This window comes from Equus przewalskii, chromosome 1 (genome assembly GCF_037783145.1).
Source record: "Equus przewalskii isolate Varuska chromosome 1, EquPr2, whole genome shotgun sequence".
Taxonomy (NCBI): Eukaryota; Metazoa; Chordata; class Mammalia; order Perissodactyla; family Equidae; genus Equus; species Equus przewalskii.
This window is the reverse complement of record NC_091831.1, coordinates 79,106,264-79,178,352: the sequence shown is the minus strand read 5'-3', so window position 1 is coordinate 79,178,352 and position 72,089 is coordinate 79,106,264. Positions and strand designations below refer to the sequence as shown.

At 43.7% G+C, this 72,089-nt stretch overlaps 1 long non-coding RNA gene across 1 annotated transcript; it reads right to left on the bottom strand.

Moving 5' to 3' along the window:
- Positions 1 to 43,272: 43,272 nt before the first annotated feature.
- LOC139073651 (uncharacterized) lies at positions 43,273 to 44,124 on the bottom strand. The gene is made up of 2 exons (XR_011522771.1): positions 44,022 to 44,124; positions 43,273 to 43,433 (listed from the first exon to the last, which is right to left on the bottom strand). It is a non-coding gene; the product is annotated as an uncharacterized lncRNA (long non-coding RNA).
- Positions 44,125 to 72,089: the final 27,965 nt, after the last annotated feature.

Genomic DNA, 72,089 nt, shown 5'->3' with positions numbered 1-72,089 from the left:
CTGAGAATATCTTCCTCAGGTTTCTTTTTTCTTTTTTATGTCATTGATTCTTTCTCTTCCTTCAGGCTCTGCTCAAAAATCATCTCTTTAGAGAGATTTTTCTGACACCCCGATCTCCCTCCCTCCCACTGTCAGCACTCTATCGCATCCCCCTGTTTACCCCCTTCATTCCTTCATCACATGTAACACCCTTAGAAATGATCTTCTTTAACCATCATTTACTTGTTTAATACCTGTTTCTCCTGACTGAAAGAGGACAAGGACTGTATTTGTTTTGCTTACCAGCCCCGGAACCCGGAACAGTGCCTACACACAGCATGTGCTCAATAGATACTTGTTGAAGAAACACAACGTAGGGTTAAACTAGCCTTGCCCTAGTGATGCCCTTGAAGAGTGGGCAGGTCTTAAGCGCCTTTTGTCCAAGCCTCTGAAGGCTTAGCCTTCACCAGGTCCACCTGTCTGGCTAACTACCCCAGCACCACATGAATTGCACAGGTTCCAACAGAATTTCATATTTTAAATGATAAGAGAATTCTCTTTGAGGTCCCCTGAGAAAATATTCTAGGGATGGTTCTTAAAATCCTGAAAATAACAGAAAATAATGTATGATAGTCAGACATTAAAATGATGCTACTTACTCACCATCAATGTACCATGTTCTTTAAATTGTTTTCCTGCAGTGTGACTAATTTGAGCTTGTCTTTATTAGTTCCTTCAATCCTATTTCTCCTTCTGACCAATAGTCAGTGACTGAAAGGCCGATGGGCCCTTACAGGGCATGGCATCCCTTTAGGTGCTCTGAGACCCATGGGAAGCAGGATAATGTAGTGGGAAAGAGCATCCTGTTGCAGATGGCCTGGGGTTGAATCGTGACTCCTCCACTTACCAGCTATATGACTTTGGGCATGCTCCTTAACCTCTCTCTGCCTTAGTTTTCTCATCTATAAGAGGTAAGACTAATAATAGCGCACCAGTTTCTGAGGGGTGCATTATAAAAAGTAAGTGAATGAGTGTGCATAAAACACTTAGAACAGTGTAGAACAATGCCCAGTACATAGAAAGTTCTGTGTTATCTATTATGCCTGCCCTTAAGGAATTTGCTGCCTAAGAAGGAAAAACAAGACATAGAGAGGTAACCAATGGTGGCACATCTGGTAAATGCCAAATGAATACTAGTGACCAGAAATACCATGGGACTGCAAAGAAAGGGAGAGATTGCTCTGAACTGGGGTGCTTAAAAAAGATCTTCATTGAGCTAGAGTTAAGCTAAAGCCTTGAGACATGGACACTCACGTGTCCTCCTTTGGGGGCACAATGGACTGGGTTGGAATAAAATCTGTAGACCTTTGATTCTGAAGTGCCTGCCTGGTCATCTAAGCTACTACAATGAGGTTGAGCAGACAGATCCGCCTCAGGATATCATCATACGCACAGAACCTGAGAGTTAAGAGTTGAGGTCCCATTTATATTGTTGCTGTAATTGAAGATTTTAAATGTGTTTGTTTCAAGCTCAAAGTTTGATAGACGAAGGCACTATTAGAGGGAAGAATGACCTTTTCCTTACTCTGTCAGCTAGTTCCCGGAAGTCTGGCAATTTTGGCTTTATTGTTACAATGCCTAGGACTTTCTGGAGTTGGCTTTTGTGAAATGGGTTAGCAAATCCAATTTTTGGTCTCTCGACGAGGAAAGGACAAAGAGATAGAGCCTTAATTCTTATAAGCAATCCTTGTGTGGAACTGTGGGGCTTCCATCACCCCACCTCCCTGTCTTGCTCTCCTGTGCCCGGCTCTGAGAAGGAGCCTGCCCTGCTCACACTGCACCATCCGGTCCGTGGCTGCCAGTGGCAGCTGCCCTCCCGTCTGGGGTGCCCACTGCTGGATGCCAGAGGCTCAGAGGCTGGGAGGGGACCGCATCTTCCAAATTCCCTTCCATTTTAAGTCTGAGAGAACCTCCATCTGCTGGCTTCCTGGGTGCGGAGCCAGTCTTAATCATTTCACTGGAGCGTTTGGAGAGTTCTTTTAAGATGGTTCCCTTGTTGGGAGACAAGAGCCTGAAGAGGGTGCCTCCAGAACTGAGTGGTGGGTTCCTTATTAAGGACAGCTTGGTAACTATGCCATGTGTATATGCACACCTACACATGTAAGGATAGACATGAGGACACATATTTCTTTTTCTGTCTAAATGTCGAAAGTTCTGTTATGGTATCTGATGAAATGGTACCTCAGAGGGAAAAGGAAAGATTGTTTCTTATTACGAGCTGTTTCCATGGTAGCTTAATACCCTCGGGCTGTGCCCTAATGATGAGTTATTACTTTTTAGCTAAAACACATTGTAGGGAACTGATTAATAATATAACTTGCATAGCCAAACAACAGGTTAATTTTTCTTTCTTTTATTCTCAGATGCGAACAGAACACACGCTGATATATGTGATAATTTATCTCAATGTCTGACTCACTCATCTTAGCTCTTTCGTTGTGGAATTAACAAAGGACCGGAAGAGGAGGATGTATTGACCCTCAGGGACTCTCTCAGGCAAAATGTGTAGGTGGCATCTCAGATGCTGCCTTGAGAAGGAGTGTTTTAATGAGCAAAATCCATTTTTAACACCACCAGACCGAGTGTTCTGGCAGTTCTGTGACGTCAGGTGTGATTGTACCCGTGGTATACTGTGAGCTCAGTTTCAGAACTAATATTGCAAAATGGTTTGACTGTTTACAAGGCCTTCTGGGAGGAAATGCGTGTGACAAAATGAGAAACCTCTTTCCTGGGGGAGTGACCAGATCTCTGCTTCCTGTGTCTGACCAGCAGCCTCAGAGGCTCAGGGCAGTGTGCTCCTTGTGGCCAGGGTGCACAGATGGCCCAGGGCCCTGAACAGAATGGCCTATGAGGGAGAGAGGGTGACAGGTGTTAGTGGAGACTGGAGCCCAGAACAAGGCAACTTCAGGCTGCGCCCAGCAGCTAAGGGGCTTATGGCATTCTCTCTTAGCGGCTGGGAATATATTTGATAGCTTAAGAGCTTAAATCCCCGGATTTCACATTGCTTCTACATTCTTAGGATGACTTCCTTCTCTTCCTTCCAAGTTCCATTTCCCCAGCAAGTCTTGACAGAGGGGAAGACCATCTATCTTAAATATTATCAACAAAGAAAATGATCAAGAGAAATATTCCACGTATTCACATGGGGATAGAAATTTTAAATTCCCCAAATCCATAGAAATCAGATTATTTCTTTGATTTAAAGTAAGTTTTTCAGGCCACATATTCGTCCAGATATAAAGAAAATGTAAGATAACAAATAGTAGATAAAATAGTAGATAAAGTAAGGTATCTTCTATTTTCTTTATTTTTTTTAAGATTTTAATTTTTTTTTCCTTTTTCTCCCCAAAGCCCCCCAGCACATAGTCGCATATTTTTTTTAGTTGTGGGCCCTTCTAGTTGTGGCATGTGGGATGCCGCCCCAGCATGGCCTGATGAGCAGTGCCATGTCCGCACCTGGGATCTGAACCAGCGAAACCCTGGGCTGCTGAAGCGGAGCACATGAACTTAACCACTCGGCCATGGGGCCGGCCCCAGTATCTTCTGTTTTCTGCCTTGGATCCACTGATAAATGGAGATTGAAAACAAACCAGTGGAAGACTGCAGCTATTTTCTTGGCTACCAAGAATATATATTCCAAAATTGATTTTATATATATACATATTTTATAACCCATAGAGGAAGTTGGAGAATAGAAAAATGTAATAGAGATTTATTTATATTATAATTAAGTTCAATTCGACTTAAAGTTCAAAAGTAAGCCAACAGAGAAATTTGTTGATATGTTATGTTTTAATTGGCCCAAAGTATTTTCAAAAATATGTTAAATTGAACTGAGGATTATTTTTACACAGTTTGAGAAAGAAGATGTGCCAAGATATTTTGTCTAGAAATAGCTTTAGGTGGCCACCAGGCAAAGAATAAAAAAGAAAAAGTAGCAATATATGTGAGAAAAGGAAAAAGACTGATGTGTTTATAGAAGAGAGAAGAACAGCTGTTCTTTTTTTAATTGAGATATAATTGACATAAAACTTTATATTAGTTTCAGGTGTACAACATAATGATTCAACGTTTGTATATATTGCAAAATGGTCACCACAAAAAGCCTATTTAATATCCATGACCACACATAGTTACACTTTTTTTCTTGCTATGGGAACATTTAAGATCTACTCTCTTAGCAACTCTCAAATATACATTACAGCGTTATTTACTATAGTCAACCTGCTGTATATTGCATCCCCAAGACATTTATTTTATAAATAGAAGTTTGTATCTTTTGACCCCCCTTCACCCATTTTGCCCACCCTCCCCCCACCCTCTGCCTCTGGCAACCACCAATCTGTTCTTTGTATCTATGAGTTTGGTTTTTCTGTTTTGTTTGGTTTTTCTTTTTTAAATTTCACATATAAGTCAGATCCTAAGGTATTTGTCTTTCTCTGTCTGATTTATTTCACTTGGCATAATGTCCTTAAGCTTCATTCATGTTATAAAAATGGCAATATTTCCTTCTTTTTTGTGGCTGAATAATATTCCATTGTATATATACACCATGCTCTCTTTATCCACTCATTCATCAATAGGCACATAGGGTGCTTCTATGTTTTGGCTGTTGCAAATAATGCTTCAGCGAGCACGGGAGTGCATCTATCTTTTTGAGTTAGTGTTTTCATTTCTTTCAGATAAAAACCCAGAAATGGAATTCCTGGATCATATAGTAGTTCTATTTTTAATTTTTTGAGGAGCCTCCAAATTGCTTTCCATAGTGGCTGCACCAATTTACATTCCCACCAGCAGTGCACAAGGGCTCCCTTTTCTCTACATCCTCTCCAATACTCGTTATCTCCTGACTTCTCAGTAATAGCCATTCTAACAGGTCTGAGGTGATCTCACATTGTGGTTTTGGTTTGCATTTCCCTGACGATTAGCAATGTTGAGCATCTTTTCACGAATCTGTTGACTGTCTGTATGTCTTCTTTGAAAAAATGTCTATTCAGATTTCTGCCCATTTTTAAATCTGATTCTTTTTCTTACTTTGGAGTTGTATGAGTTCTTTATGTATTTTGTATATTAACCTCTTATTGGATATATGATTTGCAAAGGTTTTCTCTCATTTGGTAGGTTGTCTTTTCATTTTGTTAATGGTTTCCTTTGCTGTTCAGAAGCTTTTTAGCTTGATGTAGTCCCACTTGTTGATTTTTGCTTTTCTTGCCTTTGTTTTTGATGTCAAATCCAAAACATCATCACCCAAACAGATGTCAAGGAGCTTACTGCCTTCGTTTTATTCTAGGAGTTTTATGGTTTCAGGTCTTATGTTCAAGTACAATCCATTTTGGGTTGACTTTTGTTGATTGATTGTGGTGATAGATAGTGGTCCAGTTTCATTCTTTTGCCTGTGGCTGTCCAGTTTTCCCAGCACAGTTTATAGAAGAGACTGTCCTTTCTCCATTGTATATCCTTGGCTCCTTTGTCATAAATTAATTGACCACATATGCATGGGTTTCTTTCTGGGCTCTCTATTCTGTTCCATTGGTCTATGTGTCTGTTTTTATGCCAATATCATACTGTTTTGATTATTATAGCTTTGCAATGAGAACAGCTATTCTTGAAAGAAAGGGCAAATATTTACAGAGCATCTCCAAGTGGATTCATAGAGACTCTTTCATGTCAACCTCAAGGAGCTCTGGCGGGCTTTCCTGCACCCTCTCAGAGATGAAGAGAGTAGGCTGAGAGCAGTGAAATACAGCGAATTTGCTGGGTATGCAGACGGCTGGGTTCTGAGCCCACTCCTATTAAAGTGGAGCCACTATTGCATTTGGTAGGTTCTCAACTAGATGCCTTTACACTTCTACTGACAGCAGATGTAAACTGAAAAAAAAAAGTCAAAATAAGAAGATTTTAGTCTATTCTAAATGTCATGTAAAGAAGGAATTCAAATGGATTGTTAGAGCAAAGTAGCAACAAAATAGGTCAAAATGGGAATTAAAGATGTTTAATATCAAAGAAAAAGAAAGCAAGCTGCACGCGTACTAGGCAACAACTTGAAAAGATTAGAGTCTTTTAATTGGTTGTTTGGGTGACCCAAGACCCCAGCTGACTTAGGTTTAGAGGTGGTAAAATACAGTGAGCACTGGCTTACAAGTCAACTTGTTACTTTCCAATATGCAATTGATTGTGGTCACATTAGAAGGCTCTCTCTACTTTTTTCTTTCTCATCCACAAAGTGGGAAAAACAATATTAATTTGTAAGGTTTCGGGGAGTTTAAAAGGTGATATTTATGTTTTAAATCAACTAGACCTAATATCACTGAATTTATAAAGTGCCACGAGGGCAGACCGAGTGAGTAAGATGCTGTAGATGATGATGAAGTGGTGCTCATTTCCTTCATTAAGCGCAAATTTCATTTTCCGATCGGTGGTGTTGAGACTTTCCACTAGGCTTCATGTCTCCCATGACCTGTTAGAAATCAGAAGTTAAGTTTCCTAGACAGAGCAAATAGGAAAGTAGCAGAATTCTTGATTTCTGGCTATATATTGAACAAAAACAGAAGTCAATAATGTTAGCAGAAAATAATGGAGAAAAGAATCAATGAGTACAAAATCTAGTTCTTTGAAAAGATAAGTAAAGTTGATACATTTGTAGACAGAGCGCTAAGGAAGAAAGAGAGACAGAGAGAGAAGATACAAGTTGCCAACTTCAGAAAGAAAGGAGAGAATATCATTACAGACTCTATAGACATTAAAATGATAATAAAAATAAAATAATGAAAATGACATTTTAATAATAATGAATACCAAAATGAAATAAAATAAAATAAATGAATAATGAATAATAAAAATGAAAATAATGCTTTAATAAACAAATATTAAAAATTTCATGTCAATAAAAGTAATAATTTAGATGAAATAGATAAATTTTATAAAACACATAAACTACCAAATCTCGTTCAAGGAGAAATAGATAACTTAAATATCTCTTTATGTATTAAATAAATTGAATTATTGGTTAAAAACTTCCCACAAAGAAAACTCCAGGCCCAGATGGCATCACTGGTGAATTCTATCAAACACTTAAGGAAGAAATAACACTAATTTAGCACAAACTCTTCTAGAAAATTAAAGAAGAGGAAACACTTCCTATCTCATTTTATGAGACAAATGTTATCCTGATACTAAAACTTAACAAAATAATTACAAGAAAAGAAAACTAGAGAAAAATAGCCATCATAAACATAGACACAAAAAACTTTGATAAAATGTTGGCAGACTGAATGCATCAATTTGTAGAAAAGACAATGCATTGTGACAAAGTGGATTTTGTCTCTGGGTTGCTAGGCTGATTCAATATTCAAAAACCAGCTTTCTTTGGATTAATGTTTGAATCATATACCTTTTTTATACTTTTATTTTTAAACTTTCAATATCTTTATATTTAAATTGTATCTCTCACAAGCAAGGCAGAGTGAGTTTTCGTGCTTTAATCAGTTACTGGTAAAAGACTACAGATTTTCTATATGTCCTTTCAATCTGCACATTTTTGCTTTTTATATTTTGAAACTATATTATTAGCTGCAGCAAATTAAGAAATGTATGTCTTCTTTGTTGAACATTTTTTCATTATGAAAAATGAAAAAAATTCTTCTCTATTTCTACTAATCATTTTTGTTGTAATAGCTATTTGTCTGATAAATTAGACTAGGTGTTGAATAAAAACTGTTCATCAAATGATACCATTAAGACAATTTTAAAAATCAAGCCATAGGGCCGGCTCAGTGGTGCAGCAGTTAAATTCACACGTTCCGCTTCTTGGCAGCCCGGGGTTTGCTGGTTCGGATCCTGGGTGCAGACATGGCACCGCTTGGCAAATGCCATGCTGTGGTAGGCATCCCACATATAAAGTAGAGGAAGATGGGCATGGATGTTAGCTCAGAGCCAGTCTTCCTCAGCAAAAAGAGGAGGATTGGCAGTAGTTAGCTCAGGGCTAATCTTCCTCAAAAAAAAAAAAAAAATCAAGCCATAAGTGGGAGAAAATATATGTAACACACATATCTGAAAAGAGGCATGTTTCAGAGTTTGTACAGAATATATAAATCAATATGAAAAAATCAGATACCCAATAGCAAAATGGGCAAGACATTTGAGCAGGCGCTTCAAAAAAGGACATGGGTGCTGAACCTCATTAGTAATCAGGGAAATTTGAACTATGATGAGTAATCATCACACGCACTAGACAGGCCAAAATTTAAGTCTGAGAATGTTAAGAATTGTGGGGGCGTGGGGGGGGGGGTGCCAAGGCCAAGTGGTTAAGTTCACACGCTCTGCTTTGGCGGCCCAGGGTTTCGCAGGTTCGGATCCTGGGCGCAGACACGGCATCACTCATCAAGCCATGCTGAGGTGGTGTCCCACATAGCACAACCAGAAGCACTTGCAACTAGAGTATACAACTATTTACTGGGGGGCTTTGGGGAGAAGAAGAAGAGAAAAAAAAGAAGAAGAAGATTGGCAACAGATGTTAGCCCAGGTGCCAATCTTTAAAAAAAAAAAAAAAAAGAATTGGCAAGGATGTGGAGCAAAGGGCCCTCTTATGTAAACCTGGGAGTATATTAATATATATTGATACAACCATTTTAGTAAACTTTGACGTTAGACACTACATTTCACCATATAGATATCCTGTATTCTGGCAATTTCTCTCCTAAATATATACTTGTAAGAAATATGTGCATATGTACACCAAAAAATGTGTCCAGGAATATTCACAGCAGCACGATTCATAATCACCAAAAGTTGCAAACAATGCAAATATTTATCAACAGTAGAATGGATAATGGATACTTGGGTATATTACTAGGATGGAATACTAGACAGCAACTAAAATGATTGAACTGTTTCATGCAACGCTTTGGATGAATATTGCAACATGTTGAGCAAAAGTCAGACACGAGAAAATGCATACCATAGAATTCCATTTATATAAAATTCATAAACAAATAATCTATTGTGTTAGAGGTCAGGATAGTGGTGGGGTGTATGGTAATTTGAGGAAGGGGAGCAAGGGGCTTTCAGGGGTTCAAAACATTCAATTTACTGACTTGGGAAGTGGTTACATGGGTATGTTTACTTTGTAACAATTGGTCAAGCTGTCAATTTATGAATTTTGCACTTTTCTAAATGTATGTTGCATCTCAATTAAAAAGTTAATAAAAGTTGTTAACACTTAGAATCCAACTTAATTTAAATCTCTTCCTGAGTTTCTTGACAATGAAGCCAAAAATGAAGACATTAAATAGTGTGAAATTATTTTCCAATGCAAATAAAAATCCAGCTGCTTTCAGTGGACCATGTTCTCTAGCCTTGCTCCTGGGTTAAAATATGCCTCTATTAAAAGAATCTTTATATAATGTTCCTGTGTCAGTTTCCTGGGGAAAAGATTGTGTCTGCTGGTTCATCATTGTGTATCCAGGAGCTAGACTAATTTCTAGACCAAAAAATGTGCTCAGCAAGTGTTTGTTGAATGAGTAACTGATTTAAAGAAAAAGAACATTGTCGTTTGAAGTCCTCACACATGTAGACCTGGGCTCCAGCATCATTGTGGAGAGGCAGAGAAATGGCTCGAACTAGGAAGATGGCAGCAGTGTGAACACTGGTTCTTGGATATTTTTCTTGCTATAAAACATACACTGTGAGAGGAAGCTCAGGAAATGGCAGGAGAGGAGGCCTCACTTTTTCTTTTCTAGTAGCCTGAGAAGTCACAAATATGTCACAATCACCGACTTCAAGCCCACCTCTGCTTTCAGGTGAGTTCAATGTATACACAAAGTGACTTATAATGACCTCTATCAGAGCTGTTGCAGAAAGGGGCATGTTTCTCCCATGGAGCCCACTGCCTATCTTTCCACAGTGTCAGAACTTACATACTGAAAACAATACAATGGCATGCCTTTGAAAGATTCTGTAATTCAGTCTTGGCCGTCCCTTGAGTTATCCTTTATCATTTTAGGTGGCTCCTACATGGACAATGTACGCAGGTGCATGCGACACAGGTTTAAGTTGTGGAGAATTTGTCTTAACATAGTGCGAATTGTCTTTACCGTACATCTTGGCATTTAATCATATATGGTCTTGAATAATTATTTGCTCTTTTCATAAAAACATTCTACATCTCTCATCTAAACTGTAATCTCATTTAAATCAGGGCCGTGACTGTTTCAGTCCTCAGATATCTGACCTGGACTGCAGCGAGCCACTAAGACACACTAACTGACCTGAGCACAGCACCAGCTGTGTAGCCAGGGGGAGGGTAAAACCAGGGAGACCAGAGAGGATCATTATTACAAAAATTCAGACAAGAGGATGGCTTGGGCAGGGGTGGATAATGTTGGCGAAGGTTTGGGGTGGAGTCTGAGGACCCCCAGTATTACACACAAAGGACATAAGGAGGAACAAGGAAACACACGAGCAGGCATGGCCGAGGCGTGGCCAAGGAGGGTAAGGAACAAGAGTGTGGTGTCTTGAAAGCCAGCTGAGGAAAGGTATCAAGGAGGAAGGAGCAGCCAACCTGATCAAAATTGCTGATGGCCAAGTAGGAGGAAGACTGGGAACACTGGATTTGGCTGCATGTGGTTTTTGGTGGCCTCAACGAGAGCAGTTTTGGTGGAATGGTGGAGGTGAGAGCTGACTGGAGTGGGTTTAAGACACAATAGCTGGAGAGGAGCTGGAGACAGTGAGAGCACACAATCTGCCCAGGTGCTCTGCTGCAAAGGGGAGTAGAGGCATGGGGGGTAGCCCACCAGAGAACTGAGTTTTGTTTATGATTATTTTTGAATGTGAGAAATATGAGCTATACACTAAAAATCAGGATACACTGCAACAGGTAAGATTGACGGTTTAGGATAGAGGGAGAAGTTTTGCTAGAATGATGTCCTTGGAAAGTTAAGAAGGGATGGAGTTTTAGAGAGACTCACCATCTTGGTTTACGTTGGACTTCCCCAGCAATGAAAGTCTTGTGTCCCAGGAAACTCTCAGTCTTGGGCAAACCAGGACAGTTTGTCACTCTAAGTGGAGTAGGAGACAAGGCCCGTTGACAGTTAGATTGGGGAAGGAGGTGCTGGGGATTGAGGGTGAAGTGAGGGGAGAAATAGTTGCCCTGGCCAAGGCCCTGGGCTACAAAAGTCACCAAGCTCCAAGAGAGCAAGAATGAATGTAGAGATGTGACCTTTTCCTTATAATTTTTTGGCTTCTGATCAAAGCAATCAGTAATGAGAGCAAATGTTTAGCAACAAAGGCTTTGAGCTCATGGAAGAAAAATCCAACTAATGTCCAAAAAGAAATAAAATAGTAGCCTTAGCTGATAGCCAGTGAAAAGAGACAACATTCAAGATATTACTCACATCACTTATCATATCTCTGTAGTTAACGGAAATTCACATCTCTGTCAGCTTTTTGAAAAGAGGTTTCCTAGATAAGATCCTTTGAACAAAGCTTACATGGGGAGCTATTGACCACACCATTTGTTTTCCTTCTGTTCTCTTGCTGTGATTGTAAACTTTGTTTGCTTGATAAAAACCTTTCAAGGGAAGGAGCCATAGATAATATCCTCATAGGTCACTGGCTCATGCTCAAATGATAAATCACGTCAAGATAAGGAAATCACTTGGTTCTTTAAAGTTGAAAAGAAGATGTGATTAAAAATGTCGTTTGCCGGATATACGAGGTTTCCTATAATCAGTTACCCAAAATCAACCGTATTATTTAGTGGATGTCTACAGGGAGACAAGTAAACAGATGTTTAAGACAATGAAGGAAAGCTGAAAATGTCTCAAACACTTAAGTGCTTAAAAAAAAATGTGTATTGATTTTGGAGTGAGAGTGAGAGATATATGTTTATTTTTTAAATGATAGCCTGATATTGCTTTAATGGGACAATTTTTTTCTATATAATATAGAAATTAATGCTGTGAACATTTACTTCAGGTCTCGGGGGAAAGCACAAGATGAGAGCCATTGATAATCAGGATTTCGAACTACAAAGAATGTGACTTATATGGAAAAGAAGACTCTTTCAAATCTACAAGATCGCAAATTAGAAATCACAGGTAAACTGTGTCCGGGGAGATGTGAATTAGCAAAGGAGAACTGAGCATATTTAGAGTCACAATTATTTTGTCGCAATTTCACCCTGGGGCATAAGGCAGGGGGGTTCTTTCTTGGATGGAAGCAGTAATGCACACACACAGCGGCACCTTGTCTTCCTTCCCCAGCCTTACCCACACCCCCACATAACCCTGTACTTCTGGTCTACCCCAAATAACCCATACTCCTTGTGGACCATAGGATGTCCAGCTCCCAAAGGGCTCAGGGCTGAGACTTGAGCACACCAGCTTCACCTGCACCATCTTGGAGGATGGGCCAGCAGATAAATGATTCCAGAAGGTCTTCTCCTAGAAGCCAGCATGAGATGGGAAAGAGGCTCATTTCTTGATTACAAAGGAACTAAGGGCAGGCAAGGTCTAGAATCAGGAAATGGGGGTATGTGCCAGCGCATGTGAGCGTGTGTATTGGCGAGGGGTGGGCGTTTGGAAGGAGGACACCGTCAGAATTGTTTGGGGGAGGGAGAGAGATTTGTGTTTTGGGTTCTTTCTTTATTTTTTTGCCTGGCATTCTGGGATAACTTCCCCCTTTGATGACCACCGAGCACCTTGCCCACAGCAAGCGCTCTCCCACTTCTGTGAACTTAAGTGTTTTTATACCTCCTTCATTTGTTGTCATGCTGGCAGAGAGGGGTGTTCAGTGAAGATAGGTTTGCTGAATGAGTGAATAAATGAATGAATGAATACCCAAATAAAGCAACAACTGAGCTTCCGGAGAATCTTTTTTTTTTTCCTCCTGAGGAAGATTAGCCCTGAGCTAACATCTATGCCAGTCTTCCAGTATTTTGTATGAGGGTTGCTGCCACAGCCTGGCTGATGAGTGGTGCAGGTCCACACCTGGGATCCAAATCCTCGAACTGCAGCCATGGAAGTGGTTAAGTGTGCCAAACTTAACCACTGCTCCACGGGGCTGGCCCCTGGAAAATCTTTCTCATCCCACTCTGCCCCTACTAAGGAGCAGCCAAGTGGCGGCATGGCTGACGAGTCCAGGCTGAAGAGGCCTCTTCTCATTTTCCTTTGCAGCTGCAGAAAAGCTGCTGCACTGGCCGCCGAGGCTGAGAAGCGCCCCCGAGGCCCAGGGCCTGGCCACCAGTCCAGCTCCCATCTCCCAGTGCGTATGGAGTCACAGGGTTTGCTCCTCCTGGTCCGTCCTTAGGGGAGTACCACAGCACAAATATTCTAGAGTGCCTGCGGTAACTTGTGCTATCAGCCCTCAGAGAGCAGAATTGGAGGGGCCAAGAAAGTGAACAGAAAGTAAAAAACATGCTCTGGTCTCAATGTCAGACCCGAGAAACCAAGCCACGTAAAGGCTGTGTGCTTATAAGCTACAGCTTCCATCCTAGCAGATGTGGGACTCCAAGATGAATGAAATCGATGGAAGAGTTATTCAGATTATGCCCGAGATCCTAAATGGTCACTAAAGGAAAGCACAGAGCCTCCTCACTCCGTGATAGCCAGCGCTGTGCTTCTCCGCCCATTTCTCCCTCATCTCTGAAAAAATGTGCTTGACCCAAATGGCTCAAAATTGGACTAAGTAGGTAACAGCATGGGGCCTCTACTCCCACTGAAGCTCCTTCCTTTATACACAAGCCCTTCTCCTCCTGGATTGTAAGAACGGGATTCCTTCTTCCCGGATTATGCTCAGCTCAGAAGGGACCAGGTCAATCCAAGCACAGCTTTGGTGTGGGGGCCGAGGAGCAGGGGCGCAAGTACTCAGCTAAGTTCTAGGAGCACTCGTTCAGTGGCTGAGGCTTGTCCTGCACTCAGATGGGCCCCTCCAGGCTCCTGTTCCCAGGCTAGACAGTTTCTCATTTACGTGTGTTCCCAGGCAAGTACCAGCTTGCTTGGTGCTGTCTCCTCCCCCTCCACTCTCTCCTCTGCCCTGGGCTCCTGCTTCTGGGTCCCACCTCCCTCTGCACCTTTTTCCATCTCTTGCAAAATTTGCTGGTGCTATGTTCCATTCATTTGGGGTGGTATCTGCTCTCCGAGTTAATCGCATAGACTAAACTGGCGTTAATTGTTTAAAGCTTAGTTCCTGCCGATAACAGTCACATTTTAACAGAGAATCATGGAAGCTCTGGAGCTACAGTTTAGAAAAATGAATCAAGAACTTGTGTAGAGTAAGGAATGGGGAAAGAGGTTTGGAAAGGAAGTGGGGAGAGAACAGTTAGAAGGCGGCCACATTAAACCAGACGTGAAATTGTGAGGGCGTCAGCTAGTGTGATTGTAGGACTGGCAAACATCTGTCACTTCGTGGATGCCAGGATCTTTGACGGTTTCCCATATTTGGGGAACTCTGGAACAAATCCAACCTTCCCTTGGTAGAAACCAGAACTTTAATGAAAGTGAAATTTTTCCCAGTCTCCTTGGGACCTGAGGTCCAGCCATGTGACTTGCACTCGGTTGCTCAGCACCCATTTAAAAGAGAGGAAGATGTCGTTTGCTGGCCAGGGCGGGAGAGTGTAGCAGAGTGATGCTACGATTTGAGATGCCACAGGGCAGAGGTCCTGGTGAATCTACAGGGTGAGCCACGGTCTACGTCTGGAGGAGGCAGCCCAGGGTCTGTGATGGAGCAGCCTTCTGGGGAAAGGGCATGGGTGTTCTTCCTCATTGTGAAAACTCGAAGCGCAAATCTCCGGAGAATCTGTGAGCTCCCTAGTATTTGTTCATAAGTTCCTTTTCCACCTAACAATGGGTTCTATTCTTGCCACCCTGATTAATACAAGAAGATATTGAAAAGATTGGATGAAACTGGTCCTGCTGATGGGAAATCCTTGGAGGACCCTATTTCACCTTCTTGCCCATCCTTGAGGGACTTAGAATATGACAGGCATTTCTTAAGTAGTAAAGACCATGCGTTCTGATTGAGAATTCTCTGAAAGTTGTGGAAGACTCTGGTTTTTAAAGCCCGATTTAGCACACCACGTACAAAATTTCTGTGGCCTCCAGAGCTCTCAGCCAAGGTGGGTATCCTTGAGGGTAAGTAATCTTACTTCACAGAAGCCCACTTTCTCCATCTGTGCAGTGGAGGAATCAGTACCTGTCAATGAAATGAACAGGCTCTTACAAAGGGCATTGTTCCCAACGGAGCATGGCCCAGGAGGCCAGAGAGGGAGAACCCTGCCAGGAGATATTAAATTGGTCCCTAATATTTGATCTGACTATATGAATTAGAGAAAGAATTTAGCATGAGGGATGTTGAAATTGGACCCTCTATTTGCCTGAATACCTTGTACATTTTTCAGTTTCATTTCCTGTTTTGTTTATCCCCAGCAGAAAAGAAAAGAAAACAGAAAAGTCTCCAGCAGAGGTAAGGCAAGAAATGCTCGTATTAAAAATCCAGTTTGCTTGCCTGGCCCCCTGGTGACCTCCATTCTGCGGGTAACATTCACTGCCTCCAGGAAAGCTGTGGTTGGGAGCAGCCGATGAGCAGGACTGCTTGCACGTGCGTACTGGTTTTCCATCATGATCCATCATACGCCAGAGGTCTGTCTCCCCTGCTTCTTATCTGACACTCCTTTGCTCTGCTTGGAGAGAAATTGCAAAGAACTAGGAGAAGCATCTGCAAAGAACGTGGGTCAGGAAGGTGACTGTGATCTTGGCAAAACCAGGCACTGAGTTGGCAGGCTGCAGAGGAAGAGCCCTTGGATGCTCTTATCAGGATAACTAGTTCGCATTGATCCTGGAAGATGCAACAAGAGTGATGAAGGCCTCACATTGAAGCAACAGGACGCACCCGTCAATCTGTCAGTCCTGGGAAGAAAAAGCACCTAGGCAATGAATGCAGGGGCTTAGGTGTCAAAATACAGAGGAACCAAGAAACAAGAGCGTGCAGAGAGCTTCTCAAATGACATCCTTGGCCTTTAGTGTGGGCCTCCCTTTAAAATCCCTAACACAAAGCACATATGGTTGCTTTGTATCTTTTCATAACAGCTATGGTCACTTCACAGAACCGGAACCTGCTAACAGAATTTACGCAGAGTTAAACAGTGAGGTGGGGAAAGGACTTATAGTTTGAATCTATAGCATATTCATTTTAGTGCCATGATGTTATCTTTGCAATTCTTTAAATTCCAGTGGCATCATTAAAGAGACAATTTGATGAGTTGGTGTTGGATTTTCACAGCCACTGAAATGTCTCTTTGGGTGACCTTCTCTCTTTTTCTGCACCAGTTTAATAATAATGCCTATTTATATAGCTTTATTGTTTAAGATATTTCCTGAACATCATCTACTTCTTTATACTCCCATGTGACAGCGTTTCAAACTTTCCCTCTTTACAGATGAGGAAACTGGCACTCAGGAGGTGAAACCGATCCCCCCCGCCACCTCCCGCCCCAGGTCTTACAGCTGGAAGATGGACTTCACTGCGCAGCTGGCACTTGCCTCTGACCCCCATCTCATTCTTCCTTCTGTGCTGCGAGATCCTAAATGATGTTCGCTCTCGGTACCACGATGCCAGCCTTAGTTTCGTGATGGGATTAAGGCCAGTATCATCCCTCCTGCAGTAAAGACACAGAAAACTTTCCGTGAAGGATAACAAATACATTCAAAAAGGCTAAATCTGCTGCATCTGGCAGAACAGACAAGACGGCGTTTTCTTCCCTTGTGCAGGCTCGCATTTGGGTTGTCCTGTGTTTCCCTGGCCCCATGCTCGGCTCATCCCCGATGCTCCTAGTTTGTTGCATGAGTGAGTCAATGTGCAGTAGAACTGTACTCAGCAATGGGTTGGTTGCATGACTTTTGTCAAATCACTCACCACACTCCCACATCGGTGTCCTCAGGGGTAAAAGGGAAATGGAGAATACAGGGTGCCAGGAAGTGCTATCGAAATACTTAATATTGTCACTAAGGAAGTAAGTCAGGTAAGCAAAACTCTGTCCCACACACAGGAAAGGTGCCTTCACGATTGCCCAACACTGGGTCCAGCCCCTCTTTGCACACAGTGCTAAACCCAGTCGAATTTGCAGTGGCTTCTGGGAGGAAGTGGTCATCACGTCCCTCAAGAACCTTTTCCGCACACTAACAGACCGGACCCTAGGATGCTCTCCCCTACTAGTGAGTCATTATTTGTCATATGAACCCCCAGGGATATTTTAAAAAATAGAACCAAGGTGGACTGTGCTGCCATGACAGAAACGGCTCGTGGTGGAGACCTGGCAGGTCCCCAAGTCCTGGAGCCCTTGGGAAAGGGGGCTTTGATCTGGAGTGTGTCTCACTCTCTTTGTTATTCTTGTTGATACTGTGAGGTTAGAGCCCTGGGGTGTCCTCCAAACTCAGCTCTGGCTCTTCTTGGAGAGAACTGAGGGGAATGGAGCTGTGACTGATGGCAGAGAAGATGGCTTTGAGTCCAGATGCGTCAGATAGAGCCCTCTGAGGTCAACCTGGGCTAAACCCGTCCAAAGGGGCTTACTCTTGTTTGGCCATTCTAGGCTGACATTTCTTTCAATAAAAAAGCACTAGTTTGCATAAACCTCTTTCCCTCTTTTGTCTTCCGTCCTTTCTTTCTTCTGTCTTCTCTCCCTTTCTCTCCCTCTCTCCCTCTCCTCTTCCTCCCTTTCTTCTTTTCTTTAACCACATCGGATAAAATATAAAAATCCTGTTAAAGATTAATTCTAAGGTCAGTTTTTAAATCTGTTCTAATGGCTTTCCTAAAACTGAGAAAGAGATTCATTATATTAATAAATTAATACAATTAAGCGCCTCCCTTTGCAGAAATTGTGTAGGACTAATCCAACACCCAGAGCTGCCTTTGGCTGAGGGTAGAAGCAGAAGGGACCGCACGGTGCGACCCTTGGAGGTGGGCCCATTAGCATGGGGATGGATTTGGAGAAGGGTCGCTGTCAGGCATCGTGGGAGGCCGAGAGCACACTCTCCAGGGGTGTGAACAATGGGCACACAGTACCTTTCTCCAGGTTAGGGCAGGTGATGCCATCAGCTCTCAGATGAAAGAGCAGATTGGAGATATTGCTAAAGGTGAATTAAATCTCTATGGGATGGTGGCAGTTAGAGGAATGGACTCACATTTTACCAGAGTCCTAGATGTGTTTATCATCATAAACGCCAAGTACTAACTGCCACTTACCTAAACTTTCTTTAAGAGGATCCTTTTGAGAATTTGTCCAACAGGATTTATTTCTGACTCATTCGAGGAAAGAGCTTTTTTTCCCACCTAAAATTACTATCATTACGTAACAGCTGTACATTTCACTTATTTTATCTTAATAAATTTACCTTAATAAATCTTTAAAATAATCTTGTAAAGTAGGTATCATCTACAATTTTCCATAGAACACATAATATAGAGCTTAAAAAAATAAAGCAGTCACATTAATAATAACATGTAAGATTTTCCTGGCTTCACTTTCATCTATTATTATAAGACCTCTACCCCTTGACTCACAACCCACTTCCAAACCCAGTACCCAAACTGCACAATGGTTATGGGGTTTGGCGTTCAGGTTCCATTCCGCCTTACTTTTTGTGTGCCTTCTTGAACGTCAGAGGCTGGAAAGAGAAAAAATATATTTCACAGACTCTCTTGCAGCTAGGGTTCTGGATGGTTCATTATGATGAACTCCCATGATTTGGAAGGTGGAGGTGAGGTGCGAGCTGCCTGCCTGTGGCCTCAGCTGCATCTCCTGGGAGCTACCATCCTGGCGATGCTGGGCTGCTCAGCATCCAGGGTCGGTGATGCCAAGAAGCAACCATGGTTCACTGGACGCTGGACAGCAGCCTCTGATGTGCTCTTAACTCTATCACTCCAGTGCTGGCTTCCTGCTCCCCACCTCCTTAGCAGAGACAGCGGTTCTTTCTCGGGGGCCAATCTGGTGGTGTGCTGGGAGTTATCCTGCTTTTCCAGACCTCCCAAAGATTCAGTAAAGTCTTAATTCCTGATATTGAATCCTCTTTTTGTGGAAAATAGCTAGGATATTTTCAATTTTGTTGAGCCCTGAGTGATACATGCCTCCTCCCCCCCAGTGCCAGCCAGGTGTGGGAGTCCCCACCTATATGTCATATCTGCCTATAGTCACAGCCATCCCATCTCCCAGGTGAGGGTGGCTGTAGTTTCCAAACTTTTCTCTGCTCTAGCCTCTGTAGTGACCCCTACTGCTGAGACTTCTCGTGCCAATGAAGACCCCTTGTTGCTTCCATTGCTGTTGGAAGCTGACAAACACTAAAGTTCCACTGCCAATGGTATGCCCAGCTGGAACCCCCCTGCAGAGGCCATCCATTCTTTGGCCCCCTCAACATGGGTGGTCATCTCTAGTAAAATGGAAGAATCTCTTCCACCCTCTAGCATCACTTTGCCACACGCCTTGTATATCTCCAATGACTCTAAGAGATGATTACACGAACATGCTCTTCAGTTTGACTTGGACCTTCCCACTCTGTGGTACTTGCCCAAGCTCACTAATTAAATAACTAATTCCACAAGTATTTATTGGGCACCTAATGTAGGGTGGGCATGGAGCCGCACCTAAAACCATCTGTTTATTCTGACAACTGAGAATTGTCACTTATCAAGTTTCCATCCTGATGCTCTCTTCCCACTGAAGGGACCCGCTCTGGGCATGAATAAGTCCTTTCAGCCATCACGTCTGCAAGCTGAGTGGAATCCAACTAATGCCACCTGGGCTTCAGCTAGGATAAGTGCATGGAGGGCGGGAGCTGACTGCGGAGGGTATCTGTGGATGTTGGATCCTGGTTCCTCGCTGAGTGACTTCCCCAAGGTCACCATCACTCATCCAGGATGTCATTTGTGGATCCCAAGAAGTATGGTAGGGCTAAGGAGAGGATTCTCTAGACAGCTTGACTTAGGAAGTTATTGCTTTTGCTGACTCGCTTCACTATTACATTTCTGAACCTTTCTTTTGCTTGATCCATCATTAGAAGATGAAACAAATATGCCTAGTGGTCCCATACAAATCTTGTTTCCTTGAAGCTTTCTTTAAGCCCCTCAGTGTTAAAGGTCTGTTTCACTCTTTGAAAACTTTCTCTGCTTCTTTAAGGACACATCATTTTAGATATAATGATCATAAAAAAAGGTCATAGAATCAAAGAATAAAAATGACATTTTAAATCTTTACTTAAATTTAAATTTACTTGACTTGTTTCAGAACCCATGCCGCTCTGCTATAGAGAAAACAGCAAGAAAAAATAAGAGGAAAACTTTCCAAAAATATTATTTGGGGAAAAGTTTTCTTCAGAAGTGTATGCAGGAATCTACAGAAGGTAGAAAAGGAAAGAGAAAGGTCTTCAGAATATTTGAGGGGAAAATGTTGTTTTTTAATAAAAGAGCCATTCAAGGAATATTTATTTATTTATCTGCTCCATTTCAAAAGATGTCCTTTAGTACTGAGACCTCGAGGAAAGAAAATGTGATGTCTTCTGAGGTTGTTGGCAAAAGAGAAGCAGGGGTTTTTATATAAAAACAGGTGTTTCACAGAGGCTAAGGAGTGTTAGAATTGGCTGCTGGCCTCTCGCTCCCCCTGAGACCCAGAAACTAAAGGGGTGGTCGTTAAAATTGCAAAGTATTTCCCTGAAAGATCAATTTTGAAACAAAGGGATTGCTTGCTTTCTCAATTTGTATGTCTGGAAGAAATTCTATCAGGCTTCTACCCATGTGTGTGTGTGTGCGTGTGTGTGTGTGTGTGTGTGTCCCTGTTTCCCTGTCTCTCTCTTGTTTTCATGGATTTTAGGATTTTTCTCTTTACACTTCTATGTTCTCAACTTTTACAAAAATGAATCCAAGTGTCAATTTTTAAAAACATTTATTCTGCTTGACACTTGGTGAGATATTTTTTCTAAGGACTAAAGCCTTTCTCTCTTTTCTTCTAGAAAATCCTTAGGCATTACTTTTCAAACATTGTCCTACAAGGATCCTCTCTATTTTCCATCTCTAGAACTCAGTGGACAAATATTGGAACTTCTGGATTAATCCTCCATGACCAGTCACTTTTCTTTCATATTTTCTTGTTCTTTGTTTCTCTGTGATCCATTCTGAAAGATTCTTTCAGTTTGATCTCCCATTACATGAATTCACTCTTGAACTGTACCCAGATTCAATTCATCTATTGAGTTTTGCTTCAATAACACTATTTCTCATTTCCAGACTTTCTAATTTGTTTTTACTACAACCATCCATCCCTGTTTGATGGAGCTATTTCCTCCTTTACTTCCTTGAGGATATGAAAATACCTTTCTCAGTTGTAATTTGGCCCTCATTGGTGCTTGCTGCCTGTCCTTCATGCTGCTGGTCTTTCTTGGGTGGCCAACCCCTTATGTATGTGGGATGTGAGGATATCTGGTGAGATGATCTCATTGTGGCCTTAGCCTGAGCTCTGGCTGGGACAGGGCTACGGGTTCCCACAGCATGTGAAAGCCACGCTCCAGCCCCAGACACATGTGGGCAGTTTGCTGCCAGGCCCAGCCCCAGGTGGGCCAAATGGTTCTGAGCCCCAGCCCTCCTGACCCCACCTGAGATGGAGGCTCCATCCCCTGCCCCATGTGTTTGGTCTTGCTCTAGCCTTGGTCCACTGTAGGACTGTGGGGCAGACCACATTTACAGTTGAGAGCTTCCTTCAGCCTCTGTTTTTTAGGGGTACTGCTCTGCTTCTTGTCTACAGAGATTTCCTTTTCTTGTTTTTGTGTATGATTGTATGCTTATAAATACATTTTAAAATATTTTTTCATATATATTGGGAAAGAAAGGAAGTTACAGCCTACACTCAGTCCATCATCTGGAACCTGATACCTAGAAAGGACTTTCTCAGGAGAGGCACAGAAGATTTGAGGTGTGGTGACGGACAAGCTGTCCTCTTCATCTATTTAAACTCTCACAAAGGTAGGAATGGAAGGGAGAAGTAATGGGAGAGTAAAGAAAGGGACAAGGATGGGGCCAGCCGGGGGTGCAGCGGTTAAGTGCACGCATTCTGCTTCTCAGCGGCTCGGGGTTCGCCAGTTCGGATCCCGGGTGTGGACACGGCACTGCTTGGCAAGTCATGCTGTGGTAGGCGTCCCACATACAAAGTAGAGGAAGATGGGCATGGACGTTATCTCAAGGCCAGTCTTCCTCAGCAAAAACAGCAGGATTGGCAGTAGTTAGCTCAGGGCTAATCTTCCTCAAAAATAAATAAATAAATAAAAAGAAAGGGACGAGGAAAAACAGGGTCACCCTCGGAGGACTGGAAAGAAGCAGTGGGGGGAGGCACTGAGGATTATAAGTGTTAAAGTCATGTCTCTCCATCTTTCCTATTTAAGTAAGGACTTTGGTTTACACATCCTGAGGAAGGAAGTTTTAGCAAGTGCTTATTTGTAAACATTCTTGTCAGGATTCACTTCATGTCATAACATATGTCCATGGAATGTAAGTCTCATAGACTAAAATCATTTTATTGACTATGTGGTTAGTAACATGTGGTTAGCATATACTGTTTCATTGTTTCTGCGTTTATAATACAAATTAAATGTAAGCAAAATCATTGTGGGTTTTTGATGGGAGAAAGATGAAGGGCTGTCTTCCAGCCTTCCAGAACTCCTTTGGAAGCCCTGGTAAAATTTGAATCTAATATTGAGGCTAACAACGTTGTCTCAGTGTTGCTGAGTAAGCGATATTTCTTTCTCCAAATAAATGTTTGGAGCTAATAATTCAAGCCAAAGTTAAGCCCTAAAGTGATGTCTGGCTTAATGCCCAGAAAGTCAGTGGACTCGGGCTCTCAAAGCTACTTAGGAAAACCAGTCCTTCCTCACCTTTAATGCGGAAGACAAGAGTTCCTCACTAAAATGCAGATTCCAGAGACTTCTGAATTTGCCTTTGCTATTATTAGCAGATATACCTAAGCAGAGAAATACCCACTCTACTGGTTTGAACAGTGTCCCCAAAATGTATGTCCACCTGGAACCTCAGAAGGTGATCTTGTTTGGGAATAAGGTCTTTGCAGGTGTACTTAGTTAAGATGAGGTCATACGAGATTAAGGTGGGCCCTAAATTCAGTGGCTGGTGGCCTTAGAAAGAGAGGGTGATTTGGAGACACAGAGAAGACAGAAGGAAGTAGGCCATGAGATGATGGAGACAGTGATTACCTATGCAGAGGAGCACCAAAGATGGCTGGCAAACACCAGGAACTGGAAGAGGCAAGAAGGCTCCTCCTGAGAGCCTTTAGAAGGAGCACGGCCTTGCCCACACCTAGATTTCAGACTTCTAGCCTCTAGACTTTGAGAGAATACATTTTGGTGTTTTGATCTCCTTAGTTTGTCGTATTTGTTATGGCAGCCCTAGGAAACTAATACACCTGAGAGGACAGTAGACACAGAGCCCATGTGACAGTACAATATCCACTGTTAACATCCAGCACCAGAGGAGGTAAAGGACCACTTTAGCAAAGGGGCATTGTCAGGCTCTCCTGCACCCGCGAGACATCTGCCTGCTGACCCAGGCTCAGCTCTTACTGTGGTTTCCCCACCACTGACTTGTGGGGCCCCGATCAGCAAATGAGAAAGAACGATAAGAGCTGTAAACAATGGCAGCTGTTCCAGTTATGTAATGAGTTAGCAAATTTTTACTATTGAAATAGCTGACCCCAGAATTTCCCTTGAGAAGGGGACTGTATTTGCCTGAGAAAACTCCTCAGGAAGACGTCCCAGGTGCCTTCGACACCTGCTTGTTGGTTGGCACCAGGTCCACTGACAGAGAGTTGAGGGGTTCTGCATAAACAGTGGTGAGGATTTGCAAGGCCTCAGGCTGTGCAGGTGGTAGGGAAACTAAGGATATTAGGAATGAGGGAGAGTAAGAGCAGTTGAGGAGATGACATGAATAGATCCCTTGAAATGTTCTAGAAATTCTAGTGAATTTATGAATCCTTGGCATGACTCATTTGCTGTTGTTGCTGTGGAGACTGAGTTCCCCATTGGACTTGATTCATTGGTCTAATATTTAGTGAACATGTAGAGGAGACATTCCTAGTCCGGGAATCCTGGGGAGGTGCTGGAATTCCACTGGACACAGCACTGTAGAGTTTGCGTTTCTGCACCTGGACTTCAAGAACCAGGGCAGCCTGGCTGGGACTCAGTTACATCACATGTTCTGTCTTTCTAAGGCAATACTGCGATTGGAGTAGAGACTTTATTTCTTAACTTATATTAGATTGATCCTCCTCATCTCAAAAGTGGTCAAAGAGAATCTTTTGACCTCAAGAAATTCAAGCTGGTGGCCAATAATATGTTCTATTTGGCTTACAGTATAAGGACAAAAATGAGAGCCAGCCCTGGTGGCCAGTGGTTAAGTTTGGCATGCCTGGGTTCAGTTCCCGGGCACAGACATACACCACTCATTTGTCAGTGGCCATGCTGTGACGGTGGCCCATGTACAAAAAAGAGAAGGAAGATTGGCCACAGACGTCAGCGAATCTTCTTCAACAACAACAACAACAAAAAATTAAGGTCCTTATTTAAAAATTCAGAGATTTCACATAGAATCTGGATTTCAGGCATCTCTTGAAAAGTGAGAATAAATGACAACACTGTCAAAATCGCCTGATGTCCCCCAGGGGCCACCACTTCTGAAAGGCATGCCCCCTGCAGGTTGGTTGCCACCATATCTGTCCCTCTCTGTTGTCTTCTGTAAACCAAGAATGAGCACCAGTTTCCTTTCATCATCACTATGCACTCTTGTTTTCCTTGTTATGGAAGATGCTTCTCAGGATCCATATCTCCATCAAAAGTGGGAAAACAGATTGACTGACGAGCTGAGGATTTAAGTAAAATGGGAGACAGCATATGTTTTGGAGGAAGTGCTGAGTCTTCCTGGCTACTTAATCTTCATGTCCACTGCTTGTGATGAAAGAATACAAATTGGCTTGAGTCTCTTGTTTATATGATCTGTCTGCTCCCCGCAGACATTCCAGCTTGTGATCCTGGGCTGGACTGACATGATTCTCACCCTTATATTCTATATCCATCACTAAGCAATTAATCACATATTCCTTTATGACTTCTCTTCCATTCTTCTCTTGAATTGATTTATGTGTCATCTTCTTTGTCTTGTCTTTGCAACCTGATTGTAAGTTACATGAAGGAAGGGACTGTTCTTGGCAATCTCTCCCCTTTCCACTCCAGCCTGGCACCGCCCTACCCAGGGGAGGCCAAGGCAGATAGATACTCAGGTAGGCCGGAACCAGCCACGCCAACACCTGCAGGGAAATTCACCTGGGCTGCCAGCTGCCTGAGCCCCTGCCCTTTTCTTTGTATCTTGCCTGCTGTTTCTTCTTGATTTGGCTTCCCCTCCAGCTTAGAAACTCTGGGTATCCTGAATGGACTCCCTGCCCTTTGTACTCCCTCCAAGGTCTCTGCAAAACCAGCGTCCCACCCTGCTTGACCGCATCAAAGTTGGACTTTTGGCACCACGTTCTGCTGTGTGGGAACCCACCTGACACTTGACCCCTCACCCAGATCCTTATTCAGTGTCTTCTCTTTGAGTAGTTAATCGCCCCATGCGTTGATTTATTCAGCAATGCCAAGCAATTCGTTGAGACCAGTGTATACACGGAAGCATACACTTTCAGCCCCAAAATTCTTTTAAATTTTTCTTATTCCTTCCCTTTTTCTTTTTCTTGGAGTGGGGAGAATGATCAGCTGTTCTTCATTTTCCTGAACTAAGTAATGATGTCCTCCTCACTGCCACTTCTCCCTCCATCCCTCCTGGGGCTACATGCTCTGGTTTCATACTCTGCAGGGCCAGCCAACCCTAAATGTTGTCCTCAGTCCCTTTAAATGTCCTCCAGTATGGAAAACCCCACCAGGCCCCGCGGCCTCTGGGGAAGCCTCCAACCACAGGAAGGGCTTTACCTTACTTTTCAGCCACATGGAAATTGGTCTCTCCAGAGAATTCTTGGTGCCTATTCCCTCTATGCACCCATTCGGTGAGGTGAGATTTCCTGGGGCTCTTTGGATGTGATGGGTGTCTTCCTGGGCCAGACACTATACCAGGCCCAGATTTATGGGGAGCTCAGATTTATGGGGAGACAAACTTCCAATATGGCATGCAAATGCAATGGTACAAATTGGAGCCCAGAGAAAGGGGGCTTGTAGCTCAGCTCAGCTCAGGGTGACAGAAGGCCTGGTTGAAGAGACATCTGTGTCATTTGTGTAACAGTTTGACCAGATATGCCATTTTTTTAGACTACCAATATTTCAAATTGAAGGGTAATTTACACGCAATAAATATAATTTATACACAGATCTGAAGCATCTAGATTGGTGAGTTTTGACAATTGCCTATATGCCCGTAACTACCACCCCAATCAAGATGTGGAACATTTCCACCACCCCGGAAAGCCCCTGGTGCCCTCTCGAGGTCAATCTACCCCACCTCCACAGTTCTGATTTCTATCACTACAGATTAGTTTTGCCTTTTAGCGAACTTTCTACAAATGGAATGCAAACAAAAGGGATCACACAGTATGGCTCATTGTTCCAGCTTCTTTTGCTCAACATGATGTTTTTGAGGTCTATTCATGCCATTGTCTATATCAATAGTTCCTTGCTTTTAATCCCTAAGGTATTCATTCCATTGTATGAATATACTACAGCTTATCTATCCATTCTTCTTTTGGTGGATGTTGGGGTTATTTCTGGCTTGGGATTATTATGAATAAAGTAGTTCCAAACATTTGTGAACATGCCCACATAGTTTTTGATCAAACAAAGCATCTGTAGCAAGGGCCCAAGATGTCTACCAGTGGGAAAGGAGGTTAGGAGAAGCAATCAGATAGAGGTTCTATGTTCTGTGGATAAAAACTAGGTGTTTGTCTGGTTCATACTCACCAAAGAAATTTTAGGATGATAGGAAACTTGTACTCTCTTGTATGAACTCTGTTCTCTGAGTGGAAGAAGCTAAGAGGAGGGAGGGAAAAGGTCAGAGCCAGTAAGAAGAGTAAGATGCCTAGGAAGCAACATGTAGAGAGGCATCCATGCTCCGGGTCATTGTACGACCCTGGGGCCTGGCTCCTGCCCTGGGACAGGCCATTCATGGCCAGGAGCAGTAGAGGTTAGGAATCCATGGGACTTGCTGTTTCTAACATGTCTTCTCCTCAAAGCTGAAGGACAGGAGGCAAGTGCTGACAATCCTCTCTGCAGCTGTGGAGAGAAGAGAAGAGGAGGTGGTTTTCCTGCCACATCATCCAAGAAGTGACCTTTACGTTTCTATTTTGCGAGGACTGCTGGGCCTGGATTTACTTCTGTGCCTGTTAGGAAAAAAAGGGCTGATTTGTTCAGCTGCAGCTCAGTGTTAACCAGGAGAATGAGGTTTTCCTTCCCACATACAGAGGTATGCTGAGCAGGGCCCGTAACCTCTCTGAGCTCCAGTTTCTTCTTCTGTAAAGTGGGAGTGATGGAACCTGCCAAAGTTCCCCCACACGATTATCATGAGGGCTGAATCCAAGGAAAGCTGGGAAAGCACTGGTGGAACTTCAAATGTCTGTGTTTGTGAAATTAATACAGGAATCGTCTGTTAGACTAATTGCTTGAGTAGTTAATTTGGTTAATCTCGTTTACAATACTTGTTAGGACTGTTGACGAATGCAATTTGAAAGAGCTGAGAACACTGCAAATATTTCCCCCTTTGATTTGAGAAAGTTGAATAAACAAATGCCTACATGAACAAAACCTGTGCGCCTCTCCTTGACTTTTGAAGCTATCTCGGCAGCTTCTCAAAGCCTGCACAGCCCACAAGGTACCTTTCAATGGCTTCTGTGTGTGTTTATTCTTCCCCGTCCAGATCAGAGTCAACACAAACACCGTGTGCTATGTACGTGTGGGAAGAAAGATAGAGTTGGTTATAACAAAGACCATAGCAGGATCGGGATCTCACAAAGCAGCGTAGCCCCTGGCTGAGTTACTGAGCTATCTAAAGATGGAAATGAAATAATGCATCTAACAGCAGAGGAAAGGTTATCTGGAAAAGATGCTGATGTTTTTACAGCAAGAATGAAACTTACACTTTTAGCAGTTTTAAATAGTAAGGGAGTTTAGCAATTATTTTATCCAGCCCCTGTCATTTAAAGAAATAAAGAGGGGCCAGCCCTGTGGCCCAGTGGTTAAGTTCACATGCTCAGCTGTGGCGGCCCAGGATTTCGCCGGTTCGGATCCTGGGCACGGACATGGCACCGCTCATCAGGCCATGCTGAGGCAGCGTCCCATGTGCCGCAACTAGAAGGACCCACAACTAGAATATACAACTATGTACTGGGGGGATTTGGGGAGAAAAAGCAGAAAGAAAAAAAAAAGAAAGAAGGAAATAAGAAAACTGAGGCTTGGGAAGTCTGGTTTATTTGCACCTGGTGACACAGCTGACTACAATTATAGCCGGTTCTTCTAAATATTGGAAGTTACTGATGCCAGCCTGTCAAACATCTTAGTGAGATTAAATTGCAGCATTGTACTGTATACTCAGATTAGGGCATTTCTTTCAAGATCTGAATAAGGCGTACCTTTGATGGCAGTATAGGATCTATTGATTAGAAGCCAGGTGACTAACTAAAGACCACTGTGAACAGGAAGACGACTGGGGTCTCCAAAACCCCAGTGCGGAGAGTCTGCAAAGAAAGAAAAAGGAATTAGAAACAAATGAAACAACCAAACAAAAACGTAAAAGGCGGCGGTTGGTGGCGGGGGGGGGCGGGGGGGGGAGGGGGGGTTCAGTGGGGGGATGCAAAATGAACATCAAAGGGGCCAACACACCTGGGAAAGCAGGACAGGTAAAGTGGCTTTCCAGCTCCAGCGCCGGGAAAAGCAATTTCTGACAAGGTGCATGCTAATAAGACCCAAGTGCAGGCTCAGCATCTGCATCCATTATTCATGACCTGGATTTACAAGAAAGGCCCTCCCGGCAGAAAGCAGGATGGAGAGGGAGATGATAAATGCCCAGCCCGGTGGGGCCATTTCCTGCTGTCTACACTCCAGTGACCCTCTAAGGATTTCCCTGATTCCCATCTGAGAGAAGAAATGAGAGGAGCCTCCTTGGGGAGGTCATTTTCAAAACGGAAATTTAAGCAAGGCCTTAGAGGTAAGGGACCACGGTCAGGACCAAAGGCATCGAGAGCGAGTGGAGAAGGACGGCAGAGAGGGGGAAGCAAAATAAATTCATTTCTCTGTTGGCCTGAAGACCGCTCCTTTGTTCTGTTATGATAATGAGAACTAATAAATAAAAGGAAATAAAAATTTTCCTGAAAGGGAATAACGATTAAAAATCAGGCTTTCACTTTTGATTTGGGGTAAAAATGGTACCAAGATCTGGTACTTTTCATTTCCAGGGTGCTGTGGCAGCTCTTAGAATTGCTCAGCCATGAGATACAGAGAACTCAAGATCCGCAGGGCACTTTCTGAGCCTCAGGTTTTCCTGATTCTCCTGTCCTGATTCTAATCAGAACTGTCAACACACAGCCACATGCCCCTGTGTCTTCTCTAGGCCAAATAACCACGCCTGCCTGCTAGTGTCTCTCTGATTTGCTTGTTCTTTCTGAATGGTTTCTGTGATTAGTTCATAGCTTCACTCTGTTCCTGTTTTGGAAGGGTAAGCCTGTATGTTCCTGGCTGCTGTCACCTCTGTGGCAGGCACACCAGGCCCTGGTGTCATTTCAGCGGGTGGCCCAGTCTCCCGTGTGGAAGGCAGAGCCTCCTTCATTTGGGTAACGGCTCAGCCAACAGATCCTGGGCCTTTCTGTCCGCTCCGAGTGAAGGCTTTGGTTGGTGGAATCCTTCACTCCTTTCCACACAGATTGCCCGCCCCTCAACCTTCAGTTTAATTTTATAAGACCGGTTAAGTCAGAGCGCGCCTCTGTGCGCTTGGTCACTAGCAAGCCCAGGTTTGTTCCACCAGACCCCACACACTAACAGACTTATTACAGCACAGAACCGTGTCTGCACAGCCATTCCTGGGTCTCTTGGTCTCGAATTCTTTGGTATGGGTGCACGTGCAGCCATGTCCTTTAGAGTGGGGAGAAGGAAATAGATGGAAGCCATTGGCAAATGTTAAAACTCACACTGGTGGTTCCTAAAAGCCAGTCTATTCTCTCCTGGTCTAAGAATCCTGTGTGGGGCTTTATAAAAATGCAGGTTCCGGGCACCCAACTAGATTCCGGTATAGCTGGTAGGAGTGTGATGGCAAATCTGCGTTTTTCTAATGCTGATGGGGAAGGCTGGGGGTTCACCGGGCTTACAAACCACTGCATGAGCCCCTCAGGCAGCATGATCTGCTCCATGCTGGGCTGGTTTGTCTGAAGCCGTAATAAGTGAGTGATCACTCATTCATTCAACAGATGTTTGCTGAGGGCGTTCTCTGTAACAGGCACTATTCTAGATGCTGGAGGTAGAATAGTGATTGAACAGATGAAAATCCTGGCGTTCTAACGTTCTGTATCCCTCACGCTGAGAAGGTGGCTACCTCTGCAGGATCGTTCTAGTGTTCATTTTCCTCTTACGTCTTCCCTCCGCTACCTCTGTTTCCACCTCCATCCCCAGAGCATGTTTGTCCAATGGAAGTGAAAGGGAAGACTTTTAATACAAAAACCACTTATCAGAAGAAAGATCAACAAGGTTTCTGCAAAGATGTTTCCCGAGTGCTTTGGGTAGAAAGGAGAGACAAGCTGGCCACTGCTGGTGCAGGTTGGTTCAGGACCAACAGGATGAACATCTTCGTTTCTCAATCAGAAACTTCTCCCAGGGGCCGGCCCGATGGTGTAGTGGTCAAGTTCACGTGCTCTGCTTCAGTGGCCCATTGTTTGCAAGTTCAGATCCTAGCACCACTCATCAAGCCATGCTGTGGCAGCATCCCACATAAAATAGAGGAAGATTGGCACAGATGTTAGCTCAGCCACAATCTTCCTCACAACAACAAAAAAACCACAACTTTCTCCCAAACCGGAGCCCAGTGATTCTCTTTGGTGATAATCACTGTGTATTACTGAAAGACACAGGCAAAATTACACCAAAAAATAAACCCATGCCATCACACTCGTGGAGTTTCCGGGGCAGGAGGGCATGTGTTGGTGTCAGCACTGTGTGCACAAGCATGCTCTAGTGACCTGCTCTGGCCCAGGTGGACACATGTTCCAGTGTGAGAGAAAATGATGAAGACTGAGTGGAAACCCAAACTGGATCCAAGGGTGTGAATACTGGGGTTAGTGAAAAGCCATGGCATTGACTTGAGATTCAGCCTGAATGGCTAGAGAGGGCGCATTTCACTGTTGGGTCCCTATCTGACTTTGCTAAAGGCTTCCTTCCATCGTGGCCCCCAGGCACCCGCTCTGCCCCATGAAGGGCACACAAGCATGGCAGGGGCTGTCGGACGGGCTGCACCTGGAAAAGAAAGAGGCTCAAATAGACTTGGGGCCACATTCAAGGAAAATTTCCACACAGTCGTTTTATTTTGCTTTCTGAGTGTCAACCTGTTTTGCTCCTCCATCAGATTTGTCTTAGACTGAACCTCGTTCAAGGCGTTTTATGAGCCTCTAACATAGACATAGGGTGGGTAACATGCACTTGAGCCTAGAACCAGGCTCGAAGTCCTCAGGGTCCATTAGGGTTTATAAAACCCCTTCACCTTTGCACATGGCTTCCCTCCCACCTGCACGTCTTTGTCACAGCTCCTGAAGGCTGGCACTGTGTCAGTCTCCTCTTGGAGCACTGAAGGTCCAGCGGTCCTCCAGCCAAGAGAGGGGCCTGGCACAGCTCTGGCTGCCGGCCACGCAGTTCCGTGCATCTGCTGGCTGCTGGCATGCTCCCTGGTCTCACGCTCTGTGTCAAGGGGATGTAAGGTAATGGATGTCCTGCCTTTATCATTGTCGCGCTCATGTAAACAATCGGAGCCACACAGCGGCCCAAATGTCAAGGGATCACTTGAAAACCTCTAGAAAGTTTATGTTCATTATGAGATTTATATCCAGCTTAAATGTGGCTTAGATTACTTCCACTTTTCCCCGAGAATTTTACAGAACCTTCATTCAGAACATAAGCTGATTACTTCAACTATTTTTATATCAATCCTCCACTTTTCAGGTTTTCTGTTTGGGATTTTTGAAATTCTAGACCACCATCCCAAACACAACTGGCTATTTCCCCTACCCCAGCTCAGCGTGTGTAGGACTTGAAGTTATGTTCTCATTAGACTAAGCAAAGCACGATGAGAAGGTCACAGATGATGCACACAGATCCGAATCTGTATTTCTTTCTTTCTTTTTTTTTTTTTGAGGAAGATTAACCCTGAGCTAAGTGCTGCCGATCCTCCTCTTTTTGCTGAGGAAGACTGGCCCTGAGCTAACATCCATGCCCATCTTCCTCTACTTTCTCTGTGGGACGCCTACCACAGCATGGCTTGCCAAGCGGTGCCATATCCACACCTGGGATCCGAACCGGCGAACCCCAGGCTGCGGAAGCAGAACTTGCTTAACTTAACCGCTGCACGACCTGGCCAGCCCCCCGAATCTGTATTTCAATTTAAGACTATTGATCTAAAGGGACTCAAATCACTAGACTGCTTGGCATGACACAGTCTGGCCCTGTGGCAGTTCCTGAGGCTGGTTTTTATACTGGGACATGACATGGTGCCACAGGCTTCATCGGGTCTTTGCCCACATTGCCCACATTGCCAGACAAAACCACCACCGTTTGTCTTGGGCCAGAGGAGCTACCACACCTTCCCCAGGGATCTGTCTATCAGAAAGTCTCAAAATAGTCCTGTTGTAGTGGGTCTTATTTCTCTGCCACAGTGTAGCCACCTGCTCCCTGTCATGCGATTATTAGGAAAGAAGTTTGGCTCCATTGGTTGGCTAGTGGGGCCAGGTCCCCTGGCGCAGCTATGGCTGTTTGGTGTCAGATAGGCAGCTCCAGGAACTCAGAGTCAGGAGAAAGCTCTGCCTTCATACTTCTGAACTCAGTTGTCTTACATCCCAAAGGCATCACCACCCCACTATCACTATGCTGCCAATGGGGCACGGATGCAAGTCCAGTGACACCTCTGCTCAGTTAGACAGCACTTGTTGGCCACTTAGTGTGTCAGGGGCAGTGGGGTGGTGCTGTAGGGGAAGCCAAGTGAGTGACAAGAGCTTCCAGCAGGAGGGAGCCCAGTGTGTCCCAGGTACGTGCTAGACTCCTTACACGAGTCTTCTCACTTGATCCTCAACACATCCTTCACTGTAGGTGTTTCTGTACACACTTTATTGATAAGGAAGCTGGATCAGAGGGGGAAGGGACTTGTCTGAATCCCTCAGGGAGAAGCGGCAGAGCCCCAAGTCAAACTGACCCCAAACTTGTATTTTTCTGTTGCTTCAGAGTATCTGCTTTCAGTGACCTCACAGTCCAGAGCAGAAGGGAAGCATGTGCATAAAAAAACTATTATGCAAACTCCAAGTGACAAATCTATATCAGGATTACGTATAATAGAAGTATTCAAAACATAAAAAAGATACAGAGGGTAAAATTCCAAATGTAGACTGAGGCGGGGGGGAAATAATTGGACCAGGTGAAATGGACAGAACTGCATAAAGAAGATGGAATTCAGTGAGTCTTGAAGTATGCATGTGGTTTAATAAATGGAGGTGACAGTTGAGGGAAAAGATCTCCTAGGGTGTGAAAAGGACAAAAGTGAGCATGTATTCCGTCCATCTTCAACTTTGCAGTCGTTTCCTCTTGCTAATACCGTTGAAGAACACATCCACTGGTCAACTAATGTTGTACTAGGCAACACACTGAAGTGTTTGCACTCTGCTTGGGTGGCATGCCCAATGCCAATGTCCCTCACCCCAGATGGCAAGTATAGCATGGTTCCATGTCTGGCATAGCCACGGACCCATCTGGCTCGAGTCTTCCCTCCACTCATGGTGAAATGTGCTCTGATCTTCTCTTGTCACTCGGTCAACTCTCAACACCCAATGAGCAGCCCCACCCTAGCTCCTTCTCAGGATGTCAGATTTGGCACAATAGAATCAAAAGCCCAGATGTCCCTTCTGATCAATGCCAATGGCAGCCTAGACTAACAGCAAGAGCCCCAAGTTGGGCATCAAAGACTGGGGTCTGGCCTGAGATCTACCCCCAACCACTTGTGTGCCCTGGAGTCTTAGATTGCTGGTCTGTTGGCCCCTCCATCTCTAATAGTCTATAAGTCTATCTCAAATGAATGTTTTAAGACGATATTCAATTTCCCTTTATCTTTGTACAAGACAAGGTTGCATTACCCTCAAGATACTGGTTAGGTGACCGTCTGAAGAGTTAGAAGTACGAGGAAGGGGACTCAGTGAAAGAGACTGAAAAAGCCAGTCTACAGAGCAAGAGGAGAATCAACTGGAAATTGATAGGAAAACTGAACCCTAAAGTAGAAACGGTTACAGAAAAAACAAGAAAGGGATCATTCTAGCATTAGTTCAGTTCCCTTCCACCCAGCTTTCCTCGACTTTGGGGAGGAGCTACAGGGCACGCAGCAGTGGCCCCCACCTCTCTTCTGTGCTGCACAAGCATCTTTCCATACTTCGAAACAAAAATCAAGCTGGTGCTCTTGGACTGTGTAACACTCTTGTTTATATACCTTGCAGGCATTTGGTAAGGATGAATTAGAGATGTTCAAACCTCCTAAATTTCTCAGAAGAAATAACAACAACTGATTGCATTTCTGCAGTCTCAACCTTCAAGGCATCCAAATGATTTCTGAAAGATAAATTTTCAATCCATCTTTTACACTGTCTGTAGGAGTGGAGTCAGGAGACTATCACTCTGAGTCCATTTTACAGATGGGAAACTGAGGCCCAGAGACCGGAGGTGTCCTGATAAGCCAACGGTACAGTCATTGGACCTCAGACTTCTGATGTCCCTTCCTAGCACTCAAACCAATGGAAACAGGATATTTCAAACAAAGTATGCATTGCAAGCTGTTCTCTGTTATTACACAATGGAAAATGGAAAGACTAAGCCAGGATAGAGAATGTGTATTAAATTTTGAACGACTAAAAAAAAAAAAAAAAAAGAGAAAGAAAGGAAGGAAGAATTCACCCAAACTAACAAAACTTTTTGAGCAATTCTCCTTAGGATGACGTTTTGATGTTTACTTGAATTGCTGAGAATGACTAGGGACTGTGAACTGATGAAAAAGAGGACCGTCTGCACTTGGTGACAGAGTCCCATGGAGCCTGAAATCCAATTTTAACTTGGAAAACATTTATATAATCGTCTTATTCAGCATCTCCATGGTGTGAGAATGACTGAGCAAGAGAATGTCTTCAGTGCCACAGTCTTTTAAACCATAAGATGCAATCTTTAAAGGCTTTGGCATGCTGTTGGCCTAATGTCGGCCCCAAGAAGAGTGGGAAAGGCTCACAAGCAGGGTACATGGACCATGCACCTACTGTTGGGAAAACAAGCCCTCTCCTTCCAAAGGAGAGTTAAGTTTATGCATAGACTCTCGCCCCACCCAAGCTCTGGGCAGGGTTGGAGGCCAGCTCCATCTGTTAAAGGTCAAGGTTAACCTTCACACCGAGGTGATGGGCCCCTGGCCAGTTGTCTGGTTGAAAAAGGACTGTGCCATGTGGGGTCTTACATCATGATATATGCAAAGGTTGTTTCCAGACCCCTCTTCAGAATGAACTCCCACGCCCCTCATAGCACATATGGTCAAATTTAGCACACGTATGCAAATTCTGTAGAATAAATGCTAACGTTCGCATGATGACTACTATTTACAGAGAATATTCCCATATTCTCCTTTTTGTCATTCTCAACTCTGTGCCAAGCTTTCCTATAAGTGCAGCTCATGTATGACTGTGCTTAATCCCTTACAACAGCCCTATGATGGACACGCTATTATAACCCCCATTTTACGGAAGGGGAAACTGAGACTTGGTGATAAAATACTGTTCCAGGTCACTTAGCCAGTGAGTACTGCAACTGAAACTGAAACCAGCTCCGTCAGACCCCAAAGCCTGTGGTCCTCATCACTAGCTTATTCTGTCTCTGTGGAAAAACTGAGGTTCAGGGAGGAACAGCTTTCTCCGTAGGTAAGTGGGAGAAAGCAGAAGGCAGACCAGGCACCCCACCATATGCTATTTCTTTTAACCCCACAATTCTTAGCTCAGTGCTGTGCACATTGTAATATGGAACAAATGGATATGGCAGTGGCTTTCCGGCAGGCTCCTTGCTCCCAGCAACGCCACCTGGACTCTGTCCTTCACACAGCAGCCATAGTGGCTCTCCTAACACTGAGAAATCACAGCTCCTCTGACCCAACGGGGACAGCCACTATCCTCGCCCAGCTCTGCAAGGCCTCCCAAGGGCTGCCCAAGCTGCCTCTTTGGTTTCATCTTCCCCTCTCCTCCTTGACTCCCTCTCTCCAGCCACGACCACTGCCCTGGTCATCATCAGACATGGGAAGGAGGGCCCCACCTTCCGCAGTCTTTCCTGTTGCATGGCCTGGAATGGTCTTCCCACAAACACCTGGGTCACGCGTACCTTCATCTCCTTCAAGGCTCTCCTCTCAAATTTTACTCTCTCAGAGAGTTCTGGAATTACTCCAAACTCCCATTACTCTCTATCCACTTATCCATCATTTTGCTTTATATCATTCATTTCCACCTCACATGTTATATATTCACTGAATTGTCCTCCTTACCTTCTCAACTAGAAGCTCCTTGAGGACAGGCACAACCTGTTGAGTTTGTTTTCTTTTCACTCTGTATCTCCAATGTCTAAAATAGTATCTACCACATAGTAGGTGTTTAATAAATACTGTTTGAATTATTAAATAAATGGTAGTCTAATAGGAGTTCCAGTACCCAGTACAGTGCTTAGCATATAGTAGGAAATAAAAACAAATATTTATAAATTTTTACAAAATAGATATGATTTGAAATATTAATTCTATTTCCTATCTGATGTAATTAATCACAGCTTGTCCAATTTTACTTGGTTTTCAATTCAGTGGTCACTTACAAAGTGGGAAACCAATACCCAAAGCCAAGTCGGAGTGAAATAAAATCTGCGAACATGTCACCTGCCAATGAAGACAGCAAAGTTGTTGCTGGTCAGCAGCAATTAGCATCCTCATGTCGCCAGTGGCAGCTGTGGTCTGTGGGCTTTTCTGGGAGTGCTACAGAGCTGAGAGGAAGGCACATGAACATTTTTTTTAATGCTTTTTTTTTTTTTTGGTGAGGAAGATTGGCCCTGAACTAACATCTGTTGCCAATCTTCCTCTTTTTTTTTCTTCCCAAAGCCCCAGGATAGTTGTATATCCTTGTTACAAGCCATTCTAGTTCCTCCATGTGGGATGCCACCACAGCATGGCTTGATGAGTGGTGTGTATGTCCATGCCCAGGATCTAAACTGGCGAACTCTGGGCTGCTAAAGTGGGGCACCTGAACTTAACCACTCAGCCACAGGGCCAGCCCTGAAGGCAGATGGAGGAGGGCTGGGAGCCCACAGAAGTTTACACACTGAGGCAGGAATCATGCACTCCCACTGCTGAGAGATCTGAGATCTAAGGACTCAAAATTCACTCCTAACTCATTTTTAGATGTCAAAATGACTCAAGAGACACTCCCAAACTCACTTTAAAGAAACAGCATTACCCTGATACCAAAGACAGATAAGGACACTATAAGAAAAAACCCCTAAAGGTTGATATACCTGCTGAATATAGATGTAAAAATTCTTAATAAAATACTAGTTGGGGCCGGCCAGTGGCACAGTGGTTAAGTTTGCACATTCTGCTTCAGCAGCCTGGGGTTCGCTGGTTCGGATCCTGGGTGCAGACATGACACCACTTGGCAAGTCATGCTGTGGCAGGTGTCCCACATATAAAGTAGAGGAAGATGGGCACGGATGTTAGCTCAGGGCCACTCTTCCTCAGCAAAAAGAGGATTGGCAACAGATGTTAGCTCAGGGCTAATCTTCCTCAAAAAAAAAAAAAAACAATACCAGCAAACCAAATTCAGCTGCACATTAAAAGGATCATTCACCATGGTCAAGTGGGATTTATCTTTGAGATGCAAGGATGGTTCAACATATGCAAATCAATAAATGTGACACATTACATTAGTAGAATGCAAATAAAAATAGTATGATTATCTCAATATATGCAGAAAAAGCATTTGGTAAAATTCAACTTCCATTCATAATCAAAAACCCTCAAAAAATTAGGTATAGAAAGAATGTACCCAAAAATAATAAAGGCCATATATGACAGGCCCACAGCTAACATCATACTCAGTGGTGAAAAGTTGAAAGCTTTTCCTTTAAGATCAGGAACAAGACAAGGGTACCCACTCTCACTACTCTTATTCAGCATAGTACTGGAAGTGCTAGCCAGAGCAATGAGGCAAGACAAAGAAATAAAGGGCATCAGAATTGGAAAGGAATGGGCCAGCCCCATGGCCAAGTGGTTAAGTTTGTGTGCTCCACTTTGGTGGCCCTGGGTTTCACCACTTTGGATCCTGAGCATGGACCTGGCACTGCTCATCAAGCCATGCTGAAGTGGCATCCCACATAGCACAACAAGAGGGACCTACAACTAGAATATACAACTATGTACTGAGGTGGCTTTGGGGAGAAAGAAGAAGAAAAAAGAAAAAAATTGGCAACAGATGTTAGCTCAGGTGCCAATCTTTAAAAAGAAAAAAGAATCGGAAAGGAAGAAGTAAAATTGTCTATATTTGCTGATGACTTGATTTTATTTATAGAAAATCCCAGACTCCATCAATAAACTGTTAGATCTAATCAACAGCTTCAGTAAAGTTGCAGGATACAAAATTAACATAGAAAAATTGGTAACATTTCTATACACTAATGACAAATTATCTGAAATAGAAATAAAGAAAATGATACCATTTTCAATAGCATCAAAAAGAATAAAATATTTATGAATAAATTTAATCAAGGAGGTGAAAGGTCTCTACACTGAAAACTACAAGACATGGTAAAAGAAACAGAAAACACAAATAAATGGAAAGATATTCCATATTCATGGGTTGAAAGACTTAATACTGTTAAGATGGCCATACTACCCAAAGGCATCTATAGATTCAACTCAATCCTTATCAAGGTTCCAATGGCATTTTTTATAGAAGTAAAAAAAATCCTAAAATGTATATGGAACTGCAAAAGATCCCAAATAGCCAAAGCAATCCTGGGGAAGAAGAACAAAGCTGGAGGCATCACATTTGCTGATTTCAAGCTATATTATAAAGCTAGAGTAATGAAAACAGTATAGTACCAGCATGAAACAGACACGGACCGATGGAACAGAATTGAAAGCCCAGAAAAAAATCCATGCATATGGTCAGCTAATATTTGACAAGGAAGTCAAGAATACTCAATGGAGAGAAGACAGTCCCTTCAACAAATGGTGCTGAGAAAACTGGGTAGTCACATGCAAAAGAATGAAACTAGACATCTATCTTATGCCACTCATAAAAATTAACTCAAAGTGGATTAAAGACCCAAAAGTAAGACAGGAAACCATAAAAATCCCAGATGAAAACATAGGAAAAATGCTCCTTGACATGGTTCATGGCAACAAGATTTTGGATATGACATCTATAGCACAAGCAACAAAATAAAAAACAAACAAGTGGGACTACCTCAAACTAAAAAGCTTCTGCACAGCAAAGGAAATGATCAACAAAATGAAAAGACAATATACAGAATGGGAGAAAAGTAGTTGCAAATTATATACCTGATAAAGTGTTAATATCCCAAATATATGAAGGACACATACAACTCAATAGCAGAAAAACAAATAATCCAATTAAAACATGGGCAAGGGACCTGAATAGACATTTCTTCAAAGAAGATATTCAAATAACCAACAGGTACATGCAAAGCTGTTCAACATCCCTAATCATTAAGGAAATGCAAATCAAAACCACAATGAGATATTGTTACCGAAAGTTCAGTCTCTGAACTCGGTGCCAATCCTAATAAGGAGAACAGTATTTTGGGTGAAAAGGGGAAAAAAAGCTTTATTTTCTTTGCCAGGCAAAGGGAGCAGCAGTAGCAGGCTAGCACTTTAGGAACTGCTGGCTCCACATTAAGAAGTGGGTAAGGGGTTTTAAAGGTTGTGAGGAGCATGGCTGCTTGTAGGGACAAGGAGCCTGTGGCCTTGCTGGTCGGTGCTTTCCCACCAGCCTGCATTTGGCCTTGTGAGGCTGTCTGCAGGAAGGAGGATGGTGAGAGGAGGGAATCCCCAGGTAGATGTCCTTGGTTGTCTGCCTCTGGGGTGGATAGCAGGTTCTGGTGCCTGGAAGCTTCTCTGCTGATGCAGAGGTTTTCCTTCTTTATGACCAGCAAGGTGCAGGGCACAATAACCACACCCCTTTGTTGCAAGATGTTACCCAGACTCCCCAGAACTGGGGTTGTTCTTAAGTCCTAAGGGAGGGGCAAAATACGCAAAGAAACACGAGGAAGGAAAGATTACATACACTTTGAATTGCCAGCCTCAGTAGCTGTGAAAGTTTTATATCAGATAAGGAAGACGTTGCTAGTCAGGTTGCTATTTAACCTGTATACTTCTCATTTCAGATAGAAACAGCCTGTAGCAACATCATCTCATGCCTGTTAGAATGGCCAGCTAAAAGACAAGAGATAACACATGCTGGTGAGGATGTGGGGAAAAGAGAACCCTTGTGCACTGTTGGTGGGATTGTAAACTGGTTCAGCCACCATGGAAAACAGTATGGAGGTTCCTCAAAAAATTAAAAATAGGGGTTGGCCCCGTGCCTGAGCGGTTAGGTTCACACACTCCACTTCAGTGGCCTGTGGTTTCGCTGGTTCAGATCCTGGGGGCAGACGTGGTACTGCTCATCAAGCCATGCTGAGGCGGCGTCCCACATAGCACAACCAGAAGGACCTACAACTAGAATATACAACTATGTACTGGAGGGCTTTGGGGAGAAGAAGAAGAAGGAAAAAAAAAAGAAGAAGATTGGCAACAGATGTTAGCCCAAGTGCCAATCTTTAAAAAAATAAATTAAAAATTAAATTATTATGTGATCCAGCAATTCTACTTCAGGGTATTTACCTAAAGGAAATAAAATCACTATGTCAAAGAGATATCTGTACCCTCATGCTCACTGCAGCATTATTTACAATAGCCAAGATGTGGAAACAACCTAAATGTCCATTGATGGATGAATGGATAAAGAATATGTGGTATAAATACACAATGTAATATTATTCAGCCATAAAAAAAGAAAGAAATCCTGCCATTTGCAACAACATGGATGGACCTTGAGGGCATTAAGCTAAGGGAAATAAATCAGACAGAGAAAAACAAATACTGTATGATCTCATTTATATGAGGAATCTAAAAAAAAACCAAACTCATGGAAAAAGAGATGGGTTTTGTTGTTACCAGAGGCAGAATGTTGGGGGTGGGAGAATTGGATGAAGGTGTTCAAAAGATACAAACTTCCAGTTACAAGATAAATAAGTGCTAGGGGTGTCATGTACAACAAGACGACTATAGTGAACACTGCTGTATGCATTACACACGCTGCAATAATGCTGTATTTGAAAGTTGCTGAGGGAGTATATCTTGAAAGTTCTCATCACAAGGAAAATCATGTTTTTTTCTTTTTTGTATTTGTATGAGAAGATGGATGTTAACTAACCGTATTTTGGTAGCCGTTTCACAATACAGGTAAGTGAAGTCATCGTGCTGTACACCTTAAACTCATACAGTGTCGTATGTCAATTATATCTCAGCAAAACGGAAAGAAAGAAATGACTGAAGAAATATCTCAAGGAAATTCAAACTTAGAGCCTCGTCCTTTTTATTGAATTTAGAACTCATTTGACCTAACCACAAGGTGCACAGGACATCATAATATCTAAATCTGGTCCAAGAGAAGCAAATTAGAGAATGACTTGCTCTCAGTTTAAGTTGCAGCCCCTTGTTCTTTCTACTGTTCTTTGGGTATTAACTCCGATGTTCAGAGCATCCTGGCCACGTTCCCTGGCGTATTGGCAACTTAGCCATCTCCTTTACAGCGTTCCCCTTCAAACTGATGGTCATTTTATTGGAGGAAAGCCAAAGAAATATGGGCGCATTTTCTTTTAGCTTACATTATGGTCCTGATAGCCAAGCTCACAGGTAGCCTTCAAAATTCAGAGAAGGTTGGTTTCATGGAAAATTTGTTAGCTCAAATATCACCAACTGGCATTCTGAAAAAGGTCAATATTATCCCATCCACTATTTTTCTTCAATGTGCCCAAATGCTTTTGCTTCTAAAATAAATATGCAAATCCTCCTTAACAATAAAAAATATATATAATACAATACAGTAAAAACATCAATCCATCACATTGCTTTCTCTTCCCTCAGGAGGCGTTAAGGAAGTGTCTTAAAACCAGTTGAGTATATTCCACAGTCGGGAGCACAAGCACTTGAAAAGCTTCTGGAGGATAGTGTGGCAGCTGCAATCTATGAGCTGAGGCAGTTGGTAAAAGGAGACAGAAAATAAATGAACTGACAAGTGCCGCTGTCGCTCAGCAAAGAACTCTTCCCTCTGAGGGGAAAGTGGGCAGTTGCCTCTTTCTTGCTTTTTTTCTTTTTTTCCTATTTCTTTTTATTTATTTAAAAACTTTGGTTACAGACGCAGTTTATGGACACAAGGAATTTTAGGTTTCATTTGCACCTTTGCTGTGCCACCATGCTGCACACCAAACCCCAGGACTGACTTATTTCATAACTGGAAGTTTGTACCTCATGACCACCTTCACCCGTTTTGCCCACAACCCATCCGAAGCTGCCTCTTTCTGACTGTTGGGTTGAGGCTATTGGCGAATGGCCAGTTCGGGAGGAACCAACTCCTTGACCTCACCACGCTTGTTGCCCTTTCTTCTTCTATCTTCCCAAACAGGGTTACTCCCTCCATCTCAAACCGTTCCCCTCTGGCTTTCCTAATTAATTTAATCCAAGCTTCTCTGGAGGCCTGACTCATCTCTGTTCTCCTGTAGTTATTCACGTGTTTGCTTCCCAACTCCTCCCTTATGTGCTTCTTCAGCTCCTTATCTTCCCTGTCACTGAAAAAAAAAATTTATGAGGAGCCACTTTTTCTAAAAGATTTAAGAGATCCATGAATTGGAGAGCACATTGTTCAAAACCAAAGCACCACCAAAGTCTCAGATAGAGCCGTCCCCTCTCAGTGCAGGGCTGGTTCCTTGAGGACTCACCGGATCAGAACCGAATGTCTTCCAATATCTCAATTTCACCTGTAGGGAAGAAGGGGAAGCTGATCTGAGGACTAGCCGAAGGTTTGTTCAGTAGATGCAAATCCTTTACCTTCCTTTTGCTCTTCCCTGACCTCCCAAGTATGAGCTGAAGCAAATAAAATGTGGGTACCGAGCTGGGATGTTGCCCACAACAACCACGGCAACACAGAGTCCAGCGCCACCCGACGTTTTCCTCCCGCCCTCCTAGCTAAACAAGACTGGTCATGAGCTTCCTCAGGGCTTCGTCAGCAGTCCTCCGGCCGTGGGCCTAAAGGACACAGCCTGACAAGAGACAGGATTTTTCACTAGTAAAAGGAAGGAGGAAGCTAAGCCAATTTTGTAGACATTTCAGCCCATTTCTCCTCCACATCCCACACCCAAGTACTTTGTCTCATCTTCTCTGAAGGAGAATGAAAAAGTCTATGAAGTGTGGCAGAATTATTTGGGAAAAAAAAATGCAAGGGTCCACCTACAAAAATAAATCCTCACTTAAAAGGTAACTTTCCCTTTCCAGTTAGTTATTTTCTTCCTTGGGATTTGCTTAGCTCACTTTACCCATTGTCACCAGTAAACCACCTCCTCTATGACCTGTCATCAAACAGGAAGATCACCATTTTCCTAGTCCAAGAACTACCACTGGCTCCCCATGACCATTTCCTTCCTTTCTTCCCCCCTCCCCAGCCTCTGTTGGTCACCCACATATTTACCACTTCATTTGCTTGTCATTCTTTCTTATAGTTCAAACATTCTCTCCGGAATGCGTCTTCTAGAATTTTCTTTGGGGAGTGTTTATGAGTGGCAAACTGTCAGTTTTTGACTATCTGTCCTTATTTTGCCCTTGTTTTTGGACAATATATTCATTGTATAGAATTATAAGATGGTCAGCACATTGAAGATAGAATTCCATTGTTTTCTGTCTTTCATTGTAACTGTCAAGAAGTCATTAATAAACCAGGTGTTACTCTATCACTCTTTTGAAGATAATGCTTTTTTTTCTGGCTGCTCTTAAGATGCTCTATATTTTGGGATTCTGCACTTTCATGAAAATGTGTCTAAGATTGGCATTTTCTTTTATTTGTCATGCCAGAAATTAATTGGGCTGTTTGAATCTGTGGACTGGTGTCTTTAATCAGTTGTAGAAAATTCTCAGACATTACTTTCATAAATATTGCTTTTTGTCCCATTATCTCTCACTTCTCCTTCCAAAACTCTGATTGATGTGTGCTAGATCTTCTCACTGTATCCTCCATATCTCTTAGCTTCTCATTTTTTAAATCTGTGTCTTTTGTGCTGCATTCTGGTTAATTTATTCTATTTGTCTTTCAGCATAACAATCATCTCTTTATGTGAGTTTAATATGCTGTTAAATATGTCCATAAAATTTTAACTTTTGGGCCAGCCATCGTGGCCTAGTGGTTAAGTTCAGCATGCTCCACTTCAGTGGCCCAGGTTCAGTTCCTGGGCACGGACCTACACCACTCTGTTAGTGGCCATGCTGTGCTGGCAGCCCACATACTAAAAAATAGAGGAAGATTGGAACAGACATTAGCTCAGGGCAAAACTTCCTTGGCAAAAAAAAAAGTTAACTTTCAATTGTTGAATTTTTTCTAGAAGTTCTATCTTTTTAGACTTGCTAAGTTTTTAAAAATGTTTCCCTCTTTACTACATATATTTTAAAGCTTATCTTTCATAGTGTTAAATGTGGTTCTTTTAGAGTTTCTATAGTTTGCATGTAATGATTCTAACATATGAAGTCTTCACGCATCTGTTTCTGCTGGTTCTCACTCATAGTACATGGTTATTCGTTATTGTCAGCTGCTCAGTTGTATGGAAAATTACATTTGAAAAACGTGGAGAGGTACAATGAAGGTGACTTCTTCCAGAGGGGTTTGCATTAGCTTTGCCAGATGCCAATAGGCTTTATTAGTCTAAAAACACTTACAACTGAATTTCAAGCTTGAAGGTTGGAAGATAAACCTGAGATGATTTGGGGCTGCAAATCCCTGAGAAAGGCAGCTTGTAGCTACAACCTCTCAGGGAGCTTTATTTGAAGCCTGCTTTGCTCAGGGCCAAGGATGCTTTCGTTCCAGTCCCTGGAGAGAAGGGGAGGAGAGCCAGGTGGGAAAATGTTGGTTCACCTTATCCCAGCCATGTAGCACGCTGAGCTCTCAGTTTTATAGGAGGAGGATCTTCTATGAGACTCCAGCACCAGACAGCAGCTTAACGCACTTTCTCACAATCCCTCCTCCTTTTTCTTCTCTATTGGCCCTCTATCCATGCTGGGCTGTCTACTTTATTGAATTTAGGTAAATCACCACACTTCAAGGCATAGGATATGGTTCCTGGTTGGCCTCTGAGGACCGGATGAGGCAACTCACAAGTGCAGGATGTTAATTCCCAGTGGGAGGAAACATGACCAGTGGGAAATGGAAGATGAGGAGGAGCAGCACAGGTAAGTTCCTCCGTCTTTCCTTCCTTATGTGGATGACTCCGAGGTGTGGGTCATTCTTACAGCCCTTTCAGAGAAGGCCCATATGCTCCTTAAACCCATCCGCTGAGCAACCTCTGTGTCTATTTCCAGCTGGTTGTGTGGCAGTAGTCGGCATGGCAGTGAATTGCATTACATCGCTGAGTCTCTTTTCTTAGCTCGCATCCCTCACTTTCACTGCTCTGGGCCTGCACCTCCCAATCACCTTAGTGCTGCCTCTGGCTCTGCTTTGTAGAGGAGCCTAAAGTAGATTGAGACAACTACCTACACTGTGAAGCTCTGGGTTTTAAATTCTGTCCCCTATGCTCTATGAGGGCATCAAAATTAAGGCTCAAGTTCACCTGGGTTGGTAAATTACCTCAGGGCAAAATTAGTCTTAGTGGAGCCAGCCTGATGGTGTAGTAGTTGGGTCCACACACTCTGTTTCAGCACCCCAGGGTTCACAGGTTTGGATCCCAGGCATGGACCTATACACCACTCATCAAGCCATGCTGTGGCAGGGTCCCATATACAAAATAGAGGAGGATTAGCACAGATATTACCTCAGGGCCAATCTTCCTCAAGGAAAAAGAAGAAGACTGGCAACAGATGTTAGCTCAGAGCCAATCTTCCTCACCAAAAAAGAAAAAGTAGTTTTAGTGTTCTGCTTATCTTGCTTTCTCTTAATGTTTGGCTAGGTAATTCCTTATAATCTTGTCAAATCTTTGATACCTTTGAAGAAGTTGGTGTTTATATTTATATAATACTTTTGAGTGTTTTCAGTGGGAGGGTTGATCTGGATGACTTAGCCAGCCATGTTTCTCAGTCTATTCTTCTCACTGTAATCAAAATACTGTTTTAAAGATTAATGTCTGATTGTGTCTCCCTTTGCTTAATACCCTTTCAGAAGCCATGGTTCTCAGAATGAAATTCAGGATTCTCCACATGGTTTATACGACCACATGATCTGGTTTCTGTCTGTCTCTCTTCCTCACATTTTTTTCTATCGTAACAGACTTCTTTCAGTTTCTCCAATAATGTGTCTCTGACTTGAGGCCTTTGCACATGCTGTTCCCTCTGCCGGGAGTCCTTTTCCTTCATAGCCCCTGCACCCTTCACTGGCTAACCTCTGCTTACCTTTAAGTTAAACATCACTTCTTCTGAGGGGATTTCCTAGACTCTCAGTTACATTAAACGTCCTTTCTACCTGTTTTTGCATTTGTAGCATTCCTGATACAAACATTAGTTTTTGAGGAACTCTGTATGTTTTTTTTCACTGCTGTCACCCTAGGGCTTAGCATAGTCCCCAGCCCATGGTCAGTAAATGTTTGTTGAACTGAATCGTTTCCCCTCTCAGGGGAGTCAGGAATGATCTCTACCCGCTCCAGGAAATTTATTCCTAATGTCACTCTAGTCCCCGACAGGCAGCGTCTCCCACCTTCAAGTCTGTTGTGGTCTGTGGGTGACTGTCGTACTTCCTGGGGTTCCACAGAGCAAGGCTGAGGGTTGTAGGGCCCCCAAAGTTATTCCACAGACCTGACTGGGGTGCTGGCTTTCCTGTTAGGGGCTGGGTCACCTCGGGGTCTTTGAGGAGAAAATGAGTGTAAATGAGCTTTGTAAACTGTGAATTGCAGACCCTTGTTCAATTATTCACCAGATCAGCATTTTTTGGATGTCTGTCCTCTGTGGTCTGTGCTAATACTCGACACTCCAAAATGCAATCTGTGCAGTGCCACTCTCCAGTGCCTTTCACTCTCAGGGGGACAGGCTACACAAAGAAGATCATTAACACACTAAAGCAGCGTTTCTACGTGCCAGGTGAGGATGCTAAATGGTTGGATTCATTTCTCAGCTGGAGACAGCTAGAGAGGGATTTCTGAAGCTGCTTAGTCTTGGGATGCACTTTAAGAAGGAATTTAAATGGCCAGCCTGGTGGCTGAATGGTTATGTTTGCTCACTCTATTTTGGTGGCCCAGGGTTCGCTGGTTTGGATCCTGGGCATGCATCTATACACTGCTCATCAAGCCATGCTGTGGTGGTGTCCCACATAGAAGAACTAGAGTGACCTACAACTAGGATATACAACTATGTACTGGGGCTTTGGGGAGGGAAAAAAAGAGGAAGATTGGCAACAGATGTTAGTTCAGGGCCAATCTTCCTCACCAAAAAAAGAAAAAGGATACCATAAAAATAATAGTAAATTTGGAGAAGATCCAAGATGGTGGCGTGAGTAGTCTTCTTTGTCTCTCCCCCTTCGAATCTACAACTAATAGGACATTCATCGCTTAACAAAGGATATCCATATAGCATCTCAGGACACCTGAAGACCCAAGCTGCTATACATCGGAAGGCAGATGGACTTCCCTCCAGGAGGAGGTGGAGATAGGTGAAAACTCTCTGACCCTGACCCCCAAACAGCCTAGTGACTGCAAGCGGCTTTCTTCCAGCGGACGCCTCCAGAACATTGCCACACACCAAGGGCAGGAGGGAGCACACACCAGAGGAGCGACGGTGGAGACAGGTGACCAGAGCCCTACCTAAGCCCCCCGCAATTGCACCTAAGCCCAGAGGGAAGCTCCAGAGTTGCGCACCAGAGGCGACAGGGAAAACCCCTACCCACCATTAGCGGAGAGGCCCCGCCTAGCATCCACAATGCCAGGAGGCTCCCGGAGAGAATCCCAAATGGTGCAGCGGCCTGCCAGCTGCCGCCACCGTCTCCACTGACCGGGCTTTCACCCTGGAGGGGCTCGGGACTACCGAAGATCTCCTGGGAGAGGACTGGGGCTGGGTGGAGCTCCAGTGGCCAGCTCCGCAGCCCGGGGGTGGGGGGGGGAACTCCAGAGTTCCATCCGGGCAGCAGGTAAAGTCTCTGCCTGCCATTAGTGGAGAGGCCCTGCCCAGCATTCACAATGCCGGGAGGGTCCCGAAGAGGAGAATCCCAGGCAGGGCAGCAGCCGGCCAACTGCCACTGAACTCAAGGTCACTGGCTATCCCCCAGACAGGGCAAGGGGCTCCCCGAGATCCTAGGAGAGAGGACTGGGGCTGGGTGGAGTTCCAGCGACCCGGCTCCGTGGTGCAGGGGGAAACTCTACAGTCTCACAGCAGCCTCAGCGATAGCCTCTGCACAGCACTAGTAGAGGGCAACCACAAGGCTGGAATACCCTGGGACAAAAGTAGCATAGCTAGTTGAGCTAACCACAGACTGCAGAAGATGCCCATAGCTCTGCCATGACCCATAGTGGACAAGCGAGATTTTGTGGGCACCAACAGCGACAGAGCTGCAAATATTAGTGATCCTACCCCTGGCCGCTGGGAAAACCCATAAAACCGCTGCAGACCCTAAGGAGGGAGCGTGTCTAGGTGGTCTGCAACAGTAGGCACCAGCAGCCTGAAGCCCCCTTGTGACGGCCCCCACAGCTGAAGCGGGAACCCACAGGATCACTGTGACTGTGAGGAGGGGCCCAGACCCAGTTAGCAACAGCTGGTAGGGTTCCTGGTTGGTGCAGTATAAACAGCTGTCCCCCCACCACACCAGTAGAAACAAGTGGAAGCAGTAACTAAACTCTATCTCTATGTGGAGGCACAAATCTACACCATCAAGCAATATGAAAAAATATATTAAATCTCTAGAACAGAAGGAAAATGACAAACACACAGAAAACAATCCCAAAGACAATGAAATATATAACCTAAATGATGATGACTTCAAAACAGCCATCATTAAAAAACTCAATGAGTTAAAAGAGAATTCAGATAGACAACTCAATGAGTTCAGGAGCTATGTCACAAAAGAGTTCGATACTATAAAGAAGAACCAAACAGAAATACTGGAAATGAAGAACACAATAGAGGAGATTAAGAAAAATCTAGATGCACTGAACAGTAGGGCCAATAATATGGAGGAAAGAATTAGCAATTTGGAAGATAGGAACATAGAAATGCTGCAGGCAGAGGAGGAGAGAGAACTAAGACTAAAAAGAAATGAAGAAACTCTCCGAGAATTATCTGACGCAATTAGGAGATGCAACCTAAGGATTATAGGTATACCAGAGGGAGAAGAGAGGGAGAAGGGGGCAGAAAGCCTGTTCAAAGAAATAATGGCTGAGAACTTCCCAAACCTGGGGAGAGAGATGGAACTTCATGTGACAGAAGCCAATAGATCTCCAAACTTTATCAATGCAAGTAGACCAACCCCAAGGCATATAGTAGTGAAGCTAGCAAAAGTCAACGACAAGGAGAGAATACTAAGGGCAGCCAGGCAGAAGAAATTAACCTACAAAGGAACCCCCATCAGGCTATCAGCAGATTTCTCAGCAGAAACTTTACAGGCTAGAAGAGAGTGGAATGATATATTCAAAAATCTGAAGGACAAAAACCTGCAGCCGAGAATTCTCTACCCAGTGAAAATATCCTTCAAATGTGATGGAGAAATAAAAACTTTCCCAGATAAACAAAAATTAAGGGGGTTCATTGCCACCAAACCTCCTTTTCAAGAAATGGTCAGGAAAACCCTCATTCCTGAAAAATCAAAAAAAGGAAAGGGGCTACAAAACCAAGAGCAAAGGAGATAAGTAGAAGGACAACAACAGAGAGTAGCAGCTCTCCATCAGAACAGACTAAACCATGGGACGAGAAACAAAGGAAATTGAAGAAAACCAGAAAACAAGACATAAAATGGCAGCGGTAGGCCCCCACATTTCAATAATCACTCTAAATGTAAATGGATTGAACTCTCCAATCAAAAGACACAGAGTGGCAGGATGGATCAAAGAACAAGACCCAACAATATGCTGCCTCCAGGAAACACACCTCAGCCCCAAAGACAAACACAGACTCAGAGTGAAGGGATGGGGGACAATACTCCAAGCTAATAATGAACAAAAGAAAGCAGGTGTCGCTATACTAATATCAGACAAAGTAGACTTCAAAGCAAAACAGATAAAGAAAGACAAAGAGGGACAGTATATAATGATAAAAGGGACTCTCCACCAAGAAGACATAACACTTATAAATATATACGCACCCAACACAGGAGCACCAAAATTTGCAAAGCAACTCTTAACAGAACTAAAAGAAGACATCAACAACAATACAATAATAGTAGGGGACCTCAACACCCCATTAACACCAATGGATAGAACATCCAGACAGAAAATCAACAAGGAAATTATAGAATTAAATGAAGAGTTAGACCAGATGGACTTAATAGATATATATAGAACACTTCATCAAAAACAGCAGGCTACACATTCTTCTCAAGTGCGCATGGAACATTCTCAAGAATAGACCATATTTTGGTAAACAAAGCAAGCATCAATAAATACAAGAGAGTTGAAATAATATCAAGCATCTTTTCTGATCATAATGCTATGAAACTAGAAATCAACTACAAGAATAAAGCAGAGAAAGGTGCAAAAATGTGGAGACTAAACAACACACTACGAACAAACAATGGATTATTGAAGAAATTAAAGAAGAAATCAAATATTATCTGGAGACAAATGAAAATGAGAACACGTCATACCAAATCATTTGGGATGCAGCAAAAGCAGTCCTTAGAGGGAAATTCATTGCAATACAGGCTCACCTCACTAAACAAGAAAAAGTTCACATAAGCAACCTCAAACAACACCTAACAGAATTAGAAAAAGAAGAACAAACAAATCCCAGAGTCAGTAGAAGGAGGGAAATAATAAAAATAAGAGCAGAAATAAACGATATTGCAACAAAAAAGACGGTAGAAAGGATCAATGAAACAAAGAGTTGGTTCTTCGAAAAAATTAACAAAATCGACAAACCCTTAGCCAGACTCACCAAGAAAAGAAGAGAGAAATCTCAAATAAATAAAATTACGAATGAGAGAGGAGAAATCACAACAGATACCAAAGAAATACAAGGGATCATAAGAGAATACTATGAAAAACTATATGCCAACAAATTGAACAACCTAGAAGAAATGGACAAATTCCTGGACTCTTACAACCTCCCCAAACTGAACTAGGAAGAAATGGAGAATCTGAATAGGCCAATCACAAGTAAAGAAATAGAAACAGTAATCAAAAACCTCCCCAAAAATAAGAGTCCAGGACGAGACGGCTTCTCTGGAGAATTCTACCAAACATTCAAAGAAGATTTAATACCTGTCCTTCTCAAACTATTCCAGAAAATTGAGGAAGATGGAGTACTCCCTAACACATTCTATGAAGCCAACATCACTCTGATCCCCAAACCTGACAAGGACAACACAAAGAAGGAGAACTACAGGCCGATATCACTGATGAACATAGATGCAAAAATCCTCAACAAAATTCTGGCAAACCGAATACAGCAATACGTCAAAAAGATTATACACCATGATCAAGTGGGATTTATACCACGGACACAGGGATGGTTCAACATCCACAAGTCAATCAACGTGATACACTACATTAACAAAATGAGAAACAAAAACCACATGATCATCTCAATAGATGCAGAGAAAGCATTCAACAAGATCCAACACCGATTTATGATAAAAAAAAAAAACCCTCAATAAAATGTGTATAGAAGGAAAGGACCTCAACATAAGAAAGGCCATACATGACATACCCACGGCCAACATCACACTCAATGGACAAAAACTGAAAGCCTTCCCTCTGAGGGCAGGAACAAGACAAGGGTGCCCACTTTCACCACTCCTATTCAACATAGTACTGGAGGTGTTGGCCAGAGCAATTCCGCAGGAAAAAGAAATAAAAGGAATCCAAATAGGCAATGAAGAAGTAAAACTCTCGCTGTTTGCAGACAACATGATCTTATATATAGAAAACCCCAAAGAATCCATAGGAAAACTATTAGAAACAATCAACAGCTACAGCAAAGTTGCAGGGTATAAAATCAACATACATAAATCAGTAGCATTTCTATGTACTAACAATGAACCAACAGAAAAAGAACTCAAGAACTCAATCCCATTCACAATCGCAACGAAAAGAATAAAATACCTTGGGATAAATTTAACTGAGGAAGTGAAAGATTTATACAATGAAAACTATAAGACTTTCTTGAAAGAAATTGATGACAACATAAAGAGATGGAAAGACATTCCATGCACATGGATTGGAAGAATAAACATAGTTAAAATGTCCATACTACCTAAAGCAATCTACAGATTCAACGCTGTCCCAATCAGAATCACAAGGACATTCTTTACAGAAATTGAACAAAGAATCCTAAAATTCATATGGGGCAGCAAAAGACTGCCAATTGCTAAAGCAAACCTGAGTAAGAAAAACAAAGCCGGAGGCATCACAATCCCCGATTTCAAAACATACTACAAAGCTACAGTGATCAAAACAGTGTGGTACTGGTACAAAAACAGGTGCACAGATCAATGGAACAGAATTGAAAGCCCAGAGATAAAATCACACATCTACGGACAGCTAATTTTTGACAAAGGAGCTGAGGGCCTACAATGGAGAAAAGAAAGTCTCTTGAACAAATGGTGCTGGGAAAACTGGGCAGCCACATGTAAAAGAATGAAAATTGACCATTCTTTTTCACCATTCACAAAAATAAACTCAAGATGGATCAAAGGCCTAAAGATTAGGCCTGAAACAATAAGTCTTCTAGAAGAGAATGTAGGCAGTACACTCTTTGACATCAGTTTCAAAAGAATCTTTTCGGACACTATAACTCCTCAGATGAGGGAAACAATAGAAAGAATAAACAAATGGGACTTCATCAGACTAAAGAGTTTCTTCAAGGCAAGGGAAAACAGGATTGAAACAAAAAAACAGCCCACTAATTGGGAAAAAATATTTACAAGCTACTTATCTGACAAAGGATTAATCTCCATAATATACAAAGAACTCACACAGCTTAACAACAAAAAAACAAACAACCCGATCAAAAAATGGGCAGAGGACATGAACAGACATTTCTCCAAAGAAGATGTAAGTATGGCCAACAGACACATGAAAAGATGTTCATCACTAATCATCAGGGAAATGCAAATCAAAACTACACTAAGATATCACCTTACACCCGTTAGACTGGCAAAAATATCCAAAATCAAGAGTGACAAATGTTGGAGAGGCTGTGGAGAAAAGGGAACCCTCATACACTGTTGGTGGGAATGCAAACTAGTGCAGCCACTATGGAAAACAGTATGGAGATTTCTCAAAAAGTTAAAAATAGAAATACCCTATGACCCAGCCATCCCACTACTGGGTATCTAGACTAAGAACCTGAAATCCCAAGAGTCCCATGCACCCCTATGTTCATCGCAGCATTATTTACAATAGCCAAGATGTGGAACCATCCCAAATGCCCAGAAACTGATGACTGGATAAAGAAGATATGGTATATATACACAATGGAATACTACTCAGCCATAAAAAAAGACCAAATTGTTCCATTCGCATCAACATGGATGGACCTTGAGGGTATTATGTTAAGTGAAATAAGCCAGACAGAGAAAGACGAACTCTATATGACTCCACTTACAGGTGGAACTTAACATGTAGACAAGGAGAACCGATCAGTGGTTACCAGGGAAAAGGGTGGGGGGGAGGGCACAAAGGGTGAAGTGGTGTACCCACAACATTACTAACAATAATGTACAACTGAAATCTCACAAGGTTGTAATCTATCATAATCTTAATTTAAAAAAAGGTAAAAATAATAATAATAATAAATTTTAAAAAAGAAGGAATTGAAAAAGCCACAAGTGGGCCAATCTGACCAGATGGGGGCCCTTGGTGATGATCACAAACTTGAAAACTTGCAGAAGAGAAAGATAAATTAATGACGCTAGCCAGTAATACAATAAGGAGTAGCAGGGACTGTGGCAAACCAAAGTGAATGTTCCATCTAAAGGGAATGAAGGCAGCTCAACTCTGTGATATTATCGAGGTGTGAGAACATGGACCCTAGGATGTCATAACTTCTGCTTTTAAAAGAAATGCTGGAAATTAGGGTTCTATGTGATGTTTCTCAATTTTTAAAACATTATTCCAATTCCATCCCTAAAACCACATTTGCATGATGAATTTGGCCCATAAGCCACCAACCGTCTACCTCCACTTTAGATGAAAGTACAAGCGCGGTAAACCACTTCATTTCAAAGTGGCTAGCTCTTGTCTTTCTGTTAAACTGCTCTGATGAACTAATGATTCCTGAGTCAATATCCTCAATTCCACTCTATCTCCTGAGCTTCATATCCAATATTTTGTTGCCAATCTGGTGTCTTCATCCGGAAAGGCATCTCAAACTCAACACGTCTAACACCAAACTTTTCTGCCCAAGCCCCAATCTATGCCTAGTACACTTGTTTGACATTGGACCTCAGTTTTCAATCTGTAAATATGAATAATTTAGTAATAACCTGTCCTACCTAACCTTTAGGCTTGTTTGGAAGAGCAATAAAATATGTGTGGAGGACCAGAGAAATTAGATATAAGGGATTGAACATTGAGTATTGATTTACAAGCTAACTCTGAGGTGATTACGTGTCTGCACCGCGCTTGTCCACACCTTCCTACGGCCGTGAGAAGTGGAAGAGAGATGGAGACAATGAGCCAGAGATATGATTCATTATATCTGTATGAATGTTACCCTAGATGAAGAAGAGACAATAAAACACGAATTTTGTAATAACCTTTTGCTACTCAGAGCAGCCCGTCATCCAGAGCGTCTGTGGCAGGGGCATCAACGGAACTGCGAGTCAAGAGCATCTCACTGTTGAGTACAAGCAGCATGAACTCACTGAACTTTTTTTTTTTTTAAGAATTATAGGGTCAGGAAGCACTCTGTTGGCTTCCCATTCCATTGGCCTCATCACCTCCAGTAAAGTATGCGTGAATTTTCTCAAAGTCAGGAGCCTTTAGGGCCCATTGTTGGGGGCTGCTTGGGATGGAAAGGGAGTTGTGCCATAGCTGGGCTGTGGCTGCAGAAGTTGCCTGTAGCAATGTCACTTCTGTAGAGGGTAGGGTCATACAGCAGAGCAAAATCCTTTCTAAGAGTATATAAGAACATTAGAAATTATAGTTATTATTCTTCCATGTTTTAGGTAAGGTCATTAAAATTCAATGAATGGCCTGAGCAGGGAATGATGGAGTTGTCTTCAACTATTCTGTTGTCCTTATCAGCCAAGTCAATCAGTCACCAGCTCTGCCATTCTACCTCCTAAATATGTCTATATTCCTACATCCACTACTTCTGCCCCTGTTCTAATATGGTCTCTTATTATCTCATACCGGATTGTTCAAAATCTTTCTGATCAGGGTCCCTTCCTCCATCTCACTTCCTGCCAATTCCTCCTCCACGCTACTACCTGAGGGGTCTGTCTAAGCACAAATGGAATTCATGTCTCTCTCGCACTTAAGGGTTTGTTTGCAACCCTTTAGATCCCAGTTCCAGCTGTCATTTAATTCTCACTTAGTCACTCTCCCACATACATCTTGTGTTCTGAGCAAATCTGATCATCATGCTCTCCAAGAGCACCAGTATGTGTCAGGTGCTGTCCATGGAGGGCCAGCAATTAAAGACCCTGAGAGTCAGAAGTGGTTATAGTGAGAGAGGAGAGAGGCAGGGAAGATGGGAAGTCACTGAGATAAGGTAGATTTCTCAAGACATGTTCCCTAAGCGTACCTTGGCTCTTGGGATACCTGCAGCTGCCAGTGAGCACCAGAGCAGTAGCGCCAGTCAAGACTTAGAGAGAACATATCTGGGGTACAAGCCATTGATCCAGCCAGCAACGTGTGATTTCCCAAATGTTACCCTATTAAAATGTCTACACAAAATAAAGGAAACTCTAATGATTAACGTGAATATAAGAGATAAGTGAATATAAGAGATAATAAAACTAGTTTTAAAGAAACTATGCTTACTTACCAACCTTTTCCTTGGCATTAATTATTACTAACCTAAACTCTGAATGCATTTCCATCTTTTTTTGCTTTATATGTGTAAATAGTAATTTTGCCAGTTATTACTTCTATTTCTGGCCTAGGTCCTCTCCTTTCTTCATCTCCTCTCCCTTCTGCTCCTCTTCTCCTTGCTCACAGACTGCACGTTCTTTCTGAGCAGTTTTAACTACTGCCACTTGCTCCCTTCTGTCTATGTGGGAAGGTCTGATAGATCTCCCGCCCAACCATCTCTGGTACTTCGCATCTTTGCTCAGGTGTCTCGTGGCCATCTCAAACTAAACAGATCTCCAAATGGAGCTGGCCCATGTCTCAGAAAATGCAGCACTGTCCTTAACTCTAATGCCTTGGCTCCTCCATGTTGCTTCACCTCCCACTTCCTTTTTGTCACAGAATCATGAAGATCCTACCTCCTAAATATGTCTCCAATCCATCCATTGCTCTCTTTCCTCACTGTGGGTTCTTCAGTTCAGGCCACCATGGTTTCTAGCCTGACTTACTGCCATAGGATCTTCTGGGTCATGATGTCTCTTGTTTTGTCCCTTCCATTCCATTCTCTGCTATGTTGCCAGAATGACGGTTCTAAAATGAGAGTTTGGCCACGTCCTTCCCAAAGAGACTACAAAATACTGCCGCCTCTTCTTGAGACTAGCCCTCCAGGTAGGTATAAATTAGAGTCAATGAAACACATTGACACTTTGCTTCGTTTAGCCGAAAGGGTAATTTGGCTGTCTTGGTAATGAGGAAGAACGATCATATTAGAGAAGAAGAGTGAGTGATCTTTGTACTTTGATGAGAGTGTTCTTCTGGGCCACCCTGGGAGAGGAGAAGTCTTTCCTTTGCAGCTGGTTGCAACCGCCTCAGAAGTCAAGCCAAGCAGCGCAACAGCTTCTAGAACTGTCCATCTTTCACAGCTTGGCTGTTGCTGAGTCTTAAAAAGGAAACTCTGGTGATCAAGAAGAAGAGGAAAAACTAGTCTGCTTGCACCATCCACTGCCCGGCTTTGTGCTTCCTTTAGGAGGAGGCCCTGACTAAGGGCCTGAGGTTCCCGTGAGGCACCACGTGGCAAGATAAAACCAGGCTGGGCAGAAAAACTTGCTTTGGAAAAGTCAAGGAAGAAAAAGCTAAGAGAAGCTGCCCCAGCTTGCTCTCGAAATCAGAACATCCCCAAAACCAAGCATCGGGCAGGGAAGGCGCCCTCCACCCGATACTCAGATGCTAGTGCCTGGAATGAAATTCCTCCCCAGGGGCGGGGCATCCAGGGAGGGAGAAAGGCATGGAGTGTTGAAGAGGGATTAATGCAAAAGTCCCCTTCTTAAAAGTATAAACTAAAAAGTGAAAACAAAAACTGCCATCCCAACAACCTTGTGTTACAACATCAGTAGGCATAGATTCAATAAAAAATAATCGTGATGGTGATCTGATTCACACATTCTGCAAAGTCCTCCATGGCATTTAGAGCCGGGAGGATGGCGACTTGCCCTTTCTCCAGTATTGTCTCTGCCGCCCACCACACAGCTGGTCACGCTCTAACCATGCTGGTTCCCAGCAAGACTCACGCACCCTCTGAGAGTCGTCCTTCCGTGTCTGTCAAGCGCTGGCTATAAGGTGTATTATTTCACATTAGTCATAGAGGGATCTTGTGGGAAAGTTGAAAAAACCACTTCAGATGTCCCTCAAAACCAATGCCTGCCATGCAAGTCCCTGCAGATGCCCACATTCAGTGCCTGCCACGTGTTCTTATAGTGGCAGCTATGCTGAGAGTCCGAATGAAGACAATTCATGATTTCTCTCCTCAGAGGAGCAAAACGGTAGATATGTCTACTAAGATGCATTTGTCCAAGGGCAATGTCATTTAATAGGTTTAGAGGGGGGAAGTATCTATTGAGAGCCAATTGCCACCAGGCATCTCGTGTTTGACATCTCACTCAATTCTCTGCTCAGTTGGAAGAGCCTGGTTTCATCACCCAGAGATGGAAATCGAGTAACTAAATCACGAAGCCAGTCTGTGGGGGCTCGGGATGATAAGCCTGTCTCTTTGGCCGCTAAGGCTATGAATGCTCCCTTCAGCAGGAATGTGCATGTCCAGCACCCAGCCGTTCCCATCCATGCCCCGTCAGCAAACACGACACCACACACAATAGGTAAGTTCATGGACTACATGTCACTGGTAATTCTCGCAATCTGTCCTGGGCCTGGTTGTTTCTACGTTCTCTCATGGCTCCAGGCGTGCGTGCCAGAAAGCTGAAGTAAACATACTCCCTGCCTACCAGTCTCATCTACCTAGAACAGATGGACCAACATGTGGAGGGAAAAGTGTGGGGGAAGTAGGAAGAACAAAACATGAAAAACAAAAAGGAGGCCAAGTCACAAGTGGAATACATTATTTTATTAGTATTTAATTTTGACTGAGGGTAGAGGCATTAAAAAACACTCAAAATGTCCAAACAGGGGCCAGCCCAGTGGTGCAGCGGTTAAGTGAACACATTCCGCTTCTCGGTGGCCCTGGGTTCACCAGTTTGGATCCCGGGTGTGGACATGGCACCCCTTGGCACACCATGCTATGGCAGGCGTCCCACATATAAAGTAGAGGAAGACGGGCACGGATATTAGCTCAGGGCCAGTCTTCCTCAGCAAAAGGAGGAGGATTGGCAGAAGATGTTAGCTCAGGGCTAATCTTGCTCAAAAAAAAAAAAAATGCCCACACAGTGTGTATCTGACAAGAAGATGCATTGAATTTCAAAGGGGGATTGATCTAGAATTGCTCCTTGCCGTGAAATGCACAGGTCCTGTCTGGGGCCCTTCTCTAAGATGTCTGCCACCCACAGTTCTCTTCCTGCCCCCACTAGGACCTCAGGGAAAGCCACCTCAGCTTCCCCGACTCTCAGGGCAGTCAGCTGGAAGGGGCAATGGTGAGACAACAGCCGTGACAAGTCTCCAAATGGCAGCCGTCACCATCCTCACAGTTATTCCTCTTATACTTGTTTGGAGCTCATAACATGTTTTCACATACCTGACTTCACCTGGTCTTCAGAGTAACCTGAAGCCGTCAAAGCAAATATTATCCTGTGTTATTATTGTGCAATGATATGACACATTTAATAGCATGGTGTAATATTATTATTACAACACTAATTTTATCCAAGAGGAAACCAGAGTTCACGCGATTAGTCGGTGTCAGGTCCCCTGCTCCCTGGTCTGGCATGTCTTCGCTGAAATACATCAGGCCACGGGAAAACGACAGGTCTCCTGGGTTCCCCACAAGCCTTGTGCCTTAACTCTCAAGGAGGAGGCAGAGGTTGAGAAATGTGATTGCTCTTGTCCCTTTTCTTTGTAGCTAGCACTTTCAATCCCTGATAACTTTTTCTTTAAGTGTGTGGCTAAAAAGACTAATGCATGATTAACAGGTCTTCGTCAGCTGGGTATGTGACATTGGTCTATGATGACTAGGGCCACACATTGCCGTCTGAAGTGACCGTCAGAGTCAGCGTGTGTCAAGGTTAGGAGCTTTGAGGGCAGACACGCCAGAGTTGGCAGCCCTTGGACTTGGCAAGTTACTCAGCAATACTCAGTTTCCTTATCTTTAAAATGGAGATAGCAATGGCTTCCTTGCAAGGACATTGTGAGAATTAAATGAGAGACTGCAGATAAAGTTCTAGGCCCTAAAGAGATACTCCATACGTAGTAGCCATCATCCGTATCATGGAGTCCCTTCCCTTTATACTTAAGTTTCTGGTATTGACAATTTCCCCCTTATCAAAGGTTGCTCTATATAGAGGATCAAGAGAAAAAAAAAAATAAAAAACTCTTTCTAAATAGCAAACGGCTAATCGTTGCTTTAAATTGTTCAGTTATGGGAATTGAGTTTGGAATGAGAGCTGAGTTCAAATTTCAGCTCCACAGCGTGCCTGGGGATGTCTTCAGCCTCTCCCAACTCAGTTCCCTCGTCTGCAGAGTGGAGCCCATAATGCCCACTGCGTATAGCTGCTGTGAGAAGGGACGTGAAGTGACACTGGTACAGAGCTCGGGCCACAGCCAAAGTTGGACCAATGTTACCTGCTGTTCTGACTGTGGCTGGTTACAGGGGCCCAGCCTGGGGCCCCCGTGGAGAGGGCAGCTCTCCTTCTCCATGCTGCGGGTGCCTCTTCCTGCCTTCCTTCTCACGTGGCCCTGCAGCAACTTGGAGTCGCCTCAGGAAGGGGAAGGCAGTTGGAGCTGTTCAGCACGGAGAAAAGCAGGGGCAACCCAACCACGGTCTTTGCCAAGACGGTTATGAGGAGGGGCTGTCCATTTGTTTTCCATCTCCACAGGGGCACAGAAATAGGAACGTAGAGTGAGTCGTAGGAAGAGAGGGTTTCCATGTAAGAAGAGCTTCCTGCCTGGAAGATGAATTGGTCCTAGGAGGACAGCAATGCAGGCAATTGGGGACGCTGTCCCTGGAGGCCATTAAATGTCATTTGACAAACACTCACCTGAATCGCTTAGGTGGTGATCTGCTGCACAACAGGGGCTGGGACCGGACGACTGCTGGCGATTTCTTCTGTCAGTGATTCCGTGGCTTTTTAGAGGCCAGAGTCCTAAAGATATTCTGTGCAATGGTATATGTTCCGAGCATAAAATAAACCTGGGTAAACGCGGGCACGCACACACACACACACACACCCCTTCCCTTCACTCTTTGCATTTGAGGGAGCTTTGGAAGAACAACGTTGGGTACCTGAGCTGTCGGTAGACACTTCTGGGGTCTCTTGAGCTATGAGGAGGTAAAAAGAGGGAGCAGGAAGACTTGTCTACGACTGGCTCCACTGGGGAAGTGGGCTGTGACGGGAGTCCATGTTGTGGAAATCAAAGACCACCAGAATTTAGCCCCATGTGGGAGCTGTGCTGTTGGCCAAGTTTGTGGACTAGAGCATGACAGCCCACAACAAGCACTGCTATTTGATTCTCAGTGACACCACTGTGCAAATGAGGAAATGGAGGCTTGATCTGCTGAACCCTTAGTTCCTGACTCTGCCCTTTGGCCTTGTCACTCCCTTTTCCTCAGTGTCCTTCCCTCAGGTCTCTGTGAGCCTGGCTCCCTCTCATCGCCAGGGTGCGTGCTCAAAGGCGTCCTCCTCAGAGCGTCTGTGTCCCATGAGCTGCTCTCTGAAGCTCTTCAGGACACTCCCCGCTCTCTGAAAGTGTCTTATTTGCTTGTTCACCTATCTATTGTCTCCCCCCACCCCTGTCCCAGGAGGTAAGCCCCACAAGACAAGCATCCTACCCTTTCCCCTTTCTGTTCCCTCCGTCAGCCTCGCATACAGTGGTGCTCATATGTGCTTGTGGAATAAAAGATGAAACTGACGTCCCCAGAGCCCCACAGCCAGGAGAGGGCCAGCAGGGCCTGCAACCTGCAAGTAGCACCCTGCCAACTTGCTTCCTGCTTCCAGAAGAAGTCCAACAGGTTCAAAAATACATCCTAGAAATACCGAGTAAAAGTCTTCAGCGGGACCTGAGGCTAGGCCCATTCTTTTAGAAGCTTCCTTTGAACTTCTATTCTAGATTTATCTCGAAAAGTCATTCCCAGGCGACTTTAATTGGAGTTGAGCTGACTGCCAATGAGAACTTCGTGTGGGCTTGTATTCCCATATGGGTGTGTTGTTGGGGGTTTGCTTGCCTTGGGGCACTGGTACTGCCAATGTCACACTGTGGGGGACAAGCCTGGGGCGGGCTGAGCTGTGGTCCCTCAGCATTTGGCCTGACAATCCCCCTAGGGCTGCGTTCTCTCCTTTAGAGGACTCAGGAGGACCCCAGAGCCCCAGCCCACTTCATTGACTCCCACTAGAAAGTGGTTCTCCCACGGGACAAACATTTGATGCCCAGAGAGGAGGCCCCGCCCCTCCCACACTCTTGGCTGTAGTCTGCGAACCTGGTCTTCCCAGAACAAAAATAACATCCTGTGTTTGCTCCCACTTGGCAGCGAGGTGGCTCCAGCAGGCCATTTGGCGGTCAGCCCGAGGAAGAAAGTTTCCAGGTATTGGTGAGAAAGTCGGAGGCAGGTTGCTGCCTAGAGAGAGGACAATTTGTGTTGAGGTCGGGGTCACAAGGAAGAGCCAGCTGGAGGAGGTGGGGCAGGGGCAACTGGGATCATTCCCGACCAGGGAGAGGTGGGAAGGGTCCTGGCAGGTGTGGCTTCCAGCGGAGACCCCACGTCACTTGCAGAGATTTATATATAGTCCATGAAAACGTATTCCTTAGCCCGCGTGTTTACTTCACGCAGCTTTATGGAGGCACGAGGGCCAGGGTCAACTTTGCACCTTTGTGCCTTTGGCCTTGCAAGCTGCATCATACAAGACAATTTGAAAGACAGCAATGTGGGGTGGGGCGCAGGCGTTACTGAAAATTCCTAGACATATATGGTCTCGGTACATCTAGGCAGTTTACGGTGAATGACTTTCTTCCTTTTTGTGCATTACCCACTTAGAGGAAAATAGAAACTTATTTCCAATTCTCCTATATCAGGGGAAGGCAGGTTGCCAGACCCTTCTTCTACTAAACAAAAAAGCTTGCAAATCAAGTGTTCCCAGGAGATGTGAGTTCATCTCCCCAAGTTAACCAGGGAAAGTTGTAACCTCAGGAAGAGCACAACTCTCGTGGTTGGTGAGCTCAGCTTGTGTGACAGCAGGAGACAAGCCCTCACCCAGCACCCCAGCTTGGGTGGCAGCTTCCCCTCTCCCCTGTCGCCCTCTGTTCCTCAGATTCTTCCCCTTCCGCTACTCACAGTCTCTTCCCAGATCAGGGGCACCAGGGACATGTGGGCTGCACGACCAGCTGAGAAGAGCCTGGCCACTGGTTCAATAGCAGCTGACACCCTCTCCCTTCCAGGAGTAAGAGCTGTTGATTTGGTTTTATAAAACACACAGAAGCTGTGAAAATAAGCTCTCTATCAATAATAAATGGAAGGGAAAAAGGAGGAAACAAGTCAAAGGAAGATGAGGTGGACGGTAAGACAGTCAATTTTCTTTTAATTGCCCTCATATCCATAAATGTCAAAGGAATGGCAATGCTGGAAGTTTGGGAATCAAAGAAAAGGCCAGGAAGACCTTGGCAGGGTCGTCTCTTCTGGAGGAAAGACAGAGCAACTTGAGTTTAATAAGCCAAAACATATTAGGCCAGCCAAAGGAAACTCGAATTGAAATTCTATTACAGAAACAGAAACCGGCTATTGTAACTTTTTCGAGCACTCCAATTTTTGGCACGGCATCGTGTTTTTTAGAACTATACCCACATACGCAAATTGGAAAACAAGCCTTTTAAAACGCAGTTCAGTTCAGTTAGAATGGCTTCTTTGCAAGCCATCTCTCCTCCAAACATCTCAGCCATCTAAGAAAAGACAGACAAACTCCGAAGAAGCACTCAGTCTTGAACTATACACCTGAAGGCGTTCTTCTATGGCTCTTCCCTTCATTGCCCACTTTCAAACCCTCACTCTCACCTCATGCTCCCCATGCACGTTGTCATTTAACACAGATCAAAGCCTTGAACGGAGAGGATGAAGTCCTTCCTGACAATGGAATTTCAAACATCAGCCAGTGGGTAGATAAGGCATTGAAGGGCATCTGGGTGCACCCCTCAAACCACAACAATTAACTATTGGGGCGGGAGGGTTACACCTTCTGCCAAAACAAATCCCTACCAAAATTAATATCCATGCGCTTTCAGGAGGAACATTAGGGCAAGGGTGTGCTGTGTGTCATCCACACCTGTCTCTTTCCCCTGATGAAATTCAGACTAGTTCATTTGCTAATTACTGTCAGAGACCTTGAGTTCTAGTTCATCCCTGAGTCTTCACAGGGAAAATAGTGTTTTGAGTGACATTTTGATAAAGTTTTATCACTACAGATCTATTTGAATGTTTTATAGCACTATTATTCACTAATTCATCAAATATTTAGTGTATACCTACTGTGTGCTATGGGAAACACAAAGATGAACTTAAGATCTAGTGTATTGACAGAGTTTGCTAAACTTATCATTCTAATCTACTATTATTGGCTATCGAAATGATTATGACAGGCAGGGGCTGGCCCCGTGGCTGAGTGGTTAAGTTCTTGTGCTCCGCTGCAGGCGGCCCAGCGTTTTGTTGGTTTGAATCCTGGGTGCGGACATGGCACTGCTCATCGAACCACGCTGAGGCAGCGTCCCACATGCCACAACTAGAAGGACCCACAACGAAGAATATACAACTATGTACTTGGGGACTTTGGGGAGAAAGAGGAAAAAAAATAAAATCTTTACAAAAAGAAAAAGAAATGATTATGACATAGGGCAGTCTGTGATATGTGACACTTAGAGAGGGAACAATCCAGGGGTCATTGGGATAGCACTGTTTTACCACTGCAGACCCCGTGCTGACATACGGTAATCACTCAGTCAACATTTATTATGTAAAAATGTAACCAAGAGATAACAAGTGATGCTATAGACTGAAAGTTTGTGGCCTCTTGAAATTCGTATGTAAAATCGTAAGCCCCGAGGTGATAGTATTAGGAGGTGAGACCTTTGGAAGGTGATTAGGTCATGAGGGTGGTGCCCTCACGAATGGGATTAGTGCTCTTATGAGAAGAGATTCAAAACTTGTTCTGCTCTCTCTGCTCTTCACCATGTGAGGACAAAGCAGGAAGTTGGCCGCCTATGAACCAGGAAGTGAGTCCTCGCTAGACTCTGGTTCTGCTGGTACATTGCTCTTGGAGTTCCCAGCCTCCAGAACCATGAGAAATAAATTGCTGTTGTCTATAAGCCACCCTGTCTATGGTGTTCTGTTACAGCAGCTCAAATGGACGAAGATAAGTGAGAAAGGTCTTGAAAGAGAAGTGTGATTTTAATGGATAGATCAGGAAACTGTGTCAAAGAAATGACATCTAAAAAGATGCCCAAGAGATAAGCTGAGGGATAAGCCTGAGCAAGGAGCTGTGGTGACGGCTGAGAGGGGCTGAGGTAAGGGCTGGGATCAGACACCACAGGACATTGACCTTCAACTACCTTCCAGCACTATGTGCCGTTGCTCCTTTCTGACCATTTCTTTGCTCCATAAATCTTCTCCTTATTTTGCTATTCAAGTAATGGTTTTACAGACATCTGTTAGCCAGGTTTGAGGTCACAGGCAGTTTTTACTTCTCCCTTTCCTTCCCTTGGCACCTGATCAGAACCCAAGCCTGAGCAATCTACCTCTGAAATTGCCCTTGTATCCATCGCATCCTCCTGAAACTCGCCTTCAAAGAACACTTGAGGTTCCCATCGCCAGCAGTCTAGTTCCAGACCCATCCATTCCCATGGGATCTATGCAGGAGCTTCTTAATTTGTCTGCCTGCATCCAAAGTTTTCCTTACAAGCCATCCTCAAGGGGACCGTCAGACCACTTCTCAAAGCAGAGCCCTAGTACTGCCAGGTTTCTGTTCAAGAATCTCCAATGGCTCCCATTGCACATTGATGAAAGTCAAAGTTCTTGAGTCCAGCTGAAGATCATGGCCTCTGTGAAGGATTTGGAGCCATTACCCTGTAATCAAGTGATTCACATGGTTAGAATTATATTTTGAAAATATTCTCTCTGTTAAAACAGAGAATAGATTAAAGGCAAAGCAGAGGCACAGGTGGGGAATGAGCTTAGAGAGGCTCGAGGAAACCAGGCTAGAGGTGATGGTAGTTAGTGGAGGTCGCAAAAAGCTGAGCGGTAGGAGAGCCATTTGAAAGTGGAATCAACTGTTCTTAGTGATATATTTGATGGGGAGGGAAAGGAACTGGGGAGTCAGGATGCCACCCAGTTTCTGAGTAAATGACATTTTTCTGCTGAGACAAAGAAGACAAGAGAAGGAGCAGTTCCGCTTGCAGGTAGATGTGAGTGAGGATGAGGAAGTATGTGGAGGCCAGTTTGGGACATGCTGAATTGAGGACATCCAAATGGAGATGCCCAGCCGGCCACTGAACCTTTGGGTTGGGGAGTTCAGAAGAGATGTTTAAGCTTGTATCAATTAACATTTGTTGTGTAACAAACCACCCCCAAACCTAGTGGCTTAGCATAACAACCACTTATTATTGCTCATAATTTCAAGTCGCCTGAGTGGTCCTGCTGATCTGGGCCAGGCTCACCTATCTGGGCACCCCTGGTTCATGTACCTACCAGTCAGCTGATGGATCCGCGGGGCACTGGCTGTTTGCAGAGGGCCTCATTCATATTTGGCAGTTAGTGTGTGGCCAGCATGGCTGGTGAGGGTGTCTTTCATCAGCAGGCTAGCCCAGGCTTGTTCACAGGACAGTAGTGGGACTGGTCCCAAGAGAACAAGCACATGCATGCAAATGGTCTTGAGGTCCAACCTCAGAATTGCCACAGCATCATTCTCCTGCATTCTGTTCTCCAAAGCAAGTCCCAAGGGCAGTCTGATTCAAAGGTTGGAGAAATCAATGAGAAGAGCAACAAATATTTCTGGTCACGTTTTGCAATCTGCCACAGAGCTGAAGCCTCAAAACAGCAGTCATCAACACAGGAGCTGATAACTGAAGCAACAGGAGTAGATAGCTTCCCAGGGGGATGGGTATGGTAAGGAGAGAAGAGATACCAGGGCCCTATCTGGAAGCCCCGGAAACATTATGCCACAGATTGCAGAAGAGCCTGCAAAACATAGGTAAACAGCACTCAGAGCTGTAGGAGGAAACTAGGAGACAGCCAAGTCGCAGGTGAGAAGGTCACGTTTCAGAAAGGAAAGCATGGAACACGATGATGAGAGAAGGCACGAAGAAAGGGTCAGGACAGGCAGTTTCCACAAGGCGAAAAATAGAAACTATTTGGTTCACACTCACGTAACTGATGACATTCTGAAATATGTTTACGGGGTTTTTGCCCAAATTTTCTCTTTTTCTTCTCATGGCAACACTACTGCTCTCTTCCCCAAGCCATTCAGATGGGGAAAAAAAGCCTTGTGCTTCATTGCTCAGGGGAGCTGTGGACATCACACTGTGCCCACAAGACGTCCTGGGTTTGTTTTCAATAAACTAAACTCAGAGGAGAAAGAAGACGAGCAGAGACAGTAGAAGAGGACGAGGGCTTGGCCGAAAGAAGCAGAGGGGCCTTGAAGAAGCAGGAGGCAAAGAGGCACTTGGTATAAACAGGAGAGAGAGAGATTTCCCAAGTCTGGGGGCAGGAGGAGTGTGGATGGCAGAGCCGTGGGACCCCACGCTGCTTCCCAGCAACCCTGTGGGGGGCGTGCCAAGCTGGCAGAAGGAAGTGGCAGAAATGGCATCATAGGGACAGTGGTTACCGGTCTCCTCAAAATTCCATACCAAAGAGGCACCTGACCTGGAAAGCCCATGGTGGGAGGACAGCGGCCACCCCAGCAGAACCTGGGTGAGCAGATGGTAATGACCAGCGGCTGCCATCAGTGCTTTGTCTCATCACGGGACCCCAGAACCTTAAAAAGATCTGGAGGGAAAACCCCAAATATGTGAGATGGAATTCCAAATTATTGAGAGGGAGCTAATTTTTTAGCAAATCAAGAAATGTGATCTTTCCAAACGCCTAGGTTTGTGGACTGAGATTCACACTCGCCTTGCCAGCATTGTACAAGATCATATGGTAAGTGTTAAATTCTATTTTTATTTGCATTTCATAGATAAGGAAACTGAAGAACAGAAAAAATCGAGTACAATTTTATGGTCTCAAACTAGTAAGTGGTAGAGCCTGAATTTGAACCCAGGCAATTTACTGTCAGAGCCCCCTTCTTAACCATGGCAGCATTCTGGTCATGAGGGTTTGAAGTGGTTACCCAAATAATTTAGTCAGAACAAGAGGAAATAACCAAAACACGCGTGTGCATCCATGCACTCAAACACACACACACACAACATCAGCAGGCACACAATCCTCTTTTTCTGGATTTGGTGGGATTTTTTTCTGCACCTCCTAGTGAATGGCCCAGGCCACCAATTCTTTTGACCTGATCGAGAAGGAAGTGGCCAGGAAAATAACAATAATAGTAATAATAACATCAGACTTGGAGGGAAAAGAAAGTCCAAAAAGAAAAAGGATGGGAAATGACGGTTCCTTTTCTCTGTCGATCCTCAGGAATGGGTTAATAGCAGTCAGTTGGACTCACTTTTAGTGAATAAGAAACTGATAGAAATGGAGAAACTAATGGAGTGTTGGATGGGGAAGAAAATGAAAACAAAGGTAGAACAGAAAGGAAGAGAATGGATTGATGGACAAAGAGAGTGTGGAGGGAGGGGAATGAAGGGCTGAAGGCGAGGAGAAGAGTGTATTCCCTGGAAAATCCTATTAGGCAGCAAAAATGAGATTATTGTATTTCTACTTTGCCGCAAAATGCAAATGACTCAATTTAGCTGCTAAACATGTTGTTATTGAATTCTGAGAAATTCCCTTCATAAAATGTAATATTTTTGTGACAATATTGTCAGCAACGCCAGATTGCTTTTCTATTTTGGTTAAGCTTTTATCTGAGCCTAGTATATGTCATCCACTCCCAGATTCCAAATGATTGCTTTTATGTAATTTTTGTGTAAGCAAGATGTAATAACATGCTTAGAAACGTGAGAAATGTGTTAACCTTCCCATTATTTTTCAGCGCCCAAGAGAATTAGAGGGTGGGCCACAATGGGGAATGTAATTATTTCTCATGATGAATTTTTATTTATGTTAATATCTTTGAGAGCCCACATATCTGTTATTAACCACATTCCTTTGTTTTGCTCCAGTCTTTGTAGCCTTCTACTTTTAGAAGCTTTTTGCATAAATGACAAAGACTTTAAAAGCCTGTAAACAAAGGATTGGGCATCATACTGTTTATCTCTGACACTCATTCCTCCTTGGTAACGTCACTCGAATACAATCACATTTAATACAAGAAAATGGAATCTCAATGCCTACGATCCTAATACTATCATACCAGTGCAATTACATTTCTTTCAATTTCCCTAAATTTCTATTGATTTAGATGACTTCTCTGACAGACACAACTCCTCACCCCTCCAGGATTAATCAGTGAGAAATCAAGAGAGAAGCAAATGCAAGGAATGTTTGGTGTGATCCATTAGTCACAAACAAAACACCACCACCCAGATTGTAGCCATTTGGAAATCTACTCTATCCAGCCACTTAGTCTAGGACAAAAACTACTTGGTCAGGAACAATAGTGACTGTCTTAGGAACAATGACCTTGTCTAGGGATCTAATAAGCAACAAAGGCAGTGTGATGGTTACTTTTATGTGCCAACTTGGCTGGGCCACAGTACCCAGATATTTGGTCAAACGTTATTGCCAATGTTTCTATGAAGATATTTTTTAAGATGAGATTAACATTTAAATCAGTAGACTTTGAGTAAAGCAGATTACCCTCCATGAGGTGGTGGGCCTCTTCCAATCAGTTGAAGCCTGAATGGATAAAAGACTGAGGTCCCCTGAAGACGAGAGAATTCTGCCAGCAGACTGCCTTTGGACATGAACTGTACCATCGTCTCTTCCCTGGGTCTCCAGCCTGCCCACTTACCATGAAGATTTTGGACTTGCCAGCCCCTGCAATCATGTGAGCCAATTCCTTAAAATAAACCTCTATCTATCTATCTATCTCCTATCTATCATCTATCTATCTATCTATCTCCTATCTATCATCTATCTATCTATCTGTCTACCTATTTATCCATCTCTTCACACATACACACACACATCCTATTGTTTCTGTTTCTCTGCGGATCTCTGACATACAAATAGGTAGGGCCTACTTCACAATTATTAACCATCAATTGGCTGGACTCATTGTAGACTACTGTGTCACTGCTGGTATGGAAGTTTGGCCAGACAAGTGAGGAGTGTGTACAGAAATCTTATTCCAAGACCATTTTCCTGAATTAGAGACACTGTTCCTTTACAGCCACATCAATAGAGATGCATAGGTAAATTAAGATCTCCAAGGAGAGACTTAACATAAAGGCTGAAGCAAGACTATACCCGAACACTACACACACATCCATTTGAAAGACTTTCAGCAAAACAAGTGACCTCAAATGGGATGGAGACATTGAAGCAAATAAGGACTGACAGAGGCCCCTAGATTGATATAAACTATGTCATTGGAGGACATATTGATTAGTTTTTGTACGTAATAAATCATCCCCGAATTTAAGGACTTTACATTTTTATTATTACTCCCAACTTTGTGGGTTCCATGAGCAGTTCTGCAGTCAGCCATTGGGTTCACTGGGTGCTCTTGGTCTCAGATTATTTGCTCAAATGTCTGGCAGTTGGTGCTGGCTGTCCATTGGTGCCACTGAGACCACTGGGGTGACTGGGATACACGTCTCTCATCATTCTTCAGGTTATCCTGGCCTTCTTCACACGGAGGGAGAGGGTTTCCAGGAGAAAGAGAGGGGAAGCCCCAGGGCACAAGCACTTTCCAAGCCTCTGTTTGCATCACCTCACATTTGCGTATGTCCCTTTGGTCGAAGCAAGCCGCATCGCCAAGCCTAGATTTAAGGATGAAAAAATGATCTCCACCTCTGATGGGAGGAGCAGCAAAGTCACATGGCAAAGAGACATTTAGACAGGGCTGGGAGGAACGTGTAGCCACGTCCCCACCTATCCACAGGCCATCAAGTGGTGCCTCTGTATTGTATGCATAAGGAAAAGGCGGCCAGCTGTGCAAACTACCTCTCTGAGAAACGTGTTGAAAGAAATAACAGAAATTGAATGGAAGTTACAATGATCAGTAGGGACAAATATAAGTTTATTTTTTCTTACTTAGGTAAAAAAAAGAAAGCTGAAAAATAATGGAAAGGAGTCAATGGCATGCAAGATGCAAGAGGCTCAAGGATTTTGACAAAAGAAATGGTCCGTATGGAAAGAAGATGCCTTACAAGTTGGAAGCATTCTCGGAAGGGATCTCAGCATAGTGATTATGAAATTGTGCTTGGAGGCCCTCCAGAATTGAGGCTCCTTGAGAGTCAACGTGGTAGGGGTCAACAGAGGCCAAGCCAGGAAGTTCTCCTTTCATCTGGTTCACAAATTGGACTTTGTGTAACTTTCTGTTTAAACAAACAGAAGGATTCCATTTATTGAAAAACCTGTGCGTAAAACCACTGCCTCAATAAAAGGGGAGTACTTTTGAATCCTTGAGACTCAAAAAAAATGGAAAGAGAGATTTACACAGCAATTGACTGGGGTCAGAGGGTGGAGGTGGAAAAAATGGGAAAGAAAGTCATTTCTGGAAGATGAGCAGCAGAAGATGGTGACCCAGGGTGATA